The following is a 72089-nucleotide window of genomic DNA, read 5'->3' as shown; positions in this document are numbered from 1 at the left end:
CTGGCTGACTGGCGGCTCTGGCAGATCCTGGCTGACTGGCGGTTCCGGCAGATCCTGGCTGACTGGCGGTTCCGGCAGATCCTGGCTGACTGGCGGCTCTGGCAGATCCTGGCTGACTGGCGGATCCTGGCAGACTGGTGGATCCTGGCTGACTGGCGGATTTGGAAGATCATGGCTGACTGGCGGATCCTGGCAGACTGGCGGATCCTGGCTGGCTGGCGGTTCTGACAGATCCTGGCTGACTGGCGGTTCCGGCAGATCCTGGCTGACTGGCGGTTCCGGCAGATCCTGGCTGACTGGCGGTTCCGGCAGATCCTGGCTGACTGGCGGCTCCGGCAGATCCTGGCTGACTGGCGGATCCTGGCAGACTGGTGGATCCTGGCTGACTGGCGGATTTGGAAGATCCTGGCTGACTGGCATATCCTGGCAGACTGGCGGATCCTGGCTGACTGGCGGATCTGGAAGATCCTGGCTGACTGGCGGATCTGGAAGATCCTGGCTGACTGGCGGATCCTGACAGACTGGCGGATCCTGGCTGACTGGCAGTTCTGGCAGATCCTGGCTGACTGGCGGTTCCGGCAGATCCTGGCTGACTGGCGGTTCCGGCAGATCCTGGCTGACTGGCGGTTCCGGCAGATCCTGGCTGACTGGCGGTTCCGGCAGATCCTGGCTGACTGGCGGTTCCGGCAGATCCTGGCTGACTGGCGGCTCCGGCAGATCCTGGCTGACTGGCGGATCCTGGCAGACTGGTGGATCCTGGCTGACTGGCGGATTTGGAAGATCCTGGCTGACTGGCGTATCCTGGCAGACTGGCGGATCCTGGCTGACTGGCGGATCTGGAAGATCCTGGCTGACTGGCGGATCTGGAAGATCCTGGCTGACTGGCGGATCCTGACAGACTGGCGGATCCTGGCTGACTGGCAGTTCTGGCAGATCCTGGCTGACTGGCGGATCCTGGCTGACTGACGGTTCTGGCAGATCCTGGCTGACTGGCAGTTCTGGCAGATGCTGGCTGACTGGCAGTTCTGGCAGACTGGCAGTTCTGGCAGATCCAGGCTGACTGGCGGATCCTGGCGGCTCCTGGCTGACTGGCGGCACTGGCGGCTCCTGGCTGACTGGCGGCACTGGCGGCTCCTTGCAGACTGGCGGCACTGGCGGCGCTGGGCAGACTGGCAGCACTGGCGGCGCTGGGCAGACTGGCGGCACTGGCGGTGCTGGACCGAGGAGCTCTGGCGCCTCTGGAATGAGGGGCGGGAGCTCTGGCAGCGCAGGGTAGGCGGGAGACTCCGGCTGCGCTGGAGAGGAGGAAGGCTCTGGCCGCGCTGGACAGAGAAGCTCTGGCGCCTCTGGACTGAGGGGCTCTGGCGCCTCTGGACTGAGGAGCGCTGGCGCCTCTGGACTGAGGAGCGCTGGCGCCTCTGGACTGAGGAGCGCTGGCGCCTCTGGACTGAGGAGCGCTGGCGCCTCTGGACTGAGGAGCGGAAACTCTGGTAGCGCCGGACAGGCGGGAGCACCTGTGTTGATGGGACGGAGAGACAGCCTGGTGCGGGGTGCCAGCACTGGTGGTACCGGGTTGGGGGGACACAACTCAGGGCGAATGCCTTGCATACTACGCCAAATCAACTGCTCTCTCTCTTCACACTCCCCCAATTCTCCTCCCCCAACACACCTCCTCGAGTGTCTCCTCATCTCCCATCCGTTCACTCTCCTCCATTCTGTCCAATAAATCCTCGACCGTCTCAGACTCAGCCCTCAGCTTCGCCGATAGCTCCGATAACATCCATGGCTAATTACGGTTAACAGGGGGAGTTGGCTCAGGTCTGGCTCCTGACTCTGCCACACTCTCCCTGTCCCCCCAAGAAATTTTTGGGGGTGCCTCTCGGGCTTCCAGCCGCTCTGCCGTGCTAGCTCCTCATAATCCCACCTCTCTGCTTTCGCTGCCTCCAGCTCGGCTTTGGGGCGGCAATATTCCCCTGGCTCTGCCCAGGGTCCTTTCCCGTCAAGGATCTCCTCCCAAGTCCATTCTTCCAAATAGTGCAGCCTCTCCCACTGCTGCTGCTCCTGCTGCTGTTGCTCCTGCTGCTGCTGCTTCTCCTGCTGCTGCTTCTGCTGCTTCTCCTGTTGCTGCTTTTGCTGCTGCTGCTGTTGCTCCTGCTGCACCTGTCGCTTCTCCTGCTGCTGCTGTTGCCTCTGTTTACCATGCCGCTTGGTCCTTGGTTGGTGGGAGATTCTGTAACGGTTTTCTTCTGGTGAAAGAGAGGCGGACCAAAATGCAGCGTGGTTAGTTTTGTACATCTTTAATCAAGATGAACAATGAACAATCTACAAAACAAGAAACATGAAAAAACCGAAACAGTCCTATCTGGTGCCACAAACACAAAGACAGGAACAATCACCCACAAAACCCAACACAAAACAGGCTACCTAAATAAGGTTCCCAATCAGAGACAATGACTAACACCTGCCTCTGATTGAGAACCATATCAGGCCAAACATAGAAATAGACAAACCAGACACACAACATAGAATGCCCACCCAGCTCACTTCCTGACCAACACTAAAACAAGGAAAACACACACGAACGATGGTCAGAACGTGACAGGGTCAAACATTTCGGGTAGCCTTCCACAACCTTCACACAATAAGTTTGGAGGATTTTGGCCCATTCCTCCTGACAGAGCTGGTGTAACGGAGTCGGGTTTGTAGGCCTCCTTGCTCGCACATGCGCTCCTTTCCTTCTTTTTCCTCTGTAATAAATATGCTATTGTCCGGTTGGAATATTATTGAAGATTTATTATAAAAATACCCTAAGGATTGATTGTAGACATTGTTTGACATGTTTCTACAAACTGTAATGGAACTCTTTTGACTTTTCGTCTGGATTTTGCACTCGCGCATTGTGCCTTAGGAATAGTGAACTAAACGCGCAAACAAAACGGAGGTATTTGGACATGAGTATAGACGTAATCGAACAAAACAAACATTTCTTATGGGAGTCCTGGGAGTGCATTTCGACGAAGATCAGCAAAGGTAAGTGAAGATTTATAATGCCATTTATGACTTTTGTTGACTCCACAATTTGGCGGGTAACTGTATGGCTTGCTTTTGTGGCTGAACGCTGTTCTCAGATTATTGAATATTGTGCTTTTGCCGTAAAGCTTTTTTGAAATCTGACACAGCGGTTGCATTAAGAACAAGTTTATCTTTAATTCTATGTAAAACATGTATCTTTCATCATGTTATTTGATGTTGCTCTCTGCAATTTCTCCGGATGTTTTGGAGGCATTTCTGAACATGGCGCCAATGTAAACTGAGGTTTTTGGATATAAATATGAACTTGATCGAACAAAACATACATGTATTGTGTAACATTGAGTCCTGGGAGTGTCATCTGATGAAGATCGTCAAAGGTTAGTGGTTAATTTTATCTATATTTCTGATTTTTGTGACACCTCTCTTTGTTTGGAAAATGGCTGAAGCAGAAGCAGCAAACTTTGTGGAAAATGTATATTTGTGTCATTCTCAAAACCTTTGGCCACGACTGTAGTTAGGTAGGACTTGGGTCTGAAGGGATGGTTCAGCGCCTCTGGTATTTTCTATAACCTGTAGGCAACAAAATATATGGTCTATACTTAGCATGTAGGTTTCTCACTTATGGGTGGCACAAATTGTAATATGGGGAGGGGAATGGACACGATATATGCTAATTAAATATTGGAGAAATCACTATTGTTAAAAAGTGTGAACTGTAGTGTGTTTGCAGACATTACTGTAGTATTTACTACAGTATTTATTTTGCGGATAATACTGTAGTATGTGACTAGTCTGTGACTAGTTGTTGACCTAACATAATGAATGATATGTTCTGCTTTCGCCGAAAAGCCTTTTTGAAATCGGACACTGTGGTTGGATTAACGAGAAGTGTATCTTTAAAATTGTGTAAAATACTTGTATGGTTGAGGAATTTTAATTATGAGATTTCTGTTGTTTTGAATTTGGCGCCCTGCAATTTCACTGGCTGTTTGCAAGGTGGGACGCTAGCGAGGTTTAACAAGAAATTTGTGGAGTGGTTGAAAAATGATTTTTAATGACTCCAACCTAAGTGCATGTAAACTTTCGACTTCAACTCAATAATGCATCATTCTCCTAGATCTTTTCTCAAGCTGAGGCTCTTGCTAAAGTTATTATGGTTTATAGGAGAGGCCTTGCACTCAACTGAAGTGTGGCATATAAGTGCATCAGAGCTTTTTTAGCCACAGTGGGTACATGTGGCTTAAAATCAGAATAATAGAAGCCAAGTATATGGAGGAAAGAGTGATTTTCCAAGAGAGAGAGAAGTGGCGGAAATGTATGACAGCCAGGATACATCTAAAGCAGTCGAGTACAATGTTTTAATCATGTTTCACATAAAAAAAGTAAAATGTTATGGTTATTTTTTTTGGTGTGTGTGTTATTTATTTTATTTTTTACAATACAACATTTCTCATAAAATAATTGTGCATAACCTAATCTAAATTAGTTTGATGTGGAGCTACATTTTCTGCTTGCTTTATAGGGGCATAAGTTAATTCATTCTATATTCAGTGCACACATGCTCTTGCCCTTGAGCTTAGTACAGTTTAACCAAAGAGAGATTTAAGACCTCCAGTATGTCCTCAAACCTTGTGTCTTGAGGGTTTGGGACGAGTCTATGTGTTGTCTCTGGACATTCTCAGAGACACATTCATCTTTTTTTAATGGTACCTGGACTTTAGCTTTGTGTAAAATTTCAGATGCTCTTTGGCCAGGGTATTGTAAGCTTACTGCATGTTCATCTTGACATGTTATCTGTTGCGTCATCAACACACAGGTCACAGGCTGTTACAGTACATTACAGTCAATTATAAAGATTGAAAATGGTTAACAATATTTGTGTAATAATATTGCAGCTCTCAAAGTGCTTAAAGCTCTTACTTCTATGAACAAATTGCTACTCAATAGATTGACATTCTACTTCTAAAGTATTCAAACTGTTTTTGCACACAGAAAATGGTTCTTCTGTGTTCCTTGTAGTTGTATTCGTGTGATGGCTTAAAGTGATAAGCAACTAAAATATGATCCAGTGTAGTTGTTACATGTGGCTAGGCTTATTTGTTCCATTCAAAGGCAATTCTGAGCACGATACTTGCAGCTTGAGTTACATACCCTCATGAATAAATACTACAGTTACTATAGAATACTACAGTATTAACTATACAATTCTGTAGTATCCCTTGATCATGTGTAGATCTTACTATAAAATGTTGTAGTATACTTTAGAATAGTATAGTAAATACTACGGTATTATCCGCAAAATAAATACTGTAGTAAATACTACAGTAATGTCTGCAAACACACTACAGTTCACACTTTTTAACTATAGTGATTTCTCCAATATTTAATTAGCATATATCATGTCCATTCCCCTCCCCATATTACAATTTGTGCCACCCATAAGTGAGAAACCTACATGCTAAGTATAGACCATATATTTTGTTGCCTACAGGTTATAGAAAATACCAGAGGTGCTGAACCATCCCTTCAGACCCAAGTCCTACCTAACTACAGTCGTGGCCAAAGGTTTTGAGAATGACACAAATATACATTTTCCACAAAGTTTGCTGCAGTGTCTTTAGATATTTTTGTCAGTTGTTACTATGGAATAAGTATAATTACCAGCATTTCATAAGTGTCCAAGGCTTTTATTGACAATTACATGAAGTTGATGCAAAGAGTCAATATTTGCAGTGTTGACCCTTCTTTTTCAAGACCTCTGCAATCCGCCCTGGCATGCTGTCAATTAACTTCTGGGTCAGCCAATTCTTGCATAATCAATGCATGGAGTTTGTCAGAATTTGTGGGGTTTTGTTTGTCCACCCACATCTTGAGGATTGACCACAACTTCTCAATGGGATTAAGGTCTAGGTAGTTTCCTGGCCATGGACCCAAAATATTGATGTTTTGTTCCCCGAGCAACTTAGTTATCACTTTTGCCTTATGGCAAGGTGCTCCATCATGCTGGAAAAGGCATTGTTCGTTACCAAACTGTTCCTGGATGGTTGGGAGAAGTTGCTCTCGGAGGATGTGTTGGTACCATTCTTTATTCATGGCTTGTTCTTAGGCAAAATTGTGAGTGAGCCCATTCCCTTGGCTGAGAAGCAACCCCACACATGAATGGTCTCAGGATGCTTTACTGTTGGCATGACAAAGGACTGATGGTAGCGCTCACCTTGTCTTCTCCGGACAAGCTTTTTTTCCGGATGCCCCAAACAATCGGAAAGGGGATTCATCAGAGAAAATGACTTTACCCCAGTCCTCAGCAGTCCAATCCCTGTAACTTTTGCAGAATATCAGTCTGTCCCTGATGTTTTTCCTGGAGAGAAGTGCCTTCTTTGCTGCCCTTCTTGACCCCAGGCCATCCTCCAAAAGTCTTCGCCTCACTGTGCGTGCAGATGCACTCACACCTGCCTGCTTCCACTCCTGAGCAAGCTGTGTACTGGTGGTGCCCCGATCCCGCAGCTGAATCAACTTTAGGAGACGGTCCTGGCGCTTGCTGGACTTTCTTGGGGGCCCTGAAGCCTTCTTCACAACAATTGAACCGCTCTCCTTGAAGTTCTTGATGATCCGATAAATGGTTAATTTAGGTGCAATCTTACTGGCAGCAATATTCTTGCATGTGAAGCCATTTTTGTGCAAAGCAATGATGATGGCACATGTTTCCTTGCAGGTAACCATGTTTGACAGAGGAAGAACAATGATTCCAAGCACCACCCTCCTTTTGAAGCTTCTCGTCTGTTATTTGAACTCAATCAGCATGACAGAGTGATCTCCAGCCTTGTGCTCGTCAACACTCACACCTGTGTTAACAAGAGAATCACTGACGATGTCAGCTGGTCCTTTTGTGGCAGGGCTGAAATGCAGTGGAAATGTTTTTGGGGGGATTCAGTTCATTTGCATGGCAAAGAGGGACTTTACAATTAATTGCAATTCATCTGATCACTCTTCATAACATTCTGGAGTATATTCAAATTGCCACCATACAAACTGAGGCAGCAGACTTTGAAAATGAATATTTGTGTCATTCTCAAAACTTTGACACAACTGTACAGGTTATGGAACATTTGCTCTTCTAGTATTTCTCCAGTAGGTTTCCTGAAGGAGAAAGCCTCCACTTCGATGTTAAAGATAATTTAAAAAATAACCCAGTAATGTCCGCAAAAACAGGACAGTAAATACTACAGTATATTACAGTCTGCAAAAACACTACAATAAATGCTACAGTATATTACAGTCTGCAAAAACACAACAGTAAAGACTACAGTCTAGTACAGTCTGCAAAACACAACAGTAAATTAGTCTGCAAAAACAGTACAGTAAATAACATAGTTAACTGTAAATACTACAATATACTATAGTATACCACAGTAAATGCTACAGTGAATACTACTACTACTGGTTTTAGGGTCCAAGGATGGTTTATTTTCATATGAGGCTACAGGAAATGGATCTGGTTTCAGTACTTTGTCACATGTTTAGGAGGCATACAATGCTGTCACTATTATAAAACCTATATTGCTGCATGTTAGCTTTTATAAACTAATAGCAAACCCAGAGTAGTGTTCATCATCATGTGTGTTTCTGGGGCTGGGCCAATGGCCTAAAATGTTAAGGTATGCTAGCAATGTGCCACTCACTGAACTGTTTAGGCTCTGTGTGGTTTGAATATTCTGGGTGCACTTTGACCCCTTTGGATTAATTTCCTGGCACGTTGTGTTTCTTCGTCTACAACTGGCTGTGGCATGACTTTCCCACTTCCCCAGCCCCTTCAGATGGTGCGGTGCATTTCCTCTCTTACGACCAAATACATTTGACTGGTGCCAAAGAACAAAAAAAACATGGGATTAAAATTCCCCTTTCCCTGTGTCTTGAAGAGCCCAGCTGCACAGCACGGTTTGTTTTTCAGAGCAGAGTGCAGCTGCACAGCCAAGTATTAGAAAGTAAGAAGGCCAGTGCTAAGCAGAAATGACTTGTTTTTATTGGCATGTACAAGTCCTTTCACTATAAGTGATAATTGCGTTGCAGAATCAGTGGAGAAAAAGGACAACAGTCTGGTTAATACAATTTTAATGTGCACAAATATGTTTTCTGTTATTGGGTGTTTTTGATCATTTTTTTGCTATTATTATTTATTTATTTACCGCTTTTTCTCCCCAATTTCATGGTATCCAATTAGTAGTTACAGTCTTGTCTCATCACTGCAACTCCTGTACTTGGGAGAGGCAAAGGTCGAGAGCCATGCATCCTCTGAAACACAACCCAACCAAGCCACACTGCTTCTTGACACAATGCCCACTTAACCCGGAAGCCAGCCGCACCAATGTGTCGGAGGAAACAGTACACTTGGCAACTGTGTCAGCATGCATTGCACCCGGCCCACCACAGGAGTCGCTAGTGCGAGATGGGACAAGGACATCCCTGCCGGCCAAACCCTCCCCTGGGCCAATTGCGCGCCTCCCCATGGGACTCCGGGTCGCGGCCGACTGCGACAGTGCCTGTACTCGAAACCAAAATCTCTAGTGGCAAAAGCTAGCACTGCAATGCAGTGCCTTAGACCACCGTGCCACTCGGGAGGCCTTGCTATTAGTATTTTTTATTTACAGTAGCTTATTTAACACAACAGTGTGACCTTCACTATCAGCACAATAGGGTGATTGGTCAGTCTGTCAATCATCAGATGATGACAGAACATGGTGAAGTAGTGGGTGGTATTGTGATGTGCATGTGTAATTCCTAAACACAGGGAGGAATGTGGAGGGGCAGGTAGGATGTCTGTGGATAGTATCTGCCATGCCATCGGTGAGACAGGTTTAATGTGAATCAGCATGACTGCTTACAAGGTTTATGAGTACCTTCACATCTGAATGCACCCTCTCAATACCTGGCAAGGCCTTGGGAAGGACTGGTCTGTCACAGAGGGAAGAGGGGTCAGTCCCAACTGAATATCCCGATTTGCACTTTACCAAAACAGAAAATGCCAGCCCTTAAACACTAAAAAAGAAAAACAAGTTGTCCATTCAAACATGATGACTTCTACATTTTGAAGAGAGCCTTCAGTAAAGTTCCACATCAGAAAATAACCCCTGTATATATTTTTAGCCTATAGTGTTTACTCTCTGAGGTAATCCATTAAGGTATCTCAGATCGGCATAAAGAGATGTGTGCCCATTAGTATCGTCTCACCGATGGGAAGAGAAACACTAAGGCCTACATTCCTTTCACACCCAAATCACAGCTGAAGACACACGGTTGATACTCAGCAGCATGAAGCAAATGTCTGAAGAAGGTTGTGTAGTAATTTTATGGTCCAGAGTTTTAAACACTAACACATAAAAATGATGGCTTCCAGACTATTATATTGACCAACTCTGTGCTTGACATGATCTTATGTGAAGAAGGGAAAGAAAAAGGGACTAAAAAGTAATCCATCAGAGAAATGAAAGATCCTATAAACTGGAAATAACTGCATCTTTTCCTGTGGATTCATATTGAGAAAAACAGCTCGGACACTAAAAATATGCAAACGACTTGTGGTGCTGTTTCCCAAGGCCAGAGAAAGGAAATAGACTGACAGTTTCTCCCTGACCTCTTTACTACCCCGCTCTAACCTCTAAACAACCCCCCACAGGGGATCCTGTCTCTATGCGTAAAACAGACAGTTAGAAAGCATCCAGGAATCTCTAAACTCCAAAAAACAAGGGGACATGAAGAAAGCCAGTAAACCTGAACATAGCAAGGCTCAGTTGAGAGTTAATCTGGGGCCCACACAGAGCAGGCGCCCAGGTTATTGTGTGGAAGAATGGCCCTGGCCCTGGCCATTCCACAGCACAGCAGAGCGGTTATTGTTGTCTTAGAAAAGTAAGCAGCTTTAGTGAGGGCAGTGGTGTGAAAGCCATCTCTCTACTTGAGTGTCTGCTCCAGACCCCTGTGTTGACATAGAGGGCAGGTGCAGCTTCTCTCTCGAACTCTACCAACTAACCCCCCTCAATACACAAACAAATACACACACACACAGACTTGGATGTCACAAGACGAGTGTTATGTGGACAAAGACAAATCTAAAATGTTCCTAAATATCTCTGCAGCAATCAGCAAGGCATTGCTGGGTTAACACAGGTTTCACAGAAATTAAAACAATGGGTAGATTCTTCTTGGTTGAGGATGGCTATGGGAAATGACAAGGATGCCAGTACTGATAAGTGACTAAGTGGCTCGAGTTACTTCCAGCTGTCTACAGTGATGCATGCCACTGCTCAACATATGGTTCATGCATAATGCAAACCATCTCATGCACATAAAACTCATCAAATCTGGGAAACATATGAAATAAAGTCAACAGCTTCTCACTTGTATAGGGTTTACATCACAGGAAAGGACCTCCAATCTTCCAAGGAGCTCTGCATCTTCAGCTGACAAAACACCAGACAGATAGAGGGCTTGTCTTGTAACTGATCATGTTAAGGTCTAATGCAGCCATTTTTATCTCAATATCAAATAATTTTGGGGTAACAATTAAGTACCTTACTGGGATTGTTCTCAATTAAATGGTCAAAAATAAACAAAAATAGGTTAATTTCTCAAGCAAGAATTTTGTTAGGACTGTCTGGGAGTGGTCTGAATAGGGAGGGGAAAACTGAAAAATAGCTGTTATTGGCAGAGAGGTTTGGAACCCTTTTTTATTGGTCTATAAAGTCATTTACCACATGGTGATGTCACCATGGAAGGCCAAATCTCCACCCACCAAAACAGGCTGAAATGTATTTTCAAACAGCTCTTACACTAAAAGGGCATTATCATAATTTTCATAATTTCATAGTATTATTCCAACCTGTGGAAATATATATAACACACAGGAAATCCGGTTTTGACTGCACTGGGCCTTTAACTGGATAAATAGACTTTTTGACGACAGAATGGGAGAGTCCCGTATCCAGAGAGGGCATCCATTTATTTTGCACAGTCCAATAGTACAATAGAGTATATTACATTTTTAACAGTGATTTTGAATAATCTAGCCAGAGGATATAGTTGATGATATAACTTTGATGATGATGTAACTTTACATTTTGTACCAGATCTTTTTTTCAGTTTTGAAAATAAGGAATTGCTTCAAGCAAATGTAGAAAGCATCAAGTATTTTTTTACAGGGTAGTTAGTAACATGATGTTGTCATGCATGGCACTCTTCCCTCTTCATTAGATGGTAAATAAGGTTAATCTCGAGTTGTATATAAATGATCTCAATAGGGCTGAGTACAGTGCTGGCTCAGAGTCACCAGGGACAAACAGGGTTATGTGGAAAACAAGCACTGCATTAACATCACCTCAATACCAGTGAGTGCCTCTTCCTGTCCATTTGGAAAATATAAGGACATTTTCAAGAGGCCGCACACTCACAAGCAGAGTGCATTTGGCAGGCTTTGAAGTCCTCAGAAATAATGCTCCGTAAAAGCATCCTCTGCATTACAGAGAACACGAACGGGTATTTCAATCAAAGGCTCGGGCACTTGTAGGCGGCTATGTAAACCGTAAACCCACAATGGAAGATGCACTGATACATGTTTCATCTTTTTCCTCGACAGTGTTTTGCATATAAAGTACAACTGTATACTGTATGACAGGATTATTCAGTATGAAAAATGTAATTGTGCTCATATGAGCTTTAAAACGGATTAAATTGGGATTACATACAGTGTTAAGATTCACTGAATTTAGACAGAGATAATGTGAATTGTGTGTCTGAGAATTGACACCTGTGGATACTGTAACTTGAAAAATACTGCTTTTTGCAAATGAATACAACTCTAAAGAGAAACAGAAGGAGGAATAGCATGCTAAAACACTTTTTTAAATGTTCTCTTCTCTGCATAGTTTAGTGTTTCAGTTACACCCTATGGGCAGTGAAAACTGTCATCTAATATAGTGTCCTCATGCAGTCTTAAATAGCACGCACGCCCCACCAGCTTGAAAAATAGGTCTTTCTTTTGAGAAAAACGGATATTGTGTAATTTAATAAAATGCATGATTGCATGAGGCACTCGCACTAAAGGTCTGAGTGATGTGTGTGGAGGAGAGATAGGAGGGGGAGAGAGACAACTATATAAACATGGGGACATGGCAGTAGGATTGTGGGTAGCCCTGTCAATCAACAAAACATCAGAAAACATTCTCTCTGAATAACAGAGAGAAGATTATACATTGTGTGCCTGAGTAACTTCCGGCAACAACTGTCATAAAGAAGTTCTTTGAATAACAATAAAGGTATTATGGAAAAATCCCACTTAAGGAGAGAATTTATATGTTCTGAAGTAGATCAATGATCAGTGTGACAGAAAATATAAAGGTATTCTTCTTCCACCTGTGAAACCAGTTATATCAGTAGTTAACTGGCTTTGTTGTTAAATGTGTGACACTGAATGGGCCTGAGGGTAATAAAACAGCACATGTGTTATGTGTGGATCAAGCTTTTAACTTGTGGACAGTGGAGTAAAACTTGAACCTGTAAGGGTTGACTGTGACAGAAGGGGACAGCCAGTGTGGAGTCTGACATGTCTCTATCCAGCAACACATACATGACACAGTGAGTAGATGGGCTCTGCATGCCATGTGTTCAACATAGCACTGCAGAGCAGAGCACAGAAAATAGCACCCCTAACACCTAGACAACAGTGAGGCAAATTCGTGACTAGGAGGCTGGAATTAGCTCTGAATTAAGCATTACTTTGATGGGAAACTGATTGAGCGAAGCTTGGCAAAACATGAAAGAATGACCTTGAGTATCCCTCTCTCTCCCGCTCTCTCTTTCTTTCTCCCTCTCTCTCAGCCAGAGTTGAGAGAGCCACTTCAAAGTAAGGCAGATGCAGGGACAGCACCCTCTGAATACATTTTCTGGCCCCTAGTCGATCTGCCCTCAGGCTAAGATTGTGGTGGTTCGCATCTCTCCTGACCCCTCATCAGCTCCCAGTTAAAACGAATCCCTATCAACAAGGGAGACAAGGAGAAAATGATAGAATGATATGATAGGAGTGGATATTTAGAAGAGATATAGATCCTGTAATCAACTGTAGAAGTGGGTAAAACAGACCGCAATTGTCTTCAAGACAAATATGTATGGACGAAACACTACTGTATTAATAATTCATTTTCTGTATACTCCCTTGAGTTTTCACTTCATCATATAAGTGCCATGTTGCAGTGTGCTGCTGTTGGTTCTTAAATGTACAACAGCAGTAGTACTCGGTGTCATTGATGCATGCATTAGAAGTGTTCTTGTGTTGGAGATTTTTGGTTCAGGAAGAGCTAAAACCTCAAATATATGTAATTGTAATACATTTTCTAAGGCTGTCATCTAATATTTGATTGAGTAAATTATTTTTAAGTGTGTGGTGTGTGAATTAAGTTAATTATGTCTATTGGGACACATACAAACACACACCACTGGAAGGACTAATATGTCATGTGATGCAAGGTGCCCTTCAGTGATTAGAAATCAAAATCCTTTAAAATAATTGTTTGAAACAAAGAACATTATAATTTGTCCTGTAAGTGTCCTCATGGTAATGGACTTGTGTAAGGTAATTGAAAAGTAGTGTAAAAGCACCAACAATCGTGGGAGTAACTATTGTGGTTATGGTTAGGTTATCCATTTGGAAATAAAATAGTGCAAGAGTTTTCTACGCATCATGAGGGAAAGGTTTTGTATTATGTGCTGGGTATGCGGCAGTAGGGGAAGACACTAAGATGTAGGCATTGGGGCATAAATGCACCTGTGTGAGGAGCTGGGTCTATTGTTCATGATCCACATACATGCACTTCATAATGATATGTTATGCACTTGCAAAACACATACACAATCTCACACACTATATCTCTTGCTCGATCACACACACATGTGCATGGACACACACACACACACACACACACATACATACAGGGGGAGTGGGACTCTAATGAGGCCCTTGGAGACCCTGCTGGATTGTCAATCAAACCTCTGCTAGCCGACACACGGTCGGTCGACAACTTCAATAAGATTTTTCTCAAACAGAGAAGCCTGTCAGATTGCATCAGAAGAGAAGGGAATCGGAAGTTTCAGTGAGAAAGATGAAGAGGGAAGTTTGAGAGGACATGAGGAAAGAAGAGGAAAAGCAAAAGGAAAGAGGGGTTGAGTAAAAAATATATAGTATTTTCTGTTGTGCCACTCCTCCAGAATAATATTGTCGATCTGTTTACTATGAATCATTCATTATGTGCATCAGATCAGGGCAAATTACTTCTGACTTCAACTAAATGATCATGACAGTTGTTGTAATCGTTGTAACATTTATACCAATCCTCACTGACACTTCACAATTTATGTTTTCAGTACAGATCAATAGATAGATTCCATGCAGGGAAAAAATGGCTTGAATATATAAAGTTTTCCTTGGTAAGCTTCAGTTTCACAGTTGTACATTTGTTGTTATTGATATAACAGAATTGATCAGCTATGCATTTTCATGCACTAGGCCACACCAATATGTCATGCTCAGCCTAGAAAGATGCACAATTTCCAGGGCTGTATTTTTTGTCACAGAAGAATATGGGTTAGGTAAAGCTTGCCTGTGGCAGGTAGATGCTATAACATTCATGCACAGTGACAGGTATCCCCCTAATAGCAATCATTTGACTATTTTTCTTCTTTGCCACATTCTCTGAACTGATCTGATATACAAGTAACAGTGACAGCTATTCCTGATTCATAATAGATGATGATCGAAGGGGGGTGCATTTTTATCTTGAATTACAATTAAAAAAACATATTTATCTTGGATCTTTGGGAATATAGCACAACTCGTTGGAAATATATAAGATTAGTAGAATAATTTCCGTAAAAATGTATTGGGTTTCCGAGTGGCACAGCGGTCTAAGGCACTGCATCTCAGTGCAAGAGGCAGCACTGCAGTCCCTGGTTCAAATTCAGGCTGCATCACATCCGGCTGTGATTGGGAGTCCCATAGGGCGGTGCACAATTGGCCCAGCGCCGCAGGGGTACGCCATAATTGTAAATAAGAATTTGTTCATAACTGACTTGCCTAGTTAAATGTAAAAAATATATATTGCTACTACTTATATTAGCTGTAGCAGGCAAAATCCCTCTTTATTTATTTTTTATTTAACTAGGCAAGTCAGTTAAGAACAAATTCTTATTTACAATGACGGCCTACCAAAAGGCCTCCTGCGAGGACGGGGGCTAGGATTAAAAATGTAAAATATAAAATACAAATATAGGACAAAACACACATCACAACAAGAGAGACAACACTACATAAAAAGAGACCTAAGACAACAACACAGCAAGGCAGCAACATATGACAACACAACATGGTAGCAACACAACATGACAACAACATGTTAGTAACACAACATGGTACAAACATTATTGGGCACAGACAACAGCACACAGGGCAAGAAGGTAGATACAACAATACACCACGCAAAGCAGCCACAACTGTCAGTAAGAGTCCATGATTGACTCTTTGAATGAAGAGATTGAGGTAAAACTGTCCGGTTTGAGTGTTTGTTACAGCTCGTTCCAGTCGTTAGCTGCGTCTTCATTAGTCAACATCACAAAACATATGTAGATTCCTCTCAATGGTACATCCAAAAGCCCTAACTCAATGCAGAGGGCATCAAGCAGGCAATGTTAGTGATATGGCCAGGACAGTCCTGTCTGGGTGGGAGGGCTGGGGATCCAACCTCATATAGTGAGAGGATTTTATTACCAAGCCAAACCTAAAGCCCTGCAAACAGACCATGCTTATCCCCATGATGCTGGGCCTTGCCTTTCCAAGTGCATTGTTCCAAGAACACACACCAACACACATTTAGCATGGCAGCGTGTAATTAAGACTCTTTTACTGAGCCTGTCATTATCACATGGCTGTAGGCAGCATGGCTGCTGCTGGGTTCACAGCTTGGACGGGAGAAAGGGCTGCATGGGAACACACAAGGATGAAAGACAGTGCTGCTGCTTCTGGACACAGCAGCACAAAGAAAATAAATACACTGTTGTTGGAGGATTAAGTATTTCTAAAGATTACTGTATAGGCTATTATAATAGGAGTTATTATACCCTCCTAGAGAAATTCCATAATATTTGGTTTTCTTGATAGAAAGTCCAACTTCACTCTCTACGCCAAATTCTGTCAGTAAGTGCACCCTAGAACAAACGTTTAGGAATATTACTTTATTTATTTCATAGAATAATTAGCCTTATAAATTAGCTACAACTAAATGTATCTATGTATTTAGTAGCTAGGCCTACTAAACTGTCATTTTAAAGGTCTAAATTAAAGTGAAATCCCTATAACATTGTCATAGATCTTGGAATAATTGTTTATCACATAACCATCGATATCTTACTGATGTTGAAACAACAGGATACTAGATCAATACGAATGGTAACTTTGTAATGTATAATATGGTCAAACTGTTCCTTTAAGCATTCCCCGTTTACATGATAAATTAAGTGTCGTTTTTCTCTGCTAACTCCTCCTCTGCATTCTGAACAGGCTGCGCTTTTACTTCCACTTGAACAACCAAGTCGTTTTTGAGCGCATTCCCCGTCAGCAAATGTGGAGGGAAAGACCACGGTCGAACTACCCGAAAATATCGATTTTGCACCGGATATAATTTCAGTTCGTGTTTTGAACATACGAAGGTTAGTTATAACAAGGTAAACTTCCTCGAACTAAATATAGTTTTGGTCGAAACTATATTTACTAACGAGAGAGTGACCTGAGAAAGAAAGCAGTAGATGTGGTTCGAGTTCCATGCTTATAATAAGACATATTTTGTCTGTCGAATTGTAACTCACGTATGGATGGATTTTAGGAGGTGAAATTGGACGTCAGTCTTCAATTTCAATTGGTTCGTACCCAGTTTGTTTGCCTGTGTGCGTTTCAGGAAGAATATCGAAGTTGCATTCTTCAGCACCCATACAGAGGGAGAGTGGCTACAGGTAACCGACTGGGAAGAGTGAAGAAGATACTTTGCGAAATTGTTTTATCCGGATATTGACGCCGAAATTAAAACAGTTGTATTTGGTGGATTATTGGAGCTCATCAACATGGAAAAGTGGGAGATTCAGTATATCAAAATGGAGATGTGAAAACGTGGCATTTGTTTTCACACTGTCAGTGTTGTTTATACTACTGCGCAAACTGGACTTTTCTTCTTTGCAAATTGACTATTTCGGATTGTTGGAGCGATCGCGCCTTCTTGCCAACTTTATCAGGGAGAAACTTTTTATCCACAAAATGCCACAACTTAACGGGGGCGGCGGCGATGATTTAGGGGCGAATGATGAAATGATATCATTCAAAGATGAAGGGGAGCAAGAGGAAAAAATATCCGAAAATGTATCAGCCGAGAGGGATTTGGATGATCTGAAGTCTTCTTTAGTAAACGAATCGGAAAACAACAGTAGCTCATCAGACTCCGAGGTAAGGACGTTGCAGTGAAGGGTGATCTACTGAACAGCTTGTCCTAAATAGGCCATATACATCACATTTCAAACAATATTTTTATGGTATGAACGTATTGCTGAAATAGACGAGCCTACAATAACATGTTTTCCCTTCTTGTTCTGTGTGTGCCTCTGTCCTTATCAGCAAGCAGAGAGGCGCCCTCAACCAAGACCAGACTTAGACAGTTACGAGAAAACCAGGGATTACTTTAGTGAAGGTAAAAACTACCTCTTGCAATGCTGTTGCTTAATATATTTTTAATGCATTACATTTCCAGTGATGTCCCTTTTCTATATTGACTTCCATGCTCTGTCCCTACAGCATTCAGAAGACAGCAAGATGGTGGCTTTTTCAAGAGTCCCCATTATCCTGGGTACCCGATTTTCATGATCCCAGATCTTACCAACCCCTACCTATCCAATGGGGCCCTGTCCCCTAGCGCAAGAACGGTGAGTGGCCATAACAAAGTCCAGCAAAAGTTACTCTTCAGTGTTGCCACTAATCTGCATCTGCTGTCCACTGAAGGCATGCGTAAAAGTTAATTCTGCATAACCAGACCGCCATATTCCCTTAGTGTGGCCTCTCAAGGAGTAACTAGTTCTTTGTTCTTTGGGGATTTTCCCCCGTCAGCCTTCTGTAGGATACTAACTGCCAATTTAGACTCAATTTCCAATTCTCATGAAGTCCATGATTAATCAAGACGTTGATCTATTTATTTTGAGGAAGAAGTGTATCTATGATATGATAAATATGAGCAGTATCATCATTTTGTAAATGTGATTCTTCAACTGTAAATGAAGCTGTGGCACTGGCCTGGTTAGCAACAACTTGTTACATTTCAGTTATTGAGTATATGTTCTTATCCGGAGTGACTTACAGTTTGTGCGTTCGTCTGAAGATAGGTGGGACAACCACATATCGCAGGCATAGTAATTACACTTTTCATCAATAAAGTAGTTATCAGCAAAAAGTCATCAGACTACAGAACTAAGTACATACTACATTGAGATCCATACGTTTCAAGCCCATTCAATGTTCCCTAGAGCCCAAATTCAACAATTTGCATAAAGCAAACCGTGGCAATAATTTATGGGTGCATGATACCTGTACTCTTAGACACTTGATGCACATGGCATCAGATGTTGCAGTTTAAATACCTGATCAAAACAAGATGCAGTAGGTCACAGTAGTGTCCCATAAGCTATCTTGCTGAATGCCCTTGTTTTCTTCTCGGGTCCTGTGTGGCTCAGTCGGTAGAGCATGGCGCTTGCAACGCCAAGCGTCGTGGGTTCGATTCCCGGTAGGGCCACCCATATGTAAAAGTAGTGGCCCCAGCCGACTTGTAAGTCGCTTTGGACAAAAGCGTCTGCTAAATGGGATATATTATTATATTATAATTAACTGGCATGTCAGCATTAGCTTTAGACCAGTTATTTACCCAAAATCATATGCCCATGATTTAGAAAGTGTCACCCCCCCCTAAAGAAAATTATGCCTACTGTAATGACATTATTTCCCACAAATCTATTTTCCATATACCACAATATATAGCAGGTTGTGTGGCATATTATGGAAAAACAGTGTGCACTAATCTAATACACTATTACGAGGCCTGCTTATAGGGAAGAATTATGTACACACTTCAGATTTCTGTATGCATTTCATGTAGATATTGTTAACCGTTGTATATAATTAACAGTTAAAGAAAATGGCCTTTCTGTGCATCAAATAAACTAAAAAACAATGTGGCTGGCATTAACTTCCCTGAAACACCACCTAATGAAATACTGTTGTTGTTAAGAGCATTTCCATCCCACAATCCTTCTCTCAGCCCCAAAAGTGAGTGATTTGGATGGGACCAGTGAAGCATTTCCCTGAAAAGCAATAACCCCCTTCCTTTATCTGCTTTTTTCTGTCTCCTTTTCACTGTTTCAAACCAACTCTCCCTTCCTGGACCTTCCATTCAATTAGTGAGGCGTTAGTTGACCATTGTTATTCTGAGCAGGCGCTTGATGGCTTCATTGGAGGTCTCCATTGGGGCTCATTAACTAAATGGCTCCTCTCTACACACAAGGTTCATACCACTGTGGAGATATTTGTTTGTTCCTCAAGTCATGATTTTTTTATTTTAATGAATAGTCAAAAGAAAATAGTAGTTTAAGTAGGCCTGTGTTTTCTGCTTGTACTTTTCACTCATATGTCCCTTTTTGAAATTTTTCTGGATACATTCAGATGTTTGCCTTAATTTCGGGTTCCTTCGATCTAAGATTATCATTTTAATTATTTTTGTGGATTCATATCTGGAATTTGGCAATGAGATGAAAAGTTGTTTAAAGGTGACCATTTTGTTTAGAACATTTTGTATGATCCATATTTTTTCAAGCAATCCATGCACCCCACTCACATTACAATAATATTAATTGTATGGACAAATATACAATATTTCCCCTCTTGTTGCTTCCTTCTGGATATTTTTCCTTCCTTTCTCCTCTCTTTGTCTTTTGTGTGCAAGTTTGCCAAAATGTTAAACATATCCAAGGTCGGTGAAATAGTTTTTTTCTGGGTGTTTTTTGTAAATGTGCCAGACCCCATTTACTAATGTTATTTACAACGAAAACCAATTACAGATACAGAAAATGGACTTAGTATTTTAGCAGAAATATCCTATTTATTATGTTGAGTGAGGGAAATTATAACATTTTGGTAAACCCTGTCTTGACCTCATGTTGTTCCTCCATGACCCCTCACAAAGCATGCTGGGACCCAGAGCTCTACCTCCCACCATGGTTTTGATTTTGTTCAGAAAAAGAAGAAAAAAAACCTCCTAAACAAAAAGTGAGTCAGGAGGGCTGTCGGGTTTTCTTTCTCAATTTCAGTTGCTTTAGGGAGGGATCCGCATTCCCTGTACCAATGCTGGAGCTACAGTGAGCTCCAAAAGGATTTGGACAGTCACACTTGTTGTTTTGGCTCTGTACACCAGTACTTTGGATTTTAATTTATGCTATGGTAATGAGGTGTACTTTTTGCACATAGTCTACCCATTTCAGAGGACCAAAAGTATTGGGGGAAAATTCACTGTCTATTAAAGTAGTCAAAAGTTTAGTAATTGGTCCCATATTTCTAGCTTGCAATGATTACATCAAGCTTGTGACTACTGCTGCTTTGCTGCTTGTTTTAGGTGTTTCCGATTATTTTGTGCCCAGTAGAAATGAATGCTAAATAATGTATTGTGCTATTTTGGAGTCAATTCTATTGTAAATAAGAATAGAGTGTGTTTCTGAACACTTCTACATAAATGTGGATGCTACTATGATTATGGATAGTCCTGAATTAATCATAAATAATGATGAGTGAAAAAGATACAGACACATATTATATGCCAAAGACATGCTAGCCTCTCACCGTTACAATAACGGGTGAGGTTAGCATTTTGATGTGTGTGCATCTGTAGCATCCACATTAATGAAGAAGTGTTTAAAAACGTATTCAATTCTTATTTACAATGAAAGTGACTCCAAAAACACACAATATAATATTTACCATTAATTTCCATTGGGCACAAAATAATCTGAAACCAAAACAAACAGCAAATGTATCCAACAAGTTTTTTTAGTCACAAACCTGATGTAATCATTTCTTGGTAGGAGTATGGGACCAGATACGAAACGTTTGAATACTTTAATACACATACTGTATACAGTATTTTGGGGTGACAGGGTAGCCTAGTGGTTAGAGTGTTGGACTAGTAACTGTAAGGTTGCAAGTTCAAACCCCAGAGCTGACAAGGTACAAGTCTGTCGTTCTGCCCCTGAACAGGCAGTTAACCCACTGTTCCTAGGCCGTCATTGAAAATAAGAATTTGTTCTTAATTGACTTGCCTTGTTAAATAAAGGTAAATGAGGTCCCATTACTTTTGATCCTCTAAAATGGGGGGGGGGGGGGGGGGACACTATGTACAACAAGTGCTGTCATTTCTCAACGGTTCACACAATTTGGATGAAAATACCTTCAAATTAAAGCTGACAGTCTGCACTGTATCATTTCAAAATCCAAAGTGTTGGAGTACAGGGCCAAACCAGCAACAAATGTGTCACTGTCCCAATACTTTTGGAGCTTCCCCAAACTATAGGGGGAGGAAAGAATCAGGTTAATGGGCCATGTCGAACCCACTCTGTCAAAGAGCACCACCATGGTAGAGAAGCCATAGTGAGACAATGGCTGGCTGGATTACTCTGGATATTTACTGAACAAGTAGTCTTAAACTGATTTACTGGTATTGCCATATGGAGCTGAATAAAACTCACTGCCTGGGACTTAGTAGAAAATGCTCTGACTTTGAATAATCTGATATTGAATTTCTAATCTTTTTAGCCTACAATGATAGTTTTTAAAATTGGTATGCCGAGTTGGATACAGCTGCATTTAATGGCGAAAACTTGGTCATTGGTCTCTGCTCAAACATTGGGTACACAAGTTTGTTAAACTAATGAGTTCCACAGTAACATTTGCTCTGTACATTTGCTCTATTTACATACCTGCAATGTTTCCTAATTGGTTCGTTAACTGGAGACTGTGATTGAGATCTCTATACAGGCTCATACCAGAACTTTGTCTTGTTGACTTTGACATCATTGCTCCAGATTGGTCCTCTCCTATGTATATAAATGAAGGGCATAACAGTTAAGCCTCTCAAACAGAATACCTAATAGCCCTCAAGCTGCAGATTTCAAGTTTTAATTCCAAAGGGGGGGAAAGTTGTTTCATACAGTAGTCTGGTGTTGAAAATATGTTGCTCTCCAGCTCTGAACAGTTACTACATAAAAAATAAACAACAACGGATTTGGCCTGCAGTGTCTGTTTTTAAAGATGTATAACAGGAATTTAATTTTTAGCTTTATTTTACTAGGCAAGTCAGTTAAGAACAAATTCTTATTTTCAATGATGGCCTAGGAACAGTGCCTGTTCAGGGGCAGAATGACAGATTTGTACCTTGTCAACTCGGCTACCCTGCCGCCCCCAAGGAATAAGAATAAAACCGAGTTCAGAATACCCGTGGATCAGAAGAAGGAACGTAAACACACACATAGGAGCAGTAGAGATGCTTCAACAACTCTGCCTTGACAATTTTGCATTTCACTTTTAGGTGAGACTGTTAGGGAAATCTTCTTTTTTCTCCCCATGGTATATTCTCTCTCTCGAACAATACTGTCAACAACTCCCCCTTCTGGCCTCCCAGTAACTGGATAAAATAATTGCAAGCTATGTGATAGAACTAAATATTTGAGTAATTTAAAGACTATGACAATAGATTGGTATTTTCAATCAATTGATATTCCATGTTTTTTGAAGTAATGTAATATCCAGACGAAGAAAACCGTAACAGCTGAATAAGCATTATTCTTAGGCTTTTCTCAAGAGACCAGCATGCTTTCTGTAGAGTACGCCTTGTTTTTACACCCGAGCCCAGTGTTTCTGCTTTAATCTCGTATGGTATGTCTATTGTTTTGAGGCACAACTTTAGAATGTGCATATGACAACCCTATCATGAGCAATGTAAGACACTTTGGCTCAGCACAACACAAATCTCTAGAGGGTGAAGCATAACTGATTTAGTGGCTGTTCTGAGCTGAAATTCCTCTGTAATCCGCTGAGAGTTCAGGAGGAACTTTGCTTTTGGAAAGATGTTTTACCAGACTTTTGTCATGGGTGAGGGCCAAGAAGGCTTCCCCCTGTGAGGTAGACTGTCAGTGTTGTTTTTTAGGCCTATTGTAGATGGATGTGATTGGGAACTCTCAGTGAAGAGTGCTGTAGGAATTGTTCAAAACACTAATGTTTATTGGCCCTATTCTATTTCAGTCAAGATTTCTTTCTTTTCTTTTTTAAAGGGACTCCCTTTTTACAATGTTGTATCAGTAAACAGTGAATTATCTCTTGTGTGTGCAGTCTGTCAGGTAGGCTAAAGTCACCTGGATACAACTGAATCAAATGCATGTGCTAGTCAGTCAGGGCGTGAATGTGCTGCTACAATGTCTGAACATGTCAGTACTACAATTGCATGCCTCTCTGACGTCTTCCTTTTTCCAGTCTTTTTGGTGCTTAAAAATATGTAGACAAAGAAAAGTAAACAGTGACATTGTCTTGTTGAATAAAAGGGCCTCACCTTGTATAAGCAAACAGTATTCTGGCGCATTTCCACTGAGGATTTACGTCAGTGTTTTACCCAAAAGGCTCAGACATTTCTGTTTCCATCTACGGGGGCTGGCACCCATGTCTCAGCCATGTCTCAGCCATGTCTCAGCCATGTCTCAGCCATGTCTCAGCCATTTGTCAGCCATTTGTCAGCCATTTGTCAGCCATTTGTCAGCCATGTCTCAGCCATGTCTCAGCCATGTCTCACCCATGTCTCACCCATGTCTCACCCATGTCTCAGCCATGGCTCCGGAGGACCAGTTTTTCACCTGGGGCCAAAGCCAGACAGGCCACTGGTACTTTTCAGCCACCATTTACATAACAATGTCGAACTATGAACTTTAACACCTTCTCACAAAGCAACTGATTTGATTATGCAGAGGATGTTGATTCTGCTCTTCACAAGTCTCACTGTCAGGCCTAGCTATGGAAACACAATTACACTAGAGTTGACATTAACATAAAACACTGGCAACAAACTGGTGTGGGGTTAAGTCGGAAGTGTGGCATTTGTGTGGAGCTGTCTTTTAATCAGGTAGAACACTGCCTTTTCCACTCACCTTGCAGTCCCAATGGTGGAGGGGTGTGGTGAGGAGAGCAGCAGGGGAGGTTCTGTCTGTGCTCTGCTACAGAGGGAACAGTGTCCAGAGCTCTCATTCTGACAAGCCTCGATGCTGTGTGCGACTGCTGAAAGTCATCTCGATGTAAGCTTGCAAATATTTTTTTAACCAAGGACTGTGTAAACAGAGCAACATTTTGGACTATGTTTATGTTTTGGAAAGGATTTTTTCTTCTTCAAAGGCAAACAAATCTACATCAATTTAGTGGCAGCATTTCGATTAAAAAAGATTGCATGCGCCCTCAGGAACGTCAAGGCCTGCAAACATCTCGCCTCTAAAATGGTATACAGTATTTGTCATAAGTGGGCTTACTGCTTGCAATGGGTAAATTAAATGTCCTACAAGTTTATTTGGCTAAACTAAAGGAAAATAAGGTTCTGTATAACCGTGTTCTACTAACACTTTTTAATATCCAGCTGTAACCCAGATTAAAGTTCTGATACAGTGCCTTCAGAAAGTATTCATACCCCTTGACTTATTCCACATTGACAGTCTGAATTCAAAATATTTATTTTTCACCCATCTACCCCATAATGAACAAGTTTTTAGACATTTTTTCAAATGTATTGAAAATGAAATACCTCATTTACATAAGTATTCACACCCCTGAGTCAATACTTTGTTGAAACACCTTTGGCAGTGATTACAGCTGTGAGTCTTTCTGGGTAAGACTCTAAGGTCTTTTCACACCTGAATTGTGTGGAAAGCTCAATTAGGTTAGTATTATGGAGTAACTACAATGTTGTTGATCCATCCTCAGTTTTCTCCTATCACAGCCATTAAACTCTGTAATTGTTTTAAAGTCACCGTCACGGTGAAATCCCTGAGCGGTTTCCTATTTTTTTATTTAATTTCACTTATTTTTTTTATATAATCAGTTAAGAACACATTCTTATTTACAATAACAGCCGACAGTGGATTAACCACCTTGTTCAGGGACAGAATGAAATTTTGACCATGAAAGCTCAGGGATTCGATCCAGCAACCTTTTGGTTACTGGCCCAACACTCTAACCACTAGGCTACCTGCAGCCCTCTCCTTCCTCTCTGGCAACAGAGTAAAGAAGGACACCTGTATCTTTGTAGTGACTTGGTGTATTGATTTACCATCCAAAGTGTCATTAATAACTTCACCATGCTCAAAGGGATATTGAATGTCTGTTTTTTTATTTGTAACTATATACCAATATGTGCCCTTTGCGAGACAATGGATAACCTCCCTTGTCTTTGGTTGAATCTGTGCTTGAATTTCACTTACAGATACTTGTATGTGTGAGGTACAGAGATGATGTAGTCATTAAAAAATCATGTTAAACACTATTGCACACAGTGAGTCCATGCAACTTATTATGTGACTTGTTAAGCAGAGTTTTACTCCTGAACTTATCTTGGCTTTGACATAACAAAAAGGTTGAGTACTTATTGACTCAAGACATTTCAGCCTTTCATTTGTAATTAATTTGTAAAAATATCTAAACATAATTCCACTTTGACATGTAGGCCAGTGACACCAAATCTCAATGTAATGCATTTTAAAATCAGGCTGTAACAAAACAAAATGTGTAAAAAGTCAAGGGATTCGGATACTTTCTGAAGGCACTGCATGTCCTAAAGTCTGTATGAAAACCTTTCTCTAGTAGGTGTACCCACCCCTTCTATAGTAATTGAATGAAAAGAGTACAAACCACTTTTAACACTATAGGAACTTGGTTTTACACTTGAGAGATGAGGCATTTGCATTTGTTTTGGCATTAACATTTCTACTGATTACTTCATGAAGTGGTGAAGATGCCACTTAGGTCATTGCTCTAGAATCTCAGCCTACCTCTTTTCCGGTGTCTCTGGGAGGAGGGCTATTTCTCTGTATTTCATCTTTCACAGTCAGGGTTGTTCATGTACAGTTCATAACAGCACTTGTATTGAAGTGTGTGTGAAATGGTGCCAGTCCTGGTTTCTATTCCTCCCTCTTTGGTCTCTGTGGAAAAGCATGAGCTGGCTTCAATTCCACCCGCCACCCCTCTCCTGCTTGCTCACCACCTACCCACCAACCCTCCCGCCTGCCATTAGAAATTCTGTTTATAGCACTCGCTGGCTTCTCAAGAGCAGGGCCCATCAGGAGCATCTCAGCACCCTTTGAGGAAAGGATAACCCCCCCCCCCCCTCAGCCAAAGACTCCCTACGTTCTGTGACATCAATGAATCCCTTTGAAGTGCCAAGATGAATATGTGTGCAAATGTGTTTTTATCAATTTATTTATCCCAGATATGTGTTTTTCACATCCATTAGGTCTGGCCAGAACTACTTCAGAGTTTCAGATGTGGTACAGTACTTTTCTTCATGAAAAAAATCGGGACTACTTTTTGTTGAACTTGATAGATCTGCCAGCCAAAGCATGAATACCTTTCAAATCCACATTGATAGTGTCTGTTTTACTTGATACAGTATGTAGAAATAACATGTTTGTAAAAAAATAAAATTGATTTATATATATATATGTATGTATGTGTCACGAACTCACTGTGCCTACCTTTACAGGTGTAAGTAAGGAGCTGGTTGACAGGCACCTTAGATCGTAGCGCATTACATGCATGTCGTTTTTCATCACAAAATGGGCGGCCTCTTGTAGTATGTAGGCCTGCATACGGCACTCAAATTTTGAAAAGCATCGCATTATTCCTTCCTTCGGGTAGGGGCAGTGTTGAAGACAATGAGGCTGAAACAACTCGCTTGGTTCATTGATCTGATCTATATGCATCAAACTGGCAGTCGATTTTGCATTGATAACCAAATGTATAATCTCAGCGACTGTTTTAAAACATTAAACCAAGCAACATTATAGCCTTAATAGAATCCCCCCCCCCCCAAATGCATTTTGTTTAGAAGCAATAATTACATGATTGTAGGCTATTTTGAAAGGGTAAAAACAGCTAACTATGTGCTGTATTTTTATCTGATGCATTCAAGCAGCATATCAGGGCCCGGCAGGTAGCCTAGTGGTTAGAGCGTTGGGCCAGTAATCGAAGGCTAATCGAACTGACTTGCCTAATTAAATAAAAAAATATAAAACTGGGATGATGTAGGTTACACTGGCAAGCATAATAATATTTTCCAGGGCATATTATTTCACATGGGGGAGATGTGCTGAGATTAAAGGCTAGCTTGCTTGTTGTTTTTAGCCAGCTAACTAGCAAGCTGCTAGCGGAGTAGCAAGGTAATGTTAAAAAAACAACTACACTTTCATTACATGTAGTTATTATTTAAATATGCAGTAGGTTTTCTTTCAAATAAGTGTACAGTGCTGGTAATCTTTCCAACTTGAGAAGACAACAAGAATCTCTGCTATCGCCCCTTTGTGAATTTTGCTATTTGGGAGTCTAGAAATGCATGGACAAGTCCACCAAAAGATGTGCATTGTTCCAAAAAACAGACCACCCAAGCGCACACATGGTAAATGACGGTGTGGTCTGTGGATCGACAGAATAAGTGTAGCGAGTAAGTGTTTATCACATTTAAAAGGTGAGATGAGTCAATGGCACATTGCGGATCATTAAAGGGATAGTTCGGGATTTTGGCTCTGAAGCCCTTTATCTACTGCCCCGGAGTCAGCTTAACTCCTCTGTCCAGTATGAACCAAGTTTGAGGTAGTTTTGCGAGCAAATGTTAACTAGCGTTAGTGCAGTGACTGGCAGTCTACAGGAACAGCTTCCCATAAACTTCCATTTTGTTGTGCTAACGCAAGTTGGGAACTTTTTTCACACCGAATGCAGAGACAAATGGTATCCACAAGTTTATCTGCTTCTGGGGAAGTAGATAAAAAAAAATATTTAAAAAATCTCGAACTATCAATTTAAACCCCCAGCAGCAGGTTTCAGGACACCAGAGTGTGGATCATGTATGCCTGTATGCCACTCATTCCACATAATATAACTTCAACACTGTCACTGTGAAGGCAGTTTCCTGACCTCCCCATGCCTAAAGGGAAAAGAGCTCTCAACATACCACAGGCTGTGTGGTGTACATGGACAGCCCTCTGTTAGCAGATGCTCTTATTTTTCTAGCGTATTCGGGATGGGCCGTCATGGGGCTCAGAGAGCCAGATGAGCTAAGGTAGAAGCAATGCAATTTGAGTCTCGGAGACAAACTTGTCAACTTCGGCATGGAGGTAAGGGCTAAGCCATGACGCCACCATCGTGATATGTGGAATCCTCCCCTAAACAATGGAGCTCCTAGCAAGGCCATACAGCTGTTAATTGTATTGAAAATAAAATGGTTGTCATGACATGAGCAGGAGGTTGTGGAGGCTGGATAATATATCATGTTAATGCCAGCATGTCTCATGCTCACTAATGTCTATGGTCTCCGGTATTAGGAGTAAGCCTCCGTTTAGGAGGGAGTTTGGCTCCCTGGTTTTATCAAGGGGTCTGGGTAATCAATCTGCCTCCCAGGTGATTGGGCCCTGGCTGATGGATGGGGATGGGACACAGTGACGGCACCACTACTCAGGGCTTTGGGATTCCTTCTGTATGTGGTCCTCGTGTCGTGGAGCCCCGTTTTATAGCACATTAAGTAACGTTAGCTCTCTTAAAGTGTACACTAAAGTCCTCACTCCACGCTATAAAACCTGATTGTACAGCAGGAAGAAAAAAATCTAAATAGGTTTTCATCGGTATGGTATTCCAAACAGCTGGTTTTAATTTAAGCTCTGCAGGAGACAGAGGGAGCTGAGAAGGGAAGAGGAGAGATTGTTGATGAGATGTGGTGGTGGTGGGAGCATAAACTGGGGTAGATATGGGCCTTTCTATTCTTTTGGTTGTTATCCTGAGGTCGGCCAGCTTCCAGACCTTGAGGCTCTCTTATCTGAGGGATTCTCTCCCCCACAGAGCGCTACTCTGCTGTGGACCAGAATGCATTGCCCTTCCCTTGCAGGCCAATCAGACGGCTGCATGATACTATCAGATCATACAGTTCTAGATTCCTTGGTACTCAGATATTAATCTGGTTTCACCTAAGTTCATATGAAGGCCATGGAAATGCTTTCTCTGGGTCTACTCTGCAATCTTTACTTCCAAGAACGCAGGGTACAGTAAGTATAGTAACTACAGGTAGGTTACCGTAGGTAAAAAATAAATAATAATAATTCTTAAGTATATACTAGTATGGTTGGAGTAGACTCTCCAACCTCTACTATATTAAAGCTACAGTGGGGCAAAAAAGTATTTAGTCAGCCACCAATTGTGCAAGTTCTCCCACTTAAAAAGATGAGGCCTGTAATTTTCATCATAGGTACACTTCAACTATGACAGACAAAATGAGGGAAAAAAAAACAACAGAAAATCACATTGTAGGATTAATGGATTTATTTGCAAATTATGGTGGAAAATAAGTATTTGGTCACCTACAAACAAGCAAGATTTTTGGCTCTCACAGACCTGTTAATTCTTCTTTAAGAGGCTCCTCTCTCCTCCACTCGTTACCTGTATTAATGGCACCTGTTTGAACTTGTTATCAGTATAGAAGACACCTGTCCACAACCTCAAACAGTCACACTCCAAACTCCACTATGGCCAAGACCAAAGAGCTGTCAAAGGACACCAGAAACAAAATTGTAGACCTGCACCAGGCTGGGAAGACTGAATCTGCAATAGGTAAGCAGCTTGGTTTGAAGAAATCAACTGTGGGAGCAATTATTAGGAAATGGAAGACGTACAAGACCACTGATAATCTCCCTCGATCTGGGGCTCCACGCAAGATCTCACCCCGTGGGGTCAAAATGATCACAAGAACAGTGAGCAAAAATCTCAGAACCACACAGGGGGACCTAGTGAATGATCTGCAGAGAGCTGGGACCAAAGTAACAAAGCCTACTATCAGTAACACACTACGCCGCCAGGGACTCAAATCCTGCAGTGCCAGACGTGTCCCCCTGCTAAAGCCAGTACATGTCCAGGCCCGTCTGAAGTTTGCTAGAGAGCATTTGGATGATCCAGAAGATTGGGAGAATGTTATATGGTCAGATTAAACCAAAATATAACTTTTTGGTAAAAACTCAACTCGTCGTGTTTGGAGGACAAAGAATGCTGAGTTGCATCCAAAGAACACCATACCTACTGTGAAGCATGGGGGTGGAAACATCATGCTTTGGGGCTGTTTTTCTGCAAAGGGACCAGGACGACTGATCCGTGTAAAGGAAAGAATTAATGGGGCCATGTGTCGTGAGATTTTGAGTGAAAACCTCCTTCCATCAGCAAGGGCATTGAAGATGAAACGTGGCTGGGTCTTTCAGCATGACAATGATCCCAAACACACCGCCCGGGCAACGAAGGAGTGGCTTCGTAAGAAGCATTTCAAGGTCCTGGAGTGGCCTAGCCAGTCTCCAGATCTCAACCCCATAGAAAATCTTTGGAGGGAGTTGAAAGTTCGTGTTGCCCAGCAACAGCCCCAAAACATCACTGCTCTAGAGGAGATCTGCATGGAGGAATGGGCCACAATACCAGCAACAGTTTGTGTGAAGACTTACAGAAAATGTTTGACCTCTGTTATATACCCTTTGTTGGCAATGACAAAGTATTGAGAAACTTTTGTTATTGACCAAATACTTATTTTCCACCACAATTTGCAAATAAATTAATAAAAAAAACCTACAATGTGATTTTCAGGATTTTTTTTCTTCTCATTTTGTCTGTCATAGTTGAAGTGTACCTATGAAAATTGCAGGCCTCATCTTAAGTGGGACAACTTGCACAATTGGTGGCTGACTAAATACTTTTCTGCCCCACTGTATAATGCCCGAAGGGGTGTGCTATATGGCCAATATACCACAGCTATGGGCTGCTCTTAGGCACAACTCAACGCGTGCCTTATTGCTATTATAAACTGATTACCTATGTAATGAGAGCAGTAAAAATAAATGTTTTGTCATACCTGTGGCATTTGGTCTGATATCCCATGACTTTCAGCCAATCAGCAGTCAGGACTTGAACCACCCAGTTTATAAAAATACATGAATGGGTATCTTTCCAGGATGAGTTTAGTGAGCGGAGCAGCTGCTCTTCTTGTTGAAGTTGTAAATCAGTTCGTCTCCTTCCAGAAAAGCAAATCCCCATAGCGGTGCTGTGGCTTTGCACTGCTCGTCCCGGCTCACGTCTCCTGATAAGGGATGTCGAGACACAGCACATTGCACCTGCATTCATTCTACAGAACGCTCCCAGATGCCACATTAACACAGATGGATGAAAATGTGTTTTCTTGGGCATACATAAGTGTTCGGTTATAAATTGTACATACCTAAGTGATTACATGACACTTCAAAACATTTGTCAGAAATATGAGTGTTCATGGTGTCAATACAATGTGTAACAAGTTCACTAAAGTGTGAACTGGCGTGCTACTCCCATTTCAACTCCTATTACAATTTCATACATATTTACAGTGTAATAACGCTAGTGTTTATAGTACATGCACTGTAAGCTTGAATACATTTACAAGCAGCAAATTAATTGTATCTTGGAAGAGTGTATCCACTTTATGTACCCAATTTGCAAACCTTCACTCAAATTATTAATTTGTTGAGAGGAAGATGTTTGAAAGTGTTGCATCTTCCCCAGACAAGGTTCTTAGGATAAGGCAGGTGTAGGCAACCCTGTTCCTGGAGTGTCGCAGGTACTGCAGGATTTTGGTCCAACTAGGCCCCACACCTGACCAACTGTGCTAATTGATCAGTTCAGTGATTGCCTAAATTCAACACACCTGGTCTTCCAGGTGGGTTAAATCAAAAACCAAGGTTGCTCTGGGATAAGGCATATAGGTAGAACAGCAGTTTTGGACTGCCAGCTCTTCACATTGTGACAGGCAGTCCTAGGAGCACAGCTGATGGATGCTGACAGAGCTTTTGGTGTAACGCCATAACGAAAATGGTTATTTAGTTATCATTCAGCTTGTTGATGTGGAAGATGTCCTAACATGCAATTCTCTATTGCCCCTGGGTGCCCTTAGCTACCTCCACATAACCCCTGTAAACCAATTGTACTTGTTAAGGAGTCACAATGTTCTACAGAGCGTCAAATTTGATTAAAGCCAAAGCGAAGACTCGAGTAATCTGAAATGTGTAGCTTCGTTGTCTCCACCTAGACTTGTGGATCCAGTTAGTCAGATGAGATGTGTGTATATTTTATGTACGTATATACTCTTATTATTTTTTATTTTTACAGCTTGTCATAGTTTGATTTGTGGTTTTATGGCCTTTCATGGCATATTTAAAACCACGATGCAATGTTCTACACACCGATGAATTCCAGCTGAGATCCTAAAGCATCGGTTTCAAGTGATATTGGGATTTTTCCTTCTGCCTTGGATTGTCCTTGTGATTCCTTAATTTGACCCTTTTCAGAACTTTGAAATGGTTGTCCACTAGCATGATTGATCAATGGTATACTAAAGAATAAGACTTGAAATGTATTCTAAAAAAATATAGTGTGGGGTCTCTATGTTCAGTTGCAATATGGCGACTCTTTGGGATGCACACCCCCCTACACCTTCCACTGGCATAATCCCTCACCAATTTACATGCTTTGATACAAAATCCTTACAAATGTGAATGACTTATTTGCTGCATAGTCAGACCAGCTAGCTACATTTAAAAAATAGCTCTAATCAAGCCTATATGACATGGAATAGTCCAAGGAATCCTTTTGTTTGATTTGTACATGGGCTGGAAAGGCCTGCTATTGGAAATCCCTGAAGCAGGCTTTGGGGGCAAGTCTGATTCTCGTGTGAAATGGAAAGGCTCTATAGCTGTGGGCTGAGTTGACTGGGGCTGTATGGGTGTTGGCAGGGGGAGCACTGTTCATGAATAGGGTCTTTGACTACCTCAGACCTGCCCTGAAAGGCAGGACAAAGACCCTAGGGCAACGGCTTAGAGCCTCACAGCTGAGCTACAGAATGCTGCCTTCACCCAGTCTTCCTCCCTCCTTGCCTGATTTAAATACTACAGTGGCTTTCAGCATTCTGGAGACCAAGGCTCACATCACTTCTATACGCCACATTTTCCATCAACTTTCTCCAGTGTTTTTGTTTACATCATGCTAATGCTAGAAGGCTATTTACATGAGCTATTGTGTTAACTTTTTGGAAGAGTGGTGAATAATCTTCAGTGAGCTCCTTATAAACAGACTGTTTCATTTCAGTTTGTTTCATCTTTATTGTATTTTTCAGTAATGTGTTTTGCCATGTTATTCTGTTCTCCCACCTCCTCCTTTGCTATAATTCATATTAGTCTGGGCTTAGCAAAGCCCCTCGTTAAACATGTATTAACACTGGCTCCATGGAACCCCCCTCCTGCTTGTTGTTGGTAATCACAGCTCAGCTTGGCGTCAGGCGGGTGAAGTCGTTCATTAGGGAACAGTTTTTGTTTGTTTTCGTATAATATGGAGGCGTTGGCAAATAAATGAGATGAAGACTTTAACCTCAAATTCGTTGCTTGCTTCGTTATTTTTGATTGAGCTGTGTGCTACCCCATGGTTTAAGACACGAAACAACAAAAAAGGCACTAAATCTTATCAGCAGAGTTAATGGGTCAGTTCAGCCCTGTCCAGACACTCTCTCCCCATAGGGTCTCCTGTTTCAGATGTCACTCAGAGCTTTGTTTGCCCCCCAGGGTGAAGGGTGAGAGGTCAAGGTTCAGGGCCAGTTTTCTGAGTGGTCACCAAAGCCCCGGGTTCACTGAGCACATCCGTTCCCTTTTTCACACCAGCCCTAAGATACGAAAAGAGGGGGAAAAGCCACACTATTATTTTTTACTCATCACAATCTAAAATTCATTTTTGGTCTAATTCATTGATTTGATTATGGTGGCTAAATTCTTTCACATAGGTGCAATGACATTGGCTTAGAACTTGTGCCTGAGACATGGATATAGCGTCTTATTGCAAGCTAGGCTAGTGCCATTGTAGAAATATGATTTGGTCAAAGACAAGATGAGTTTTTTTTGTTAGAGGCCTGCTTTGCTGCTCTCCTTCAATTACCTTTCACCGCAATACAAAATGGCATTTTGATTTACTGAGCTTTTTATAAACGTCTGACTTATTATTTGCATGTGAAAAGTCATTGTGAGGTTGACGCAAGAACACTTCGTCTCGAGCATCTGTCAAGATCAACAATCCTGTTTTGCACCTCAGCAAAACTTCCCACCCAACATATAAGACTCCCAGCATGTTTGTCCAAAACACCTCCAGAGTTTGCGAGCCAAAGACCTCACCCTCGTTAGCCCCCACCCACAACTCCAGTCTCTCTCCGCCCCACCACCACCCAACAAATGACCTCCAGTCAGGTTTATTATGCAGTTTCACACAGACCAAAATTGCAGCTGCATGGCGAGCAATCTGGATCACATTAGCTCAGGCGCTGTGATTTATAAATTGTTTCTCAGGCCATAAATCCCTGCTGTAATTGTGCACAAGCTCCCCTCTCCCTTCTCTCCCCCTTCGTTCCTCCATCAGCTCCTTCTCCCCCTCTCTGACACACACAGCTTACAGTGCTCAGGTCATCTCTAATTGTTTGCAGGAGTGAGCACTTTGGATTTGGAAGAAGTTGTTGCATTGTGAAGTGGGAGAGAATTGTTTTGCTTTTTAGGAAAGACTATATCAAGATATAATTTTTTTTTCTCCAATCTCAACAAAACTACTATGCGAGCTGAACAGTATACGCAGCATTTCTAGTGGTGATTTTTGGAGAGTGGTTGGTGTTCAGGTAGGTCTGTGGCAGCATGGTCTTGGCTCTGCTTTCCTGAACACTCAGTGTAATTGGTAGGGGCCTCCCCTTAGCTCTGCCCCTGCCTGGGAATCTGATATTTGCTGCATCCCCTGGTCAAATCACCTTTCCCCTCTCATAAGAATGTATTCAGATTGAATGATAGTAATATGCAAAGACTGGAATATTTATTTGAAATTGGCAAGGTTAACCATGAGTTGGTGTATGGATTTCTATCAGGGTTGGGGTCAATTTCATTTAACTTCAGTCAATTCCGGAAGTACACTAAAATTCCAATTCTCTTCAATGCTTTTTAGTTGGAGTTTGGTTCACTTTCTGAATTGACTGGAATGTAAATGGAATTGACTCCAACTCTAATTCAATATCATTCCATTGACATTTAGTGGCCCCCATTCTCCCTGATATCATGAAAATCTCCATGATATCATTGGCATTCATCAGGACTCTTGGCTAGCATTGTGCCTTTTGGTACTTCCTATAATCCCTTTCAGATACAGATCATTTGATTTAATTTGACATGGCATTTATTATCCGTAAAGATTTTTCTTTCTTTAAGCTCACTGAATTTCATTCTCCTCCCTTTTTCGCCAAACACTCCGGAAAGTATTTGTTCCAGAGGTTTTTCCTGAGTGTTGACAGGGACTGAGCGGTTCTTGTGTGCTCAGGAAGGGGAAGGTTCCTTGCATATGCTTACTACTCCGTTGTTTTGCTCTGATGACTTGGTGAACCTTGAAGAGGTAGAGGACCTTATGACCCAGCCTCGTTTTGCTCCGTATCCCTCCTAAAGATCGATGTTTCTGGAATCAGGGGACTGGCAGGCAGGGGACTGGCAGGCAGGGGACTGGCAGGCAGGGGACTGGCAGGCAGGGGACTGGCATGCAGGGTGATTTCCATTGGCCTAAATTCTTCAGAAATTTCACTTTCTTTGGAAAGTGTCATTTTATATATGTTTGTACTAGTGAACATTTGAATATTTGTACTTTTTTTATTGTTTCCTTTGTTTGGTGCATTTTTACACATTTTGATCTCTAAGAAAGTGAATCAGCAATAAGGGCTGACTTTGTTTGATTACTAATTTTTATGTGAATGTTTTTTTTAAAGTCCAAAATGCTGCCATATTAAACTTGAACAACTTAACTCTGATGTATGGGCTGCAAGTTCAGGCATGCATACCCACAGTGCATGTGTCAGAGAGAGACTAGGTTAGCAGTGGGGTGAGAGGGGTGTCAGGCAGTAAAACTGAGATGAGGCCGGGCTGAGACTTCAGGCCCTGAGATTTGTGCCTACTCTCAGTGCAAACACAGGAGGCATCTGCAGGCAGCTGTGTGTGGGGGGAGGGGCTGGTGAACGGGGCAGGGGGGGGGGGGGGGGTGGAGTTGGAAGGGGGGGCTGCAGGGTGAACACAATCAACCCTCTGTTTTCATAAGACTTGTGGTATGTGAGAGCAGAAACAAATGTGTTTAATTTAGGCCCTTTTTCTCTCTCCTTCTCCCCAGCACCCCACCTAACCACTCCTCTTTTATACTTTTTCTCAAAGATGCTTCATGGCCTACTGCCTGTGTCAGCTGGTCTGAGGAGTTATATACAATTTGGCAGACTTATCCTCGTTTAAGATCAAATTTACCCAGAGATGTAAATATTTATCTACATTTTCTGGAAAAAGTTATTTTTGTTGTTGTTTCTACCTCAGTTTAGAAGTGATTATTGTGTAGAGGTATTTACCCTGTTGTGTGGGGGTGTATGGTGGGCTTATTACCGATCATAACCTGCTTGGCTGGCACCACACACTATTATGTTGGTAACCCATGCTGTCTCTGTCAGTACATTTGTGCTTGGGTATAAATGAAAAATGCAGGTTTCATTGATGTCATTTGTGTAGATATTGCACTTTTAGCACACACACACACACACACACACACACACACACACACACACACACACACACACACACACACACACACACACACACACACAGAGAGAGAGTTAATTTGATTTCTCTCTTGAGCTTTACATTAAACATCCAGCCAACCACTGTTAGTCACAACTAGTTCTGGAGTTAATTACAGAGGTTTACGGCTGTGCATTTCAATGAAAGTAGGCTGCTCCCCAAACAATAAAATGTTGTGTTACTGGACAAACGGTGCCAGGGGAAATTACGTGAAAGACTGACAATGTCTCCTCCGTTAAAAGTGTAGCATGGCTTGACATTGGACCGCATTAATACTGAGTTTACCAGGGTAGTCTATCACAATTGAAACCAGATACCACATAATTGACTTCAAATAATTGAGTGTAACAGCGTGACTGCCTACTCTCTTTGAATGAGAAAGTGAGCCTCCTGCCAGACACATTATTATTTTCTTGTGGCTTTAATTATACCTTGTTTTATTTGACCATCCTGCCGTTGTTTTCTGTAATACAATTGGTAACTTATTCCAAACTTTCACCCCAACAAGTGCTTATTTTCCTAACCACATCTGATCTGAAATTGCCTTAAAGTAAAACGATACTGTACATCGTTTAAAGAGACATTCACTGTTCTGCTGTAGCATCACTCTTTAAACTCTGGCAATAATTCTTGATCATGTCAATTCCCCCCCCCCCCCCCAAAAAAAATGAACCCTGATACAAATAACTGCTTGAGATACAAAAAAATGCAGTCCATTAAAGCCACAGTCTTTTTCTCTCTAGTAAAACCCTCAAGGCACTATTCAGAAAGGCCAAAATAAGAGGTATATCTTGGGCTTGCACTGTTTGTTTGTGTAAAAATAGATTCTGTATACATTTGTTTTTGCAGCTAGCCTAGTGGAATGAAACGGAAGTCAAAATTCATGAGTGGGGACTTTACAAACAGAACCTGATTTTTAGCAGCCTAAATAACAGCCTAAATAAATCTGGGCTTGCAGACCAGTATGGCATTTTTCAGAATATACATGAACTAGTCATATGACACTAAAGCTCACTGAGTTCAATACAATTTCATCTATTTCGTTTTTGTGTAATTTAGAATTCTTTACAAATGTGTCTAATGCATGTGTAGAAGAACGCAAGCTGCCTTTTTACTGTTGAGCATCAAACCAATTAGGCTCCTGAGTGGCACAGCGGTCGAAGGCGTCACTACAGACCCTGGTTTGATTCTAGGCTGTATCACAACTGGCCGTGATTGGGAGTCCCATAGGGTGGCGCACAATTGGCCCAGAATTGCATAGGTAAGCCAAAATTGTAAATAAGAATTTGTTCTTCTTGCCTAGTTAAATAAAGGTTGAATTTAAAAAAAGTGTTGATGATTCTGCAAGTTTTTCTTTGTTTTTCTGTGTCTTAAACGTCAACTTTGTAGTTTGTAGTCGAGCATGGACCAGTGATGTCACCTCTTTATTTGACCAAGACTGATGGTTGTAAGAAAGCATGGATGGTTGTTATGTTGGATTTATCTGGGACTGTTTGGCACAGTGTGTAACTGATTTAGAATCTTGGCAAAGCCCCTCCACTGTGTTTTTAAGACCTCCCTCATGCTGCCTCCCCTCTTCACTCTTCTCTTTCCCTCTTTGCGCTAATAGTTCTTTTGTATACAAGAGCATGTTAAGAGGCCTATGAGCCTGGCCTTAATAGGCCATGTTGCCATAGAAACCAGTGCACTCTGGATGGCTGACCTTTGACCCAGTTTTTCCTTGGCTGTGAATAAGAGAGCAGGGCGACCAACCTGGTCACAATAGAAGCCCAGAGAGCTGAGGGAGTGCCCCTGTCACAGTCACTTAACTTCACTCCTCCACGTACTAATGGACACTTTGAATGTGCTAGCCATTAGAAGGATGCTAGTGACACTGCTTGAGACGGCAGCCTTCTCGGGGTTAGCCCCATGCATGACCTGGGTGTCTGCTCTGGGCTGGGGCGTTGGGAAATATCACCCCTCTATTCACACATCCTATCAAACACATCTATCATTTTTATGTTCTCAGAGTCAAAATGGCATAGTTTGCAATGTATCCATTTGAAGGCTTGTGCATTTGGCACACAGTTTATCCTTAAAGGACTGTTTTTGGGGCTTTGAAAGTGAATTGATAAAGTGTTTCTAGTTGTTGCATTGGATTAGCACATCAACTTTTATTCAAGGTAATATTTTTCTTTAATGTGAAAACATTTTTGTTAATAGCTGACAACTCCATAAAGGTGAGCAGTGTATATCTATGTTTACATAAGAAATGGTAAATACAGGGTGTGGATATATTCTTGGTAACTAATTGTTATTTCCATCAATTATGTAGGCACCATAATATTTTCTCTGTGTAAGTTCCTTCGTTTTCCTGAGGATTGTTTTCATGGACAACTTCCTCTTATAAGGTAATCCACTTTACTGCAGACTGGATAATGGGCTGTTTTTCCACTAACAGCTATTTCTGTGGCCAGTAGCAGCCAAGCTGACCAGCATAACTTCCCATCGTTTCCCTGTCAGTTAACCACTAATTAGCACAATGAGGGCTGGAGTTTGCTTAATAATTGTCTATGTAATTGCCTGTAATGTCCGCAAACAATGGATCTTAATTCAAATTTAGACCATTTTTTCCCTTCATTTTATGTCATGCATAGATCAGGTAGAGGTGGCAATGGCTCGCATAAGCAGGTGATTTGAGCGGAAATAAACAGGGAGGGACTATGGCATAAGGATTGGCAAGGCCATTGTGTGGTGCTGCTGTTCATATAGGTAGAGGATCATTAACAGCTCACTCTTAACAGCAAGCTGTGTGGCCCATTTTCTGTTTAGGGGCAAAAGAAAACAATGGGGAGGGGCTATCCACAAAGTAGGTGATTGACATATATGCTGGAGCAATCCCTGGAAGCATTTCTCTTTCCCTGCTGTTTGGAGAAGAGAGTGTTGAGAGTGGGGTTGATGGCCCCAGCCCAGAGCAGACACCCTGCCCGCCAGGCAGGTTTTCTGCCCTGGAGTGTCCCTGTCAATTCATCTGCTGGTATTGGAAGGGCAACTCCACCACTTTTCAACCTCACTTTTATTATCTCCAGCACAATACCAGTGTCAACATACTGTATGCGAAAAATACGCATTTCAAAAAATGTCATCAGCTACAACTTTTAACTTTATATACATCATCAAAAGTTAGAACATTAAACAGTGATTTCCAAACACTGAGATTCACGGTGATGTGGGGAGCAAGAAAAAGGATTTTAGCCAAGGTTGCTCGGCACAGACACACGGTAGCGTTTGCTGGCCGATAGTACTTAGAACGTCTGAACAGAGTGCCGGCCATAATTTAGAAACCTAGTGCAAACCGATTCTACATGTAGAACCGTGCAGAAAGGACATCCACCAGCGGGTGGACCCTGAAACACACCGTGTAGAAAGGACATCCACCAGTAGGTGGACCCTAAAACACACCGTGCAGAAAGGACATCCACCAACGGGTGGACCCTAAAACATACCGTGCAGAAAGGACATCCACCAGTGGGTGGACCCTAAAACACACCGTGCAGAAAGGACATCCACCAGTGGGTGGACCCTAAAACACACCGTGCAGAAAGGACATCCACCAGTGGGTGAACCCTAAAACACACCGTGCAGAAAGGACATCCACCAGTGGGTGAACCCTAAAACACACCGTGCAGAAAGGACATCCACCAGTGGGTGAACCCTAAAACACACCGTGCAGAAAGGACATCCACCAGTGGGTGAACCCTAAAACACACCGTGCAGAAAGGACATCCACCAGTGGGTGAACCCTAAAACACACTGTGCCGAATGAACGCAGATCAGCATTTGGTGCAGTGTGTGTGTGGTCCCTAAAATAGACATTGTAGACATTTTCAAAGACACAATTTTGTAGTTGATTGACTATAGAACAAAAGAACCTGAGTATGTGTCAATCGCAGATTTGATTAAACCTTTTCAAGGAGTTGTAACGACACGGCAGATAGTGGAAAAGTTTGGGCTGTTTTTTCTGTCTCTGGCAGAGTGTCTGACTTACTTTGACAACAAATGTCCAGACATCTGCCTCTCCTCTCCTCCATGCTCTGATGTTGTTGCCTGGCCAGCAGTATGACGGCACACACTTCAGAGATGACAAAGACACTTGGCCATGTTTCCCCCTGCTCTGTGAGAGAAATGTAACAATTAGAACCCAACTCTGGCAGTCCACATGCCCCAGAGCATATGTTGTATTCTCTCTGTTCGAAAAACCAAAGGGCTTCATCTTGGCTTTTGGGAAATTTTCTGTGGTGACTCTGCCACCTTTGTTGCATCTGGGTCCCTGATAAGTAGCACAGTATTCTACTGATGTCTATTCTGAGTTCTGGAGGCAGAGGGAGGCTGGAAGACAATTAGAGGCATGGAAATGGATCAGATAGTTGCAGAAGTTGACTTGTATTTGCACAGCTCTCACAGCTTCTGAAACTCTTCACCAGAGCAGACTCTAAAATGAAACAAGTGTCTCTATGGAGGCCAACCTAAGCCTGCTCAAATTGTGTTTGTTTCTAATGAAATTAAGGGCATCTACAAAGCATTACTTGACTGCCTGAAGTTTACTGTAAAATGTAATTGCTGATTTTAGTTTCAATGGTTTCAATCTTTTTCCGATTATTCAACAAGACTTCAGCCATGGGAATAACCATTTCAACAGCATCTTCCCATTACCATGCATTCCTTTCTGGGTTTTATGTACGTGCATTTATTTTGGGGGGATTTATTCAAATCTGTTGACCAGGTTTTTGTGTTTTTAGTCAAACTGAATTTTTCATTGATTTTGATTGAATAAGGGTCCCTTGATTCTTAGCCTAAATGTTCTGTTATTTTGAAGAGAGAACATTGCATTCCCACTTTAATTTGAGTCTTCTGCCCCGAACTTGGAGTGAAGGAAATATCTATATAAAATCTAGACTGCATGATCTGCAGGAAAAGATCTGTGTGTGTGTGTGTGTGTGTGTGTGTGTGTGTGTGTGTGTGTGGAAAGATTTCTAGAAAGCAGTTGAATAACTCTGAAGCCCCCCTGAGTTGATCCCCTACCACCTCTCCCTCTCTCGTAGTGTGCGGCTGGTGTGTAGTTGACGACAGTGATGTAGGAACTGCTGATACTGGGTGTGTGAGGTAGACATTTTACAGGGAGGGTTGGGGAAGATGGTCGTTTTGAAGGGGTCTTTCTCTAACCAGCCGCTCCATCGAGTACAGTGACAATTCTATGAAGGAGGCTGGCTCATTTTACATTTAAAAGTGCCTCAGGGTATGTTCCCCAGTCCCCTTAGAAGCTGTCCAATAAGGGAAGGGGGGTGGGAGAGCTGGGGGCTGGGGGCTGGCATGGTCAGGCCAGGGTAGACCAAATGCTCACAATAGGGCTTGTTTCATTTGTGGAGGGACTTGTGATTGACATAGATTAGACAGTGAAAAATGTATTGTTTTGGTTATCCCTCCAGAAAGCAGCATTCATTAAGCAGTATGCACAGAACAAAATAAAGTTTCAATAGGGAGCTAGCAGCATCTAAAAGCAAGGGCCTCCTGACAGTTGTATGGACTTGGGCCCATTAGGACCTGCGATTCAGCCTTGAGCCGTGTGGTGAAAATGAAGAGGACTGATGTCAACTCCAAGAATCCCCCCCCCCATTTTGGATGGGAATAAGGGTCCCCTTTCCCCCCCCTTCCTCGGTTTTCTATTGGGCCCCAGCTGTCAGGAAACAATACCCTCTGCCTGCTCCGACAAACTCATTCCTGAAAATGTTTTTCTCCCTCTCTCCCTTTCCCCTCCTGTTATGTCTTTTCCATTTTTAACCTGCAGTCATCCAAGCTTCCTTCCTCCCTATGAACCCCGAGTGTTGAATGAAGCTTTAAAAATCTAATCCTGCACAGATGATTGTCAACTCCTTTTAAGCCTTGAAAAGGTTTTTGTCATCTTACACATGCATGCAGCGAGTTCTCCCCCTTATAGACTTTGTGCAACAGTATAATGTATTAAGTGCACAGCCTTGGTTTATGTAAGATGAGGAAACGTGCCATGTCTTATTGTACAATATGGCTTTTTTCCATGCAAAATAGATATTTTATTTTAATCTGGGATATGGATTTTGAGAGAGAGATGAGTAAAATAGCTGAAACAGCTAAACTGTTAAAATGGTCTTAAACCCTTCAAATCAGTACAGCGAAACAGTCAAAGTTTGCCTGATAAGACCCAAGCCCCAGTGGCAGAGGTTGATTATGGGGACTCTGAGATGCACGTCGTTTTTCCTTCTCTATTTAGCCTGCTGCTGACCCAGCCATTTTGGGGAGTGTCATAGTGAACATAAATTCAATTACATTAGTACAAAACAACTCACAATTACTAAACAGCAATGCTGTTACATTACTACTGACACATGCTGAGGCTTTGGAATCGTGTTGGTATTCTATGCCCAAAAGGCAATGTAGAATATCTATGATACCACAAATGCAGCAGAAACTGAAAGGAAACCCCTTTTAATTAATTTGAAATCGTTGGATACCATGGAGAAAATGCACATGTATGACCGTCAGCTGTATTCGTTATTTAAACTGATTCACAAACCAGATGGCCGAGCTCTGCATCGGTCTGAGCACCAGCTCCACACACCGCACCAAGACTGATCTAGAAAATCTATTTTAAACGTGTTGCTTTCAGGAGGAGATAAAACAACTCCTCCATACATGACCGTGTTCCATGGGGAGTTACACATGGGCTGGGCGGCCATAAATGAACAATTGTGTTAAACTCTGTGCCAAAAAAATGGAAAAGAAAACAGTAATGTTTAAGCCAATGATAACAACTATGATAGCAAGTTGAAAAATGTTAACAATAAAAGTGGATTAGTTTGGTTTGGGTCAAAAGGCCAAAACAATTCACCAGGATGCCATAGGCTTAGTGCGGAGACCCCACCCCTGCCTTTCCCCTCTCCTGATGGAGCTTCCTTCCAGCTGTCCCTTCCCACCCGCTAGTCAATGGGCGCCCACAGCTGGAATCTTGTTTTTTCCCTGACAAACTGCGATTTCACAGTCCCCCTCCAGTCCGCTGTGTTCACATCCCTCTCCCCCTGCTGCCAAAAGCCGGTGTCTGACTCCAACAGCATATGAGTCTCATACAGGTGTCTGTCAGAGTTATGGCTCTCTGCTGGCTCCCACACCATTTATTACACTGTGGTCTGTTCTGGAATAGCTAAACCATATTTCATGCTATTCATTCTCAACAAGCATTAGCGAGTTAGTCTCGACACATTATAGCAAGTTCGATATTAGCATATGGTGTAAAACTGTGTGATTGTAGCTTTACCCTGTATATGAAGCAGATTAGGTATAGAAATACATTCCTTTTCTCTGTGATCACTTTCATTTGAATATCTAAATAATCCTGATTTCATGTTACTCCTTCTTCACCCCACAGTACCTGCAGATGAAATGGCCTCTACTGGATGTCCCTGGAGCTGCTGGACTCAAAGACTCCCGCTCCCCCCCCCCAGGACACCTAGTGAGTACACCATACCATCTATCCATCCACTGGGTCGAGTAACAGCTCACAGCACTACACTACATCATTACACAAGTCATCTAGTCATTCCATACCATGCCAGTCCAATACATCATTTATCATTAATTATCATATAATTTAAGGTCGCGTCCGGCCAGTTCATCTACCTTTCCGTAGAAAAGTCACCCGTGATTATGTTTTGGCACAGCCTCTTTGTGCACCTCTGGACGTGCAGGACCTGCTGGGCCTGTTACACCTCATATGGAACCGTGTTTTCGTGATAACACTAGATAAACGCCACTAGGGATCAACATACCATGAGGTAGGGAGAGAAAGAACAGCATATCTTGCTGATCTGGGGTTAGGGAAGTGATCTGTAGATATGCTCAGAGAGAACCAGCCTCAGTCACCACGCTGTGGGAAAATAACCACAGTGACTCAGCCTGTGACCTCAGTAATCCCGGCTAGACGGGTCTGTTTAGTTTGGTGTGTTTGTCGGATCTCATAAACGCAATGATGCACTTGACAAAGTCCTCATTGAGTGGTGTCAATGGGAAGCTGTTGTCAGTGGGAGTAGTGCAGGCCTTGCCCTGGGGAATCCAGAGCTTCTCTGTAGCTGACTTCACTCTCTGTGAAAATGGTCTTGGAAGCCAATTTAAAAATGTTTTATTACAATAAGTGCTGACCTGTCGGTGACTCTGTGAGCATGGCTTGTTTGTCCGCTGTGCCCTGTTTTGTTCCTGCCAATGGATTTTATTTTATTTACTTAATATATAACATTATGAAATGCATGGTCTTGCATTATGGAATAGCAGAAAATGTGAATAAGGAGCAGAGTAATGGGAAGTGAATCAGGAGGAATTGAAAGAGACTATTGAAGACTTGACGTGAACACTGAGGACTCTGGCTTGGTTCCATGCTGCCCTGCCTTGGCTGAACTCCGGATTTCTCTGTTGTGGCGAGCCTTCTATATCTGTGCGCCGTCTATTGAATCAGGAAGGTCAATAGAGAGAGACTTATTGTGTACTTTGCCATTCAGGCGTGAGGGATTTACTGTAGCTAATTTTGAAGGAGAATATTTGACTTTTAATTGCCTAACTTTAGATTTGGTAGTGGACAGTTTGCTGGTTCCCATCTCAAGTCACCGTCTTTCACTTTTTATATGTTCTTCCCCTTAAATATTTTCTGGCAGTATTGGGTCATGTGAACTAGAAGAGGAAGTAGCCATTCTAGATCAGGTGATCTGAGACAAAGGGTCATCAAATGTGTGAGCAGAAGCGTCCTCTGATACAGAGGGAGTGTAGCAAAGGAAGGCTGGGCCACTGGGGATTCAGATTGAAACACCCCACTGTGCCCTTAACCCCCCCCCACACACACACACACACCACGGCCATAAACCCACATGCCCTTCTGGTGAGCTGCTGCCAGGGAGCCAGGCTGATTATGTGCTCATTACCCAGGCAGCAGAGAGGGGGAGCAGGAGGCTGGCTCTCCAGGCCTGCAGGGCCCCAGCACTGCTCTAATGAGAGCAATGGGAGCGGATGGGAACATGCAGAGGTACACGGGGGTCCAGGGATTACTGCCCAGGGGCCAGGGCCAACACCAGCCAGAGGGACCTGAGGAGAGGGAGCCAGGGGACAGCAGCAGGGCTTCCATCAACCACAATATTGATGTATTCCTGCTCTCTTCTGCAAGCACTCATTACATGTCATAATTGTATATTCATGATGGCTGGCGTGGAGACAGCGTTTTTCTCTGATATTGATTGTGGGACTCCTGGAGGTGACCCTCAAGTATGCGCACATGCATGTACCTTCAGAATCTTAAATTGTTCATACACATATGGCCCTTTTACTGATGATTTATCTGCCCTGGAATGTGTTTGTAGAAAGGCATTCTCCCCCTTAGTGGATTTGCTGATGAATTAGTCATTTAGCAGCAGTTCTACAGCAGTAATGAGATGATGCCATCGCTGATGATCAGATTCCTGGTGACTCAGATCATCAAGTGTCCCTCACGGTGCCTGGCCTGCAGCAGACAACAATGTCAATTGTAATGAATGATGGAGCTGGTCTCACTTGGACTCCTCTCGTTGTCTTAGTGGACCAGGAGCGAGAGGAAGCTTTGAAAAAGAAATCCAACCCTTGTTTGGATATGAGAAGCCTGTGGAACGGGAAGTCTGTCCTGTAGCTGCTGTGCAGATTGGGTCCATAAGGCCCGTATGCTAATCAGAGCCTGCTCCGGCCGAGATCCTCAATTATTTACCAGACAGGTTTGTTTAGCATTCAGTTGGTATTGCTTTTGGTGGTACGGGTGGGCAGACTAGGGAGAAGGGAACAATGCTTGTCTGTGAATACCCACCCCCGCCCCCATATCATACTCAGAGGGCTACCTCTTCATTCATTATACATCAATGGCGATGCAGGGCCAGTTGATGTATTGTGGGAGTCAGCCCTTGCCTTGTCTCTCCACCAGTAGTGTCCGGCCTTGCTGGAGCAGACTGGACAGGGAGAGAGCTGTCTGCCATCTGGTACCACAGATCATGTGCATTTGCACAGCAGCAATAACGCACTCCTCAAACTAGAGTAATGCAGTCCGATCATAATCATGGAGGTCATGCTGCCAATACCGCTCCTTTAGGTCATTCTACCATTCCTACTGATTGGTCCATGTTAGACTGTTCGACATGTCATTAGTTATAAGTGACTCAACATTAAAGTGGCACTCCAGTCTCCTTTTCACCTCATTGAACACCTGATTTAGTTAACAAAAGGCACATCTCAATAGGTGGTCCAGGTAAGTCATGACATCACAAGGAGGGTGGGTCTTTCCTCTTTTGTTCTCTATTGCAGGCCAATGACATCACAACTTGCCATCATACCAACTCATGGAATGCCCTTGTCTAAAAAAACACACCTTCTTAAAAACATATATTTTTTTAACCTTTTTAGTGTGTGTACCAGGGTAGATAAGTCGATTTTTAAATCAAATTGGCTCTGAAAATCCCATTGCGAAGTAATGCTTTTTAGCCTATTCATTGATGGAAATACCAGTCTATGGAAATTCATTTGACTGGTCATGCTTATCGGTCTATATGTTAATTGGCATAATTTAGTGGAATTAAATTGACGAGTGTGTATTCTGCAGTATATTCATCATGTACCTTATTTATCACACATGTACAGCATACAGAGCCCTTGAGTGGGACATCTGTCAGACAGCGCGAGAGCTGCTGCAGCGTCTCAAATGCCAAGGGAAGGCAGACCTCATCACCGTGTCACACACCACTCTGCAATGAGCTGCAGGCAGTAGGCTATGCATTCTGAAAACAACATACTTCATTGTTTGAAACCTGAATGGTTGAATACATTATGAGGCATGTATTTCCTTGCGTCAAAGTAGGCTACTAGATCTCTTAGTGGATATTTTCATCTGTCACATGAAACCTCTCATATGAAAGTGCCCTTTTGACAATGGTGTTTTCCTGCTAATTGCATTGCGAAATGAACATTCACGTGTAGCCTACTGCCGTGTGTGGATTGCTGCACTTATGTGAAGAACATTTTAAGCTAAACGTTCTGATCTGTTTCATCAGACGCATTGCTTAAAAAAACAAAAACATGTTTGATGTAGCCAAGGCCTACTGGTTGTATGAATTTGGGATCAATCTTCCCACAACTGTCCCAGAGTCTGTTTGGAATAGGCTATTTCCTTCTCAACAAGCTGACCAAATAGAACAGGTCAACTTTCCTACGATGGGGGATAGTAGATTGACAAAGGCTAGTGATTTTGTTGTGCGTTACTCCTCTTGTAGGCTGAGGAAAAGTAAATGTGGATAGTTATTCTAAGCATCTTCAAAGTGCGCATCAGAATTTGGTAAGAAGGACCGCACATTGTTGCATCTTTGACTTGCATGTTCTGTTAATATGAATGACCATAATCTAAATGTGATTTCTGTCATTCTGAGCAACATGAATGGACACCTTAATCAGATTATGCAGCCTACGCATATGGGTCCGGTACATTTCTCAAATGTCCAGGAAATTCAAATGTTACCGGTCAAATGTCAAGCAGCACTTTTGCCTAATGGAAACCCTGATGCGTCATTCACTGTATTTATACACTACAAAAGTATGTGGACACCTGCTCGTCCAACATCTCATTCCAAAATTGTGGGCATTAATATGGAGTTGGTCCCCCCTTTGCAGCTATAACAGCCTCCACTCTTCTGGGAAGGCTTTCTACTAGATATTGGAACATTGCTGCAGGGACTTACTTCCATTCAGCCACGAGAATTAGTGAGTTTGGGCATTGATGTTTGGCGATTTAGGCCTGGCTTGCAGTCAGCGTTCCAATTTATCCCAAAGGTGTTCAATAGGGTTGAGGTCAGGGCTCTGTGCAGGCCAGTCAAGTTCTTCCACACCAATCTTGACAAAACATTTCTGTATGGACCTTGCTTTGTGCACGGGGGCATTGTCATGTTGAAACAAGAAAGGTCCTTCTCCAAACTTTTGCCACAAAGTTGGAAGCACAGAATTGTGCCATTGTATGCTGTGACGTTATGATTTCCCTCCACTGGAACTAAGGGGTTGAGTCCGAAGCATGAAAACAGCCCCAGACCATTATTCATCTTCCACCAAACTTTACAGTTGGCACTATGCATTGGGGCAGGTAGCGTTCTCCTCGTATTCACCAAACTCAGATTTGTCTGTCGGACTGCCAGATGGTGAAGCGTGATTCATCACTTGAGAGAACGCGTTTCCATTGCTCCAGAGTCTAATGGCGGCAAGCTTTACACCACTCCAGCTGACACTTGGCATTGCACATTGTGACCTTAGGTTTCTGTGCGGCTGCTTGGTGATGGAAACCCATGAAGTTCCCAATGAACAATTCTTGTGCTGACGGTGCTTACAGAGGCAGTTTAGAACTTGGTAGTGAGTGTTGCAACCAAGGACTCGATTTTTCACGATACGTGCTTCAGCACTCGGTGGTCACGTTCTGTGAGTTTGAGTGGCCTACCACTTCACGGCTGAGCCGTTGTTGCTCCTTGATGTTTCCACTTCACAATAACAGCACTTACAGTTGACGGGCAGCTCTAGCAGGCCAGAAATTTGACGAACTGACTTGTTGGATAGGTGGCATCCTATGACTGCAACGTTGAAAGTCACTGAGCTCTTCATTAAGGCCATTCTACTGCCAATGTTTGTCTATGGAGTTTGCATGGCTGTGTGGTCCATTTTATACACGGGTGTAACTGAAATGGCTTAATCCACTAATTTGAAGGGGTGTCCACATAATTTTCACTAGCAAAAGTTAAAACATCAATGGGGGATGTTTACAAAGAATGTGACTTCCTAATGAGATCGGATAGCCCTAACTTCAGTGTTTGTCTGCCCAGTCCAGTCATCAGATCATCAGTACTCACAGCTCAAAATGGACTCATGCTCTGAATTTGACAAAGACAGAGGAATTCTTCTATCTTGTGTTTCAGTACCCCATTACAGAACAATCATGTTGACAACAGGAGCGTTGGTCTTGGTCACTGTCAGCAGCTTGTCATAACTCACTTAGAGCAGGATGGAGGTCACCAGATTGCTTGTTAAGTGAATCAAAGTAGTAAGAGCTCAGCATTGACATGGGTGTGCATCCAAAAATGGCCTGTCCATGGAGTTTCCGTTGATATTTTCGACATTAGACTGAATAGCAGTTTTTGTAAAGACATCGAATGAGAATGGTACAGGTTGGTTTTGGCAAAGCTACTTTCTGCTAGCTTGCAGTCAAAATTTGTTTTACTGGGTGTGCTCTGAGATTTGCCATGTTGCATTACGCATTAAACAACCAGAGTCCATCATAAAATCAAAGGTTTTGGAAAGCCTTAACTGAATACTGATGGGAAGGCTGCAGTCCTCCCATGGCTCTGCAGAAACCTTGCTTTTATAGACACACACTGGACTCAGTACCTCAGTGAAAGTCAAATATAGGAACCAGGTCCCGACATCTAAGTACACAGTCATCTGAAAACCAAAACGTTCAAAATCGTCTATTTGATTAATCAGTGGTGAATAATCTCTACATCCTTTTTTAGTAATTTCACCACGTTTGTAGGTTTCCAGTAGTTGCCACAAATTCATGAAAACAAAATGTAGCCCTTTTGTTTTTATTTTAAGGGTATGGTTAGGCATAAGTTTAGCAGTGTGGTTAGGTTTGAAATCACATTTAAAGAAGATAAGATGAACAAATAGGCCGGAATCTATGACTTTGTGGCTGTGGTAACTAGTGGTGACTGTTTGTGTCAATGCTTGCCTTTTCGCTTGCCCTCTCAGTTCCTCGTGACCTAGGTGAAACACTAAATTATTTATTGGTGTCTAGCAACTGCAACGTGACACGGCCATTTTGTTAACTTTAAATGTAATTGCCATTGACCCTTTCAGTGGGGATGACTGTTCAGAGGTAACGCGACGCAACTTGTCTGCCATAGCTTTTGGTGGGCTTGTTCTAAAAGCATATGACAGTCAGTCCACTCTTATGTCCTTTTTCCTGTTGGCATTGAAAACAATTATTGGATTTCTCAGCATGCCATGCATTCTTTTCACTCTTTCTTTCCTGGAGTTTTGAAAAGCCTCTGAGCCTCCCACCCAGAAGGGGTCACGTAGCAGAAAGGCACACACAAAGCTCTGGGGTTATTCAGTTTCTTCTGAGCGCTCTTCCCCATCGGCTGTTTGCCTAGTAATTCAATTCAGATGTGCAGGATCCAAAAACATGTTTATTTGAATGAAATCTACCCCTCCACCCACATTGACCAAGGACTAAGCTTTTCTTAGCAGTGTTCCAAGTTTAACGGCCCAGTGAGGTACTGCCACCTTGGCCTCTTTTGCCTCAAACCGCTTAACAGACAGCCACCTTGTCTCTGCACTGGCTCAGCAACTTTTTGCTATTTTTCATTTTCCTGTTACCGTGTCAACTCAAATCCAATATCATTCAACAGTGTTGCCACACGTCAGTTGTGAAGGCATTGTGCTTTGTTACAGTGTACTGGGTAGTTTAACGAGCAGGCAGGTCTATGTAGAGAGCACGATGTCTGTGTGTCAATGCAGGTCCCGTCTGTCTCCAGATTGCTTCTATGTCTCGGCCGTCACGTAGATGTTGTTTATATTTAAAACACAGCTCATGCTCCATGTGGTTTCCATATTACACCTTGACCATGGCTCATGAACCCAAGCATGTGAGGCTGTGATGGGTAAAGGGGTAATTAGAAGCTGAATGGAGGTATTGAAGGGCTGGGAAGTTCCTCCTTTTATTTAGAATCATGATTTAAGCTGGTGTTCTTCACTTTTACACATTAAGACTACTTGTTTTTGGGCAATTTATTTTTTTCATGTTGGCTAAATGGTAACTACTGTTGAACTGCTATCCAACTGAAAGTTTAATGTGACAGAATGAAGAAGTGTAATACCAATGCTTTTATTTAATTGTAACTACTCGCAATATTCTGATCTAGAGGGAGGGACTTGCTTATTGCTTTTCTGTCAGCACCCAATAACCCAGTAGAAGTTGATGAGGTAACCATCTATGTGCTTAAAGGTCGACCATAATGGGACCTCTCCTCTGAAGATGGTTTAAGCAGGTAGGACGCTGGCCTAAATGCTTTTGCATGTGGACAGCCCACGTCTACATATTTCTGCTCCATTTTTTTTTTGCTTGCTTTACTCGTATGCAGACTGGTCTTCATGTTGAAACTGGCGCTGTTAAACTTTAAACTCTCTTCTGAGCGAACACATGATTGGTGTATTCCAAAGTATGAATTATTAATGGCGATCATTTCCAATTCTCACTGAAGTGCTTCCCAAAAATGTTGGCTCTCAGGTCTAGAGGTCTCAAACAACATCCACAATATAGGGAGAATTCACTCACATTGTACATGAAGTGGAACAACAAAGAATGTCTAAAGTATACATGACATTTGGGCTTTGGGTTTTCTACATTATGCATAAATGCTTCATGCAACCATCCAGTCTTTTTCTCTAGTGTTCTTTAGCAGCGGTGGCAACAGTCACAGAAAGGAGGGGATACCCATTTGACTTCGTCATTGTGCTAATGCTAGTTAGCAACCTCCTTCAAACTGCAAGCAGAGACATAAAAATAGTATCCATGAGTTCATCTGACTCTGAGAAAGTAGATAAAGGGCCTCATTTCCAAAATCCCCAAATATCCCTTTAAGTTTACACTGTTGGCATTTTTCCATCCCAGAAAATGTGTTTTCTTTATTTGTACTATTTTCTACATTGTAGAATAATAGTGGGGACATCAAAACTATGACAGAACACACATGGAATCAAGTAGTAACGAAAAAAGTGTTAAACAAATCAAAATGCATTTTTGGTTCTTCAAAGTAGCCACCCTTTGCCTTGATGACAGCTTTGCACATTCTCTCAACCAGCTTCATCTGGAATGCTTTTCCAACAGTTTCACATGTTGAGCACTTGTTTTGGGAAGCACTTTTTCTTCACTCTGCGGTCCGACTCATACCAAACCATCTCAATTTGATTGAGCCCTAGAGGATTGTGGAGGCCAGGTCATCTGATGCAGCACTCATCACTCTCCTTCTTGGTAAAATAGCCCCATACACAGCCTGGAGGTGTGTTGGATCATTGTCCTGTTGAAAAACAAATGATAGTCCCACTAAGCCTTAACCAGATGGGATGGCGTATCATTGCAGAATGTGTCTTGAATTCTAAATAAATCAGTGACTTTGTCACCGGAAAAGCACCCCCACACATCACACCACGGTGGGAACCACATATGCGGAGATCATCCATTCACCTACACGGCGGTTGGAACCAAAAATCTCAAATTTGAACTCGTCCGACCAAAGGACAGATTTCCACCAGTCTAATGTCCATTGCTCGTGTTTCTTGGCCCAAGTAAGTCTCTTCTTCTTATTGGTATCCATAAGTAGTGGTTTCTTTGCAGCAATTTGACCACGAAGGCCTGATTCACACAGTCTCCTGAACAGTTGATGTTGTGTGTGTTACTTGAATTCTGTGAAGCATTTATTTGGGCTGCAAACTGAGGTGCAGTTAACGCTAATGAACTTATCCTCCGCAACAGAGGAAACACTGAGTCTTCCGTTCCTGTGGTGTTCTTCATGATAGAGAGTTTTAAAGTTCATTTCAAAGTTCTTAAAAAAACTCCGAATTGACTGACCTTCATGTCGTAAAGTAATGATGGACTGTCGTTTTCTCTTTGCTCATTTGAGCTGCTCTTGCAATTGTATGGACTTAGTCCTATTTGGTAAAATACCATCTTCTGTATACCACCCAACCTTGTCAAAACATAACTGATTGGCTCAAATGCATTAAGAAGGGGAAAAATCCACAAATGAACTTTTAACAAGGCACACCTGTTAATTAAAATGCATTCCAGGTGACTACCCCATGAAGCTGTTTGAGAGAATGCCAAGATTATGCAAAGCTGTCATCAAGGCAAAGGGTGGCTACTTTGAAGAATCTCAAATTTAAAATACATTTAGATTTGTTTAACACTTTTTTTGCTTACAACAGTGTTGATGTCTTCACCATTATTCTACAATGTAGAACATAGTACAAATAAAGAAAAACCCTGGTATGAGTAATTGTGTCCAAACTTTTGACTATGTACAGTGGGGAGAATAAGTATTTGATACACTGCCGATTTTGCAGGTTTTCCTACTTACAAAGCATGTAGAGGTCTGTAATTTTTATCATAGGTACACTTCAACTGTGAGAGACGGAGTCTCAAACAAAAATCCAGAAAATCACGTATGATTTTTCAGTAATTAATTTTCATTTTATTGCATGACATAAGTATTTGATCACTTACCAACCAGTAAGAATTCCGGCTCTCACAGACCTGTTAGTTTTTCTTTAAGAAGCCCTCTTCTCCACTCATTACCTGTATTAACTGCACCTGTTTGAACTCCTTACCTGTATAAAAGACACCTGTTCACACTCTCAATCAAACAGACTCCAACCTCTCCACAATGGCCAAGACCAGAGAGCTGTGTAAGGACATCAGGGATAAAATTGTAGACCTGCACAAGGCTGGGATGGACTACAGGACAATAGGCAAGCAGCTTGGTGAGAAGGCAACAACTGTTGCCGCAATTATTAGAAAATGGAAGAAGTTCAAGATGACGGTCAATCACCCTCGGTCTGGGCTCCATGCAAGATCTCACCTCGTGGGGCATCAATGATCATGAGGAAGGTGAGGGATCAGCCCAGAACTACACGGCAGGACCTGGTCAATGACCTGAAGAGAAATGGGACCACAGTCTCAAAGAAAACTATTAGTAACACACTACGCCGTCATGGATTAAAATCCTGCAGCGCACGCAAGGTCCCCCTTCTCAAGCCAGCGCATGTCCAGGCCCGTCTGAATTTTGCCAATGACCATCTGGATGATCCAGAGGAGGAATGGGAGAAGGTCATGTGGTCTGATGAGACAAAAATTGAGCTTTTTGGTCTAAACTCCACTCGCCGTGTTTGGAGAAAGAAGAAGGATGAGTACAACCTCAAGAACATCATCCCAACCGTGAAGCATGGAGGTGGAAACCTCATTCTTTGGGGATGCTTTTCTGCAAAGGGGACAGGACGACTGCGCCGTATTGAGGGGAGGATGGATGGGGCCATGTATCGCGAGATCTTGGCCAACAACCTCCTTCCCTCAGTAAGAGCATTCAAGATGGGTCGTGGCTGGGTCTTCCAGCATGACAACGACCTGAAACACACAACCAGGGCAACTAAGGAGTGGCTCCATAAGAAGCATCTCAAGGTCCCGGAGTGGCCTAGCCAGTCTCCAGACCTGAACCCAATGGAAAATCTTTGGAGGGAGCTGGAAGTCCGTATTGCCCAGCGACAGCCCCAAAATCTGAAGGATCTGGAGAAGGTCTGTATGGTAGAGTGGGCCAAAATCCCTGCTGCAGTTTGTGCAAACCTGGTCAAGAACTACAGGAAACGTATGATCTCTGTAATTGCAAACAAATGTTTATGTACCAAATATTAAGTTCTGCTTTTCTGATGTATCAAATACTTATGTCATGCAATAAAATGCAAATTAATTACTTGAAAATCATACAATGTGATTTTCTGGATTTTGTTTTAGATTCCATCTCTCACATTTGAAGTGTACCTATGATAAAAATTACAGACCTATACATGCTTTGTAAGTAGGAAAACCTGCAAAATCGGCAGTGTGTCAAATACTTGTTCTCCCCACTGTATGTATGTATATACATTAGAGGTAGACCGGTACTGATTTTTCAATGCCGATACCGATTTTTGGAGGACCAAAAAAAAGCCGATACAGATTAATCTGCCAATTTAAAAAAATATATATATATACATATTTGTAATAATTACAACACTGAATGAACACTTTTTAAAATTATAACTTAATATAATACATCAATAAAATCTATTTAGTCGCAAATAAATAATGAAACTTGTTCAATTTGGTTTAAATAATTCTAAAACAAAGTTTTGGAGAAGAAAGTAAAAGTGCAATATTTGCCATGTAAAAAAAGCTAACGTTTATGTTCCTTGCTCAGAACATGAGAACATATGAAAGCTCGTGGTTCCTTTTAACATGAGTCTTCAATATTCCCAGGTAAGAAGTTTTCGGTTGTAGTTATTATAGGACTATTTCTCTCTACCATTTTGTATTTCATATACCTTTGACTATTGGATGTTGTTATAGGCAATATAGTATTGCCATCCTAATCTCGGGAGTTGATAGGCTTGAAGTCATAAACAGTGTAATGCTGGAAAATGCAGGAAAGTGCTGTTTGAATGAATGCTTACGAGCCTGCTTCTGCCTACCACTGCTCAGTCAGACTGCTATCAAATCATAGACTTAATTATAATATAATAACACACAGAAATACGAGCCTTGGGTCATTAATATGGTCAAATCCGGACACTATCATTTCAACGTTTATTCTTTCAGTGAAATACAGAAAGAATATTTTATCTAACGGGTGGCATCCCTAAGTCTAAATATTGCTGTTACTTTGCACAGCCTTCAATGTTATGTCATAATTATGTACAATTCTGGCAAATTAATTACGGTCTTTGTTAGGCAGAAATGTCCTTCACACAGTTCGCAACGAGCCAGGCAGCCTAAACTGCTGCATATACCCTGACTGCTTGCACAGAACGCAAGAGTAGTGACACAATTTCCCTAGTTAAAAGAAATTCACGTTAGAAGGCAATATTAACTAAATATGCAGGTTTAAAAATATATACTTGTGTATTGATTTTATTAATGGCATTGATGTTTATGGTTCGGTACACATTGGTGCAACGACAGTGCTTTTTTCGCGAATGCGCTTGTTAAATCATCACCCATTTGGCGAAGTAGACTGTGAGTCGAAGATAAATTCACAGCCACCGCATCGACTATATGCAACGCAGGACAAGCTAGATAACTACACATGGTTGATGAGATTACTAGGTTAACTAGTGATTATGTTAAGAATTATTTTTTCTAAGATAAGTTTAATCCTAGCTAGCAACTTACCTTGGCTCCTTGCTGCACTCGCGTAACAGGTAGTCAGCCTGCCACGCAGTCTCCTCGTGGAGTGCAATGTAATCGGCCATAATCGGTGTCCAAAAATGCAGATTACCGATTGTTATGAAAACTGGAATTCATCCCCAATTAATTGGCCATTCCGATTTTAATCGGTTGACCTCTAATGTACATTGAAGTCGGAGGTTTACATACACCTTAGCCAAATACATTTAAACTCAGTTTTTCACAATTTCTGACATTTAATCCGAGTAAAAATTCCCTGTTTTAGGTCAGTTAGGAACACCACTTTATTTTAAGAATGTGAAATGTTAGAATAAAAGTAGTGATTTATTTCAGCTTTTATTTCTTTCATCACATTCCCAGTGGGTCAGAAGTTTACATACACTCACTCAATTAGTATTTGGTAGCATTGGCTTTTAAATTGTTTAACTTGGTTCAAATGTTTCCGGTAACCTTCCACAAGCTTCCCACAATAAGTTCTGTGAATTTGGTCCCATTCCTCCTGACAAAGCTGGTGTAACTGAGTCAGGTTTGTAGGCCTCCTTGCTCGCACACGCCTTTTCAGTTCTACCCACACATTTTCTATGGCATTGAGGTCAGGGCTTTGTGATGGCCACTCCAATACCTTGACTTTGTTATTCTTAAGCCATTTTGCCACAACTTTGGAAGTATGCTTGGGGTCATTGTCCATTTGGAAGTCCCATTTGCGAGCAAGCTTTAACTTCCTGACTGATGTCTTGAGATGTTGCTTGAATATATCCACATATCTTCTGTGGTCTTTGCTGATTTCTTTTGATTTTCCCATGATGTCAAGCAAAGTGTACGTAAACGTCTGACCCACTTATTGTGATACAGTGAATTATAAGTGAAATAATCTGTCTGTAAACAATTGTTGGAAAAATGACTTGTGTCATGCACAAAGTAGACTTGCCAACACTATAGTTTGTTAACAACACATTTGTGGAGTTGTTGAAAAATGAGTTTTAATGATTCCAACCTAAGTGTATGTAAACTTCAACTAGGTGTATGTATATATTATCATCGTACGTACGCAATCCAATAATATGAAAGCTTTATCCATGTATCAGTGGTTTATTTTTTATTTATTTACATCTAATATGTACTTTACCTTTTACAAGGCTTTGCATCTGCAATTTCCTCATCACAACGGACATTAGTGAAATCAAAGCAGGCTTTGGAAGCAGGAGAAACACGTTTGCTAAGACTTAAAAAGGGGGAGGTTGGAACTGCTTTAAAAAAAGGGCAGAAAAAGCATGCCTGATATTTGGAACAATTCTAAGCAGCATGAAGTAAGAGAGCGTACAGTCGTTTCAATGCAAACCTTGTTCCATCCTGGACCTCGTTGGTTAGACGAGAGGTTGAGAAGGGGGTTGGGAGGGATACTGAAGAAAGGTTAGGTTGGAGGAACAAGACTCCTTTCTCTCTCCCCCCCACCCCTGGCCCTCACATGTGACGAGTTGGGCCAACAAGCGTTTCATTGAGCAGGGCAGCCAGAGGAAATAACTGTGAGGCCGAACGCTGCCTAATGAAAGTAGAGACGCTGGTTATTATTATTATCATCGTCCTCCTGGCTGGCCTGGCCAGGTCCGCTAGCTAGCTGCACTAGAGTCAGGGGATATGGCGTTTCTCTGCCACCACACAGCCCTATTAAAATAGCTGAAATAACAATGAGTCTGCTCCAACAAAATCAGTTATTTAACTCCTTGAAGTGTATGTATACCCCACCTCCCATTGTGATTGATGCTGTATTGTGAGTGCTTTGAATGTATAGGATTTGATTCCCTTAGACTCGATCGATAGATCTAGTACCAGTGTACTCAAACCATATCAATGAGGAACTAAAAACACTGTTCAGGGTTAATGTCATCCTGCATGGATCAATGAAGAACTGAATAGTGTGCGGGCAAGTTAGTGGCTTGAGATTAGGGATTAGCCATGTGTATGGGCACTGAGCTACCTACAGTACTGGGGGCTTGTGTTGGTGTAACTTTCAGATCTTGGGCCCTGTTGTTTTGCCTGTTGGGCTGAACAAACAGTTCTCTCCTCTACGTAATGGCCGTAATGGTGTTGGTATGCATCTGCAGGCTTTCACTGTGTCTTGGTGGGGATCCAGATTGCATCATAGGGCCTGTCACACACACAGCCACAGCCTGCATTGTTTACCAGGGAGGGAGGCAGGCAGACGGGCAGCATTCTCAGGCATAGGGACTCACCTTTACCCACATGATACAATGACTACCAACAACATGTGTCATGACCTTTATGCCAACAGAGTCCATGGTGGATTTGGAACAGTTTGCATTAGGATGCAGAGGGCTATGCATGTTGGTCATACATGGCAAGCATCAGGCACAACAAATGTCAGACTTATGAATGAACCTGTTTCTGTTTGAGTCTTTGGAGACCCAGGGACACTATTAAACCCCTGGTCTATCTAGTCCTCTCTCTCTGGTGTCTAAAGCCCCTCTGTGTGTTCCTCTCCTCTCGTCTCTCCTACAGTCCAACAAGGTCCCAGTGGTGCAGCATGCTCACCACGTCCACCCGCTGACACCCCTCATCACCTACAGCAATGAACACTTCTCCCCCGGAACCCCTCCCTCACACCTCTCCCCGGAGATCCTTGACCCAAAGACCGGTACACACACAGACACACACACAACCTCAATGCAAGCATTACATGGCTTGCATTAAACTTAAACTGCAGTCTATATATCTATTAATTTCTTAGAGAAAATGACCTTGACTGTGACTTTAAATTATCTATTGCTTCAATTGTCCCTCTGTGTTCCCTTCAGGCATTCCTCGGACTCCCCATCCATCAGAGCTCTCTCCGTACTACCCCCTGTCTCCAGGTGCTGTGGGACAGATCCCTCACCCTCTGGGATGGCTGGTGCCACAGTGAGTAACACACAGCATTAAATAGAACAGTATTATATACATATTTATGCACTGGCATACCATACACCCTTGCAGCCCCCACAAGGGGGAGGGGCGGGGGTTGCTACGGGCTCTGGGGGCCCCAACCACAAAACACCCTTCTCCCCAGGTAGCATATGAACATGTCATAAGCCATGGCAAAAAAATGTTTCAAATGACTGAAAAAATATATATAATAATCTCAGCCTCATAGCAAAATGTGTAGAATAGTAGGAAATGAGCTATAAAAATGCAAAATACTCTCAGCCTCATTGCAAAATATGTAGAATAACATGAGATTTGCTATAAAACTGCACATTTTCCTCTCTGCCCCATGGCAATATGTCATGTATCTGTGGAGTAACCCACATCCTACTAACTCATAGACATGGAGAATAGTTTTGTTGAAGTGCATTTATCACAGTCCTAACCTGGTATAGTATAGGAGAAACTTTGAACACGGTATAATATTTACAGTGTTTGTCAAACTTTGCGGTATAGGCACATTCTGATGCAATTTTGATAATAAAACACTGACATATTTGAGATATTTAGGATAAATTCTTCACATTCTATGGGTTTTGCTATGGGTCTTGTAACCAATTTGAACGGTGCTTTTCCGCAAGCAGGGGATTGCAGTTGAGTGCTGGATTAGTGCTGGTGTGTTATCTGTCAGCTGTGTCTGATCCTCTTCTCACTGGTGCCTTCCTCTGATTCTCAGGCAGGGCCAGCACATGTACTCTATCCCCCCGGGGGGGTTCCGGCACCCCTATCCCACCCTCGCAATGAATGCATCTATGTCCAGGTGAGTGGATCGCTTTGCTCTTTGTCACCCAGTCTCACCAACCCCTAGCCATCCCCAAAAAGAGAGCAATATCTTGTGGTTGTAATGCATTCTGTTGTCATGTTTATGATGTTCTCATTGCTGAGTTTATAACAGTCTTAGGACCGGGGTATCCAACCGTGGACAGCCAGTGGGTAGGGACTACAAAGGAATAGGGGTGCTAAGTCTTCTAAAAACGAGCTCAGCCTTCCTTCCAAAGAGAGCGTGAACAGATTATTCATTCAGAACCCTACGCTGTAGACAGCACAGTCTTTTCTGTGAACTAAACTACCCTGGCCAGGCCAATGTTCTCAGTTGATCTGCTACACACACACACACACACACACACACACACACACACACACACACACACACACACACACACACACACACACACACACACACACACACACACACACACACACACACACACACACACACACACACACACACACACAAAGATGAAAGGGCTGAGAATCGATTACGACAAATCAAAGCTCATCTGAACCGACAACTCCCATCTGATTGAACTTTCTGCCCGACTGTCAAAATTTGAAAGATTTGTAGCGAGCCTTCCGGTGTTAGTATGGGATTAAATATTCATAAGGGTCTCTGTATGATCAATAGTATTCTCAGCTCCTGCCACAGTGTTACAAAGTTTGTCTTGCCGTCTGTCCCACCTGAACAAGGCTTGTTCATGTAATATTTGACAGTTTTGTCATAAATATATGATAATACTGTATGTACAGTGCCTTGTAAAACTATTCATCCCCATTGGCGTTTTTCCAATTTTGTTGCATTACAACCTGTAATTTAAATTGATTTTTATTTGGATTTCATGTAATGGACATACACAAAATAGTCCAAATTGGTGAAGTGAAAAATAACACGTTTCAAAATGTATACAAATAAAAAAGTGGTGCGTGCTTATGTATTAACCCCCTTTGCCATGAAGCCCCTAAATAAGATCTGGTGCAACCAAGTACCTTCAGAAGTCACATAATTTGTTAGATTGCACACGGGTGGACTTTATTTAAGTGTCACTATATATATATATATATATATACCTGTTCTGAAAGGCCCCTGAGTCTGCAACACCACTAAGCAAGCAGCACCATGAAGACCAAGGAGCTCTCCAAATAGGTCAGGGACAAAGTTGTGGAGAAGTACAGATCAGGGTTGGGTTATGAAAAATATCTGAAACTTTGAACATCCCACGGAGCAGCATTAAGTCCATAATTAAAAAATGGAAAGAATATGTCACCACAACAAACCTGCCAAAAGAGGGCCGCCCACCAAAACTCAAAGACCAGGCAACGAGGGCATTAATCAGAGAGGCAACAAAGAGACCAAAGATAACCCTGAAGGAGCTGCAACGCTCCACGGTGGAGATTGGAGTATCTGTCCATAGGACCACTTTAGGCCGTACACTCCACAGAGCTGGGCTTTACGGAAGAGTGGCCAGAAAAAAAATAAGGAAACATGTTTGGTGTTTGCCAAAAGGCATGTGGGAGACTCCCCAAACATATGGAAGAAGGTACTCTGGTCAGATGAGACTTAAATTAAGCTTTTTGGCCACCAAGGAAAATGCTATGTCTGGCGCAAACCAAACACCTCTCAACACCCCAAGAACATCATCCCCACAGTGACGCATGGTGGTGGCAGCATCATGCTTTTGGGATGTTTTCCATCGGCAGGGACTGGGAAATTGGTCAGAATTGAAGGAATGATGGATGGCGCTAAATACAGGGAAATTCTTGAGGGGAAACCTGTTTCAGTCTTCCAGAGATTTGAGACTGAGAATGAGGTTCACCTTACAGCAGGACAATGACCTTACGCATATTGCTAAAGCAACACTTGAGTGGTTTAAGGGGAAACATTTAAATGTCTTGGAATGGCCTAGTCAAAGCCCAGATCTCAATCCAATTGAGTATCTGTGGTATGACTTAAAGATTGCCCGACACCAGCGGAACCCATTCAACTCGAAGGAGCTGGAGCAGTTTTGCCTTGAAGAATGGGCAAAAAATCCCAGTGGCTAGATGTGCCAAGCTTATAGAGACATACCCCAAGAGACTGGCAGCTGTAATTGCTGCAATAGGTGGCTCTACAAAGTATTGACTTTGGGGGGGTGAATAGTTATGCACGCTCAAGTTTTTTTCTGTCTTATTTCTTGTTGGTTTTACAATAACAAATATTTTGCAACTTCAAAGTGGTAGGCATGTTGTGTAAATCAAATGATACAACCCCCCCCCCCCCCCCCCACAAAAAAAATCCATATTAATTCCAGGTTGTAAGGCAACAAAATAGGAAAAATGCCAAGGGGGTGAATACTTTTGCAAGCCACTGTATTTGATGTGGTACTCTTTTATATTTTCCTCCTCAGCTAGTTTTTTAGGGGCTGCTAGGAAGGTAATGGTGGAAGAGCCCCATCTTTTATGTATGACATGATAGTTTAAGTAGAAAGTTATTGGAGAGATTAGTGAACACCCAATTACGAATGGGGTGTCCTCAATTTGACATGCTACTGTTAAGTAACCTTTTTTATAGCAAGAAAAGCATCTGCACACACTCACATGAAGTACAAGCTTATAGTGTATTTTGGACCTTCAAAACCATATCTGTCTGTTTTAATTGAGATTTTTATGAAGCATTAAAGGATTTTCCTTTCGTGTATTTAACAAGAATGTGTGGCAGAGGAGCATGGAACTTAATTTCCCCCTTTGTCCATGTACAATGTACCATTGTGTTAGCACCACTCTCATTTTCCAACAGCTATCTGAAGGTGTTCTGTTCTGATAGCTGTGGAAGAAAGACCCTGCATGGTTTTGTACACGGGAAGCAGTGGTTTCCGGTGTCAGGTCCCCTCTGTCACCATGGTTACCATACACTTCACTTTTCTCCAGGCATGGTTGGATAAAGGGACTTTTGAAAAAGCCTTTATTTGAACAAAAAAAAGAAATATGTAGCTCATTGTGGACATTACTTTAGTCTAGACTCCAGACAAACAGTCGACTTGACAGGTCAGACCGAAAGAGTGTGTAAGAAGTTTGTTAACTGTTAGGGTTGTGTTGTCTTTGTTGTTTCCAGCTTGGTGTCCAGCCGTTTCTCCCCCCACATGATGCCCCACCACCCCCACGGCATGCACCAGACTGGTATCCCTCATCCTGCTATCGTATCACCAGCCATCAAGCAGGAACCAAACACTCATGACCACATGAGCCCCTCTATGCATTCGTAAGGACCAATAACTGAGATTCTTCACATTTACCTTTATCCAAACATATAAACACTTTATTTACTCTTATTAAAATTGGTTGTTGACTGAGTATCCCGTCTCTATTCATAATTCCATTTGTAGGGCCAGGATTCTAAAGCATCCTGTTTCTTTGTAAGAGGTCAGCCAGGTCTTCTGGAAGGGAATCGGACCTCATACACAAGGAGGACTATTTTAAGTGACATTTGCAATGTGTATTTTGTGTCTCAGCAGAAAGTCTCCCGGCCCGGTGAAGAAGGAGGAGGACAAAAAGCCCCACATCAAGAAGCCTCTGAATGCCTTCATGCTGTACATGAAGGAGATGAGGGCCAAGGTGGTGGCTGAGTGCACCCTGAAGGAGAGCGCTGCCATCAACCAAATACTGGGCCGAAGGGTGAGCACAGCACAGCACAACACACACAACAACACACACAGCACTGACCACACAAAGACACACCACAGTTTGTGTGTGTGTGTAAATTCTTTACATGCTTTGGCCAGTTCTGACTTTTGTCATGTTTTGTGTTCAGTGGCACTCACTATCGAGAGAAGAGCAAGCCAAATACTATGAGCTGGCAAGGAAAGAGAGGCAACTCCACTCCCAACTCTACCCAGGCTGGTCAGCACGAGATAACTATGTGAGTAGGACTTTTTCCCATGGATCTTTCAACAAGGGAGGGAAATGTGGGTTACGGAAGTAAGCGCCTCATTTCCAGTTGGTTAAAAAATAATTCCATATATACTGTGATTCTAATGATCTACAAGACTTTTGTTCTCATACACTGAAGTTGTTTGATGTAGTGTTAAGCATGTTGCTTTCATTTTGATAGTAACCTGTTTTTTTCTGACTACATTGTTTTGTTTATCTGTGCAGGGAAAGCGGAAAAAGAGGAAGAGAGATAATAAGCCAGACTCAACACCGGAGGGTAAGGGGTCCTTTTCTCTCTCTGTTCTTCTCTTGGACCTATCCTTTCTATTTAGGGCAGAAAGAACTCCATCTATAGGCCTGTGTGAAACAGTGCTGCTAGCTTCACTTGGCTTGCCACTAACTCTTAACTAACTCCTCTCTTCCCTCTATACTTTCACAAGCAGCATATGAAGTGCAGTGCTAATTGTGACGTTGAGGCAGGTATGTCTGCTGTTATGAACCAGTAAGGCTGAACTGCAGGACACTGCTCTCCACTCCACCCGCAGTGGTTTGGTCTGGTCTGTTGCAGCACAGCAGTCAAACCTCATTTACATGCAGGCATTTAATGTGTTATCGACATAGACACACTTTTTTTCACCCAATCTTTTTAGTTTCTAAAAACCTATGCCATTTAGTTGTGCATATCACCCATTGCGGTAGTGTTCTTTGTTTTCTCTTCTTTTTTTACATTAATTCGAAGTTAATTTTTTTTGTTCCAGACCTTTTGGTTTTCCATGTTCTGTACATTGTCTGTGAATGTTTTGTATTTTTGGCCAAATATCATGTATGCAAGGGAACTGGCACTGTTGAAGGACTTGTAACAGATTATAGGCTTATTTAACAGCAATGTTGACAAAGCCCCTCCTTTTGTTTCTCCAGACTTCTCAATCAGTAACAAGAAGCAGTGCGTACAATACCTGCCCTCAGAGAAAATGTGTGACAGCCCTGCCTCGTCTCACGGCAGCATGCTGGATTCTCCAGCCACACCCTCTGCAGCTCTGGCCTCCCCGGCAGCTCCCGCCGCCACACACTCAGAGCAGGCCCAGCCCTTGTCCCTCACCACCAAACCAGAAGGACGCCTGCACCACCATTTTCTAACTGGCAAACCCTCTGGATCTGCTTCATCTTCGTCATCTTCATCCTCTTCCTCCTCCTCTTCCCACCCAAGCATCTCCATCCCTATTGGTACTTCAGGCAGCCACTCCACACCCATTCTCCCTCGGCCAATCCCCTTCAGCTCCCTGCACCACTCAATGCTCTCACCGCCCTCTCCTTTCCATCAAGCGGCCCTACATTCCCATCATGCCCTCTTCCAGTCACAGCCCCTCTCCTTGGTAACCAAATCGTCTGACTAAATCTACAAAAGCAATTATTTTTTTTCTCTTTTATTGTGCTGTATATTGCTTTTACTTTTCAAAAAATAGATATTAGAACTTTTTTTTAAATGATGAAAAGGAATAAATATTATTGGTCAATATTTGATCCCATCCTTTTCTACTCCTCTCCATTGAAACAAAATGTATTTTTTGTAAAGTTTACTGCAGAACAGGTTTCTTTTTTTGATGCATTTATCCAATAAACTACTTGTATGAAAGAAAATTAAGAAAAGGAACAAAAAACACCCTCTCCTTTTAGCCAAAACATTCTTAATGTTAGTATTGAAGTTTGATTTATAGTTCTGGACAATAATTTCAGTCCTTGCAAATGCCCCTTTTAAATTCCCAAGAGTGTGACTTTCTTTTGACATGTTAAATAAACCTTTGAGATTGTTTTTTAGAAATGCCTGGCTCTCTTTTCTTCCATCACTGCCTGATCACGCACATTCATTTGAATATATATGAATCAATAACATCATTTTGACGACATATATGCAATATAAGCAATGAACATATTTCCTACAAGTTCAAACCTGTAAATACAGGTACAGATACTAACTTCGAAGAAGACTATTTGCTGGGAGTTTTAGTACTCCATCAGCTGGTAAGTTCTGACATTCTTCAAGATAAATATTGGAAGTGGTCATTCATCTTGTATTTTTGTCAATTTAGTTGTTTATAATGAAGATCATGACGATAGTGGGAGAAGAATCACTAGTTAATCTTTAATTGGGTGAATTTAGGCTAACCACACCGGAAAATGAAAAGCCGTGCCAAGGTAACAAAATTTGAAGCCAACAAAAATAAATAGGCATCTGTTCCTTCCTGGAATGTAGAGTCCCATAACAACGACAAAGCAGGTCAGACTCGTCCCCAGCACACCAAACCCGTTTCGCTCTCTCCCTGTTTTACTGCATCTTTATTCACCATTTGGCACAGTCCTGAGGCTTTAATTAACTCTGAGGTATTGGGATGTAGCCCCTGGGACCTCATTAGGCAATTCAATTAGTAAAAAATACACACGGTAGGTTACAGTTTTTGGTGGCTTTGGACATGGGGAGCAGTGCCAGGGATGGACCAATTAGCCTCTAGCTGGAGGACTGGCACATGAAGTTCCTTCACCTTGTGACTATGTTTTAGACCTTACCCACACTTCTTATAAAGAAGGGCGAAAGCAGAGCTGCTGTGACTGTAGATTGTCATTGAAATGCCCATCCATATAATTGGCAGTTCGGTAATTCAAAAAAACAAATGGACGTAAGCAATTAGTTGATGCATTGTATTCCTGCAACATCCAGATGGTAGGAGACTGACCTGCCTTCCAAACCCACAGCTATGTGGGTTCCCCAGGGCCTAGTGTAGCCCCTTCTGAGTCTGACAGTAACAATGGCTAACCACATGCATACTCTCTCATCTGCTTACCATGCTCAGTATCCTTATCAGCTCTTATAGAGAGGCTGTGAACATACACATTAGCCTAATTAGGATGGAGCAGAGTCAAAATGAGTTTTATTCAAATGTTTTATGTATGCAGCCAATACCAATAGCTGTCATTCGTTAGTATTTTCCATAAGCCATAACTTGAACCATTTCCTCAACACGCTGTACAATGCCCTCAGACAAGGGCGTCTCTCTCTCTCAGACTGGGTTCTTCATGGTCTGAACCACAAGCGACAGACTGTGCCTTTTTTGCCCTGCGGTGAGATACTGAGCTGTCAGTCTCCCAGCAATGTTTTAACCAATCATTAGCTATAATAAGTCTCTGCTTGTTTTCCTCTCTTTCTTACCTCATCCCAGGCAGAGGCCGTGGTCTCTGGTGCCATGTCTGCCTGCCCTCAAGCTGCTTTCCCTGTCCGTCACTGAAATTACAGGTAATGAGTTGTAAAACAGATCCAGTGAAACTGCCTCCTCAAGGCTACAGATCTATTGTAATGTTGCATTCTCCTTAGACAGTAACACATTATGAAACTGAGAGACTCCAGGTGAATAACTTAAAATGTAGCACACTGGCTATTCCAGGCTGGCTTCAAGCCATCTAGTAACTGTCAATGAATTTTAGTCAATATCCACCATTGCATAATTGTTTCAAAATTATCACAGGAATACAGCTTCACAATTTGTGATGAGGCAATAGTGTTGTTTTGGTGTTTCATATGTAGCTGCAATGTGTACAATTCATATTTGAACAAATCCTCTCCTATTTGTTTCCTCATACTGCACATATAGGGTACAACATTTTCTTTTCTTGATATTTGTATTTTAAGTTTTATTTGCACAACATTGTGGAGTCTGAATTGTTTATGCAATAATAAGTGTAGTATTTGGTTGCTCTACTAGACATCTGCCATGTAAGCACAATGTCAGCTTTAATACATGTTAATTTTGCTCATTAAATTCTTGCAGTCTCTTGCCAAGGTTATTTTTTGGGCCCTCCTTTGATCACAAATGAATTCCAGGTTAACCCTTTGATATTTCAAATGCATGATGTGGAGACATTGCATAGACACATCTCCACCGTCGAGACACAAATAAGGACCCAATTAGACAGAGGAGTTAATATGACTCCCCTCAGGTTAGAATATCAGTGGTTCATTCTTAGAGATATATCATACTATGGGATTATAGAGAAACATCTATTTGGTTTGGCATGCAGGAGACAATGTGATATCCTGTTGTTATATGCTGGTAGCATGCTGTCAAAAGGACATCAAATCCTAGGAGCGGCCTATAGGCTACAAGGAGTCAGGTCTAGCTAGCAAGTATGAGCCATAATGACAGAAGTCAGGTTGAGTAAGTAATCAGTGCCATTCTACATGGACAGCCTGGGAGTCTGAGACAGAGCTGCAAAACACACAATTAGTGTAGTCTCAAATTTAAATTGTGTTATTGTCTACAGCCAGAACAAACAGAGGCTACCATATCGTCCACTAAAGTAATACATTATACAAAGGGTTTACATAAACAGTAAAACTGACTTTAGAAAAGCCTGTATTGTAAACTTTCTGTATTTATCCCCCATCCACATTGACATGGCTGCAGTGGAGCGAGTGGGTCCACAGCTTTAAGTTCCTCAGTGTCCAAATCACTAAGGACTTAAAATAGTCCACACACATGCTCACAGTCGTGAAGAAGACGCGACAGCATCTCTTCGCCCTTAGGAGGTTGAAAGGGTTTGGCACTGGCCTTCAAATCCTCGAAAAGTTCTACAGCTGCACCATTGAGAGCAACTTGACTGGCTATGTCACTGCTTGGTAAGGCAACAGCACCGCCCTCAATCGTATGGCACTACAGAGGGTGATGCGGACAGCCCAGTAGATCACTGGGGCCGGGCTCCCTGCCACCCAGGACTCTATATAAGGCAGTGTGAAAAGAAGGCCCGGAAATCGTTGGACTCCAGCCACCCAAACAATATACTGTTCTCTCTGCTTCCACACGGCAAGAGGTACCGGTGCATCAAGTCTGGCACCAACAGTCTCCTGAACAACTTCTATCCCCAAGCAATAAGACTGCTAAATAGCTAGCAAAATGGCTACATGGACTAACTGAGTTGACCATTGTATTTTATTTTTGCACTGTCTCTATGCACTCATTAAAACTTGAACCTTATCCAATCACGCCTCCTTTTTCCTTTGTCATTATCTTGGTGCTCCTATCGATAGATACAGGATGTTGGAAGTGTCTGGAAGGTTCCAGTGTATGTGCTTTTACCCTGCTTTCCCAACGTGATATTAATTGACTGTATCCCCAACGTTCAATGAGTTTGACAAGACTCAGCTGGCACTGAGCTGGCTGTGAGCTGAAGAACCCCCTGCTTAATGTATTATTCATACCCATTTGACCTTAAAGAAGGCAATGCAAATAGAACTGAAGAATGAGAGTGATCATCTGAATTTCTAAATGTCAAACACCGTAATTAAGACACATTCATTACAAGAATCCACAGGTCTCCCATTTCCAGCTGAGATGTCAAATACCTCTCATTAACATTTGGATGATTATCATGTCTCCCAAAATCTCAGGTTATGTGCTCCAACAAATTGCAATTTATTTGATTTTGCACTTACTGAAATACATTTATTTGGTTGTACCTGGGAGGATCTAGAGCTTTCTATCACACAAATTGACAAAACACATTGCAAACAGCTCCATGGAAGTAGTCAGACTCCAGTGAATCCCTCAGTGAATCCCTCAGCATTTGCATAGGAATGTGTTCACAGTAAGATCGTTCACAACACTGTAGCCAGTCATGGATACCTCATTCAATATAAGAAAAAAGTCCTTTACTTATTAAAAACAATGGATTTCTTAAACCAAACCACCTTGAAGGATAACAAAATGTTCCTTATGGGATTTGAACCAACACAAGTTTGGTCTGTAAACAGCTTTCGTGAGACATTAGCTACAAACTGGCCTTTCTTGTATACAGATTGTGACAGGTTCTTGCAACTAACAGGCCTATTCTGATGGGAAATGTATCACAAAGGTAATATTAATCCAGTTGATGTTGAATTAAAAGAGCAACAGTGATACAGTGTGTTTTTCACAGCTGTGGAGAATGACTCAAATGAAGCATTCTGTTAATCCAATTGTATTAATGTTCCTATTTTTAAATATTAAATGCCCCCCCAAAATGTAGGCGTCTGTGGAAATATAAACCATTTATAAAACATACATATAATTCATCGGATTTGGTATGCAAGTCTATTCCCGGCATTTAGTAGCCTATGATATATAACGTTACATTAGGCTACATTATGAATGGAATAGCGGTCATACATACAATATCAAATTAAATATAGGACGTATAGTTTCCTACGTTTTACCCTGTCATACAAAAGCATACAAATTGGATGAGTTACTTTGCATTCCTCTTGGAGGACATATAGTATTATACATATTTCTCTGAGACCAGGTTGTTTGTTGCTTCATAACAAGCTAGGAGAATTCCAGGGAACATTTACATTGGTGGTTAGGAGAACTAACAACCTGGTCTCAGAACATTTTGTTTTATTCTGTATAATCCATTTAGTATGATATGTTACGTGTATGGTATGTATTTATTTGGATTTCCATCACCCATTTCATATGATATATTATGGATTACAACTTGTATTATATGTTATAAATTTGAAAAACTTACAATATGTTACGAATTTGCAAATGTACTACATTATGATTTTGCTAAATGTATGATATGTTATGAATTCTAGCTAGGTGGCTAACTTTAACTAGGTAGCTAACATTAGCTAGGCTAGGGGTTAGGGTGAAGTGTAGGAGTTAGGTTAAAGGGTTAAGGTTAGGGGAAGGGTTCAGGTTAGCTAAAAAGGTTAAGATTAGGGCTAGGGGAAGGGTTTGCTAACATGCAATGTAGCTAAAAATTTGTAAGTAGCTGAAAAGTTGCTAATTAGCTAAAATGCTGAAGATTTCTGTGAAGAGATTCAAACTCCCACCTTTAGGTTGCTAGATGTTCCCGTTATATGTCTACCCACCCATCCTACTTTAGTTTTTGCCTTAAGTAATCACCTGTAATATGTAACTATACCAAACGTAACGTATCATACTATTTTGAGTGTCCCGGATTGATGTTTACTATGTTACGCCTAGTTTATGAGACCAGGCTAGAACTAACGACAATAGTTAGGATATAAAAGGTTAGGAGAACTCAAATGACAAAGGTTAGGAGAATGTGCGTAGCAGGTTAGGTGGGTTAAGGTTAGAAATAGGTTAGAGGAATGGTTAGCTAAAACACTATAGTCGTCCCCATTGTGACTCAAATCTTTGGATTGCTAGAATGTCACGGTATACTACTTGTTTCTGTCAAATGT

At 42.1% G+C, this 72089-nt stretch overlaps 1 protein-coding gene across 3 annotated transcripts; it reads left to right on the top strand.

Moving 5' to 3' along the window:
* The first annotated feature begins 16639 nt into the window (after positions 1 to 16639).
* Positions 16640 to 66652, top strand: LOC135514094 (transcription factor 7-like 1-B). Of its 3 annotated transcripts, XM_064937289.1 has the most exons (13): positions 16640 to 16773; positions 17019 to 17557; positions 17726 to 17798; positions 17903 to 18030; positions 44537 to 44620; positions 59708 to 59843; positions 60004 to 60106; positions 60846 to 60929; positions 64035 to 64181; positions 64432 to 64594; positions 64731 to 64838; positions 65075 to 65126; positions 65768 to 66652. In XM_064937289.1, the coding sequence occupies exons 2-13, from the start codon at positions 17372 to 17374 to the stop codon at positions 66241 to 66243; spliced, it is 1740 nt and encodes a 579-aa protein (XP_064793361.1). In that variant the 5' UTR covers positions 16640 to 16773; positions 17019 to 17371; the 3' UTR covers positions 66244 to 66652. The 3 variants fall into 3 exon arrangements, with proteins under 3 accessions (XP_064793361.1, XP_064793362.1, XP_064793360.1); XM_064937290.1 differs by having other exon boundaries at positions 16640 to 17557; positions 64435 to 64594; XM_064937288.1 differs by having other exon boundaries at positions 16640 to 17557.
* The last annotated feature ends 5437 nt before the right edge of the window (positions 66653 to 72089 follow it).

The sequence above is a fragment of the Oncorhynchus masou genome, chromosome 25, assembly GCF_036934945.1.
Source record: "Oncorhynchus masou masou isolate Uvic2021 chromosome 25, UVic_Omas_1.1, whole genome shotgun sequence".
In the NCBI taxonomy this organism is placed as follows: domain Eukaryota; kingdom Metazoa; phylum Chordata; class Actinopteri; order Salmoniformes; family Salmonidae; genus Oncorhynchus; species Oncorhynchus masou.
This window is presented reverse-complemented; position numbering and strand designations above follow the sequence as displayed.

Excerpts from the sequence above, each read along its gene's own strand:
- LOC135514094 (XM_064937289.1), top strand. The coding sequence starts at position 17,372 with ATGCCACAACTTAACGGGGGCGGCGGCGATGATTTAGGGGCGAATGAT. Across the intron at positions 17,558-17,725 it reads GTAGCTCATCAGACTCCGAG|CAAGCAGAGAGGCGCCCTCA; the intron begins GTAAGGACGTTG and ends TGTCCTTATCAG. Across the intron at positions 17,799-17,902 it reads CAGGGATTACTTTAGTGAAG|CATTCAGAAGACAGCAAGAT; the intron begins GTAAAAACTACC and ends CTGTCCCTACAG.